The following is a 72089-nucleotide window of genomic DNA, read 5'->3' as shown; positions in this document are numbered from 1 at the left end:
GGACAAAGCTGCAAAGAAAAACGTACCGCCACAGCCAAGGGCATTCCACATGATCCTCGACGAAGCGAATCAAGGATGAGGATTTTATATCCAAGGATCAAGTTATGAAGTAGCAATGCGAATAGTAACTAATGATGTAGCCTATTAGAGGCATAGTATAGGGTGAACTTGAACTTTCGTGTAATCGTTTCAAGATTTAATATAAACCCTGGTTTTGTTATCTAATGTGATTGTGTGATTTTGTATGGTGACTTGGTTGACTGAGGGACAATACTTGGGACAAGTATGAGTAGGTGTGAATAGTAGTAGAGATCTATACTACTGGAAGCACAGGACTCACACTTGGATCAGGGAAAGTCACAAGGTTACCGAGAAGATAGTGATTGGTCTCGTTTTATTCAAGTATGTCATTACCATTGTTTCGGTAATGACTAGTAAGATGGTTGTTATTCCGACCCTAGTGGTCATATCAAATTCAGTCCGACTACGATGAGTTTGTTACATGGTTCGGAGAACCAAGTTCGATGTAACATCTGACTTAAGTCAGAAGATTGGAATCATTATCCAAGCCCTATTTTCGTTGATGATTCTGGGACGTAATCATCCTAAGGGGGAGATAATTGTAACGCCCGTAGATCCGGGCTAGTCAATTTAGAGACGATAAGCGTCAAAAATGACTTTTTGATGGAATATTATTTAGAAGGAGTAATCTTAACTAAGTTGTAGTATATCTTACAAGGATTCCGTGCATATAAAGAACGCCGAAATCCAAGTTATAACGAAGAAGTTATGACCCGTCGAAGTTTCGCGACAGAACCGGCACGACGCTGAATGATGTAAAAGTGAATTTACGTTAGAGCAATATTTAGCCTTAGCAATCTAAACAAAAGTCCTAGAATGCGTTAAACCGAAAGCGTGCATAAAAAGAACGCCCAAATTTGACTTTGTATGAGGAAGTTATGATTTTTCCGAAGTTTCGACTTTGCAGTATGCAGCCCGGATTCTCGATTTGAGATCGAGTGATTTTTAGCCGAAACAATCTAAATGAAAATCGAAGATCTCATCAATAGTAGTGAAACGATAAAAAGATAGGCGGAAACAGACGTCAGATGAAGAAGTTATGAATTTATAACGGAGTTTTCCTGTCCCGGCCTACTAAAAATAATACAAAAGTAATATATTTATAATATATTAAAAATAAAGTCAAAATTAGCCAACGGAGTCTAAACGAGAGTTGTAGAGCATATTCTCACCTACGCGTCGATATAAAGAACGTCGAAAACGGAGTTCGTATACGAAAGTTATGAATTTCTGAAGTTCTGAACGTCGAAACCCCAAAACTGTTAGCCACCACGACGTGGTAAAAGTGTCACGACGTGGCAGGAGCTCTGGAGTCTGTCAGACCCACTTGCAATGACGCATGCAGTGATGACCCAGCCACCACGACGTGGCAAGGGAAAATTTTGCCCTATAAATAGATTTGAAGGGCCAGCCGAGTTTGGGTTGCTCCAGCTCCTCTCTCTCACTCCCGATACCCTCTATAGCCATCCCGAAGTACCCCCGAAGCCCCGGTTTCATCCCGAGACCCGAATCAAGTCCCGAAGCCCGAAGATCCCGAGAAGTGAGATTCCCGAGCCGAAGCTCTGCCCGCGAGAAGCCCGGTTTTTGTGAAGATCTTCCAGATCTACCGAAGAATACTACTTCTACAAGCCGTAGTGCTGTCCGATCATCTTCTGATCAAGTGAGTGTGTGGTCACTTTCTTCTAACACATAAATATTAAGTATTTGCTATGAAATACGTGCTATGTGTATAATATAAAGTTGTTTATATGTGTGGGTGTATAGTCGCTTTCATAAACACGAGTATAATACTAGTATTGTTTGAATGTATTAAGTATATGTTTGGGTGAGTGTGTGGTTACTTTCTTCTAACACATAAATATGAAGTATTAGCTGTGAAATACGTGCTATGTGTTATATATTATTTGTCTATTCGAGATGGGCTTGGAATTGATGTTTTTATACGGGTGTTAAATGATTTAAACTGTATATATGTAATTTATATCTACAAATATGTTGGGTAGAACATGGGTAGATGAAATAGTTGATGTGTGTTGAAATAATGTGATAAGAGATAGGTGAGGATATAATGGTGATGATAATTAGGTGATGATAGATAGGTGATGAATTATGAGTCTAGGCGAGGTTGTGGCTGCGTATTCATGCGATGATAGGCTAACCCTTATTATGAATTACGAGTCCAGGCGATGTTGTGGCTGCGTATTCATGCGATGATAGTCTAACCCTTATTATGAATTACGAGTCCAGGCGATGTTGTGGCTGCGTATTCATGCGATGATAGTCTAACCCTTATTATGATTTACGAGTCCAGGCGATGTTGTGGCTGCGTAATCATGCGATGATACCCTAACCCTTACTAGATACATATTGAGGGAGTGATCCCCGAATTAGTATTGTCTATGCGATGTAGGCGATGATCCTTAGGAAAAGTTCTTTGGAACAAACATATAAGGAAATAAGATGTAAGGAGATGAGAGGTAAACATGATATAGGAGATGACCCTTAGGATAATATCTTTTGGGAAGATTAAACGAAGATAATGGGGATGGGTAATTGGGTTGATTGTTTGATGATTAAATATAATAATTATATTATTGTGGGTTTAAAACCCTACACGCTCACCAGGCTCCCAAGCCTGACCCACTCAGTTTTCTTTGCATTACAGGTAATGGCACAAGAGTATATGTTGGTGGACTTGACGAGAGATTTTGGATTATAGATCAGTAGTTATAAATAACTGTTGTAAGGTCTATTTTATATTATTTATGCTTTTGTTCTGTATCGGAACATGACATCCCGAGATTTTGTTATTTAATGAAAATACATTTCCTTAAAGAAATGCTTTGATAAATTCTTATCATATTTTGTTTGGGAACAAATTCCGCAACCGTTTTCTTCAAACGATTACTCTGATTTATAAAACAAAGCATAAACAAATCGGTCTTTTCTGGCCGTGAAATTGGGGATGTCACATTTGAGACACATCATGGATCAGCCGAACCTGAACATGAGGCAACACAGGTGGCTGGATGTGGTCAAGGACTATGATTGTGAGATCCTTTACCATCCTGGTAAAGCGAATGTGGTTGCTGACGCTTTGAGCCGCAAGTCAGCTGGGTCTTCTACCCCAGCAAGATGTATGAGAATAGCGGTGGATTCCCCGCTTGTGAGCTTGATTAGGGATGCTCAGGTTGAGGGTATGAGACCAGAGAACTGGAAGTTGGAGAGGATTAAGGACGAGAGCGCGCGGTTTGTTCAGGATAGCCACGGATTATTGACCCGATACAGTCGGGTTTGGGTTCCGATGTCCGGAGGGGTCCGACAGACAGTGATGGAGGAGGCTCATAAGTCTCACTTTTCTATTCACCCGGGCGCCACCAAGATGTACCGCGATTTGAGTTTGAGATATTGGTGGCCCGGTATGAAGCGAGAAATCGTTGGGTATGTTGAGAGGTGCTTGACCTGTAGGATGGTCAAGGCCGAGCATCAGAGGCCGCATGGTAAGCTGCAGCCTCTGGAGATTCCCATGTGGAAATGGGAGCATATCATGATGGACTTCATTACAAAGTTGCCGAGGACGGCGAAGGGGTTCGATGCTATATGGGTCATCGTGGATCGGTTGACCAAGAGTGCCCATTTCCTGGCCATACGGGAGAGTTCGTCGGCTGAGAAATTGGTCGACATGTATGTCAGCGAGATTGTCTCTCGCCATGGGGTTCCAGTCTCCATCGTTTCCGATCGGGATGTCAGGTTTACTTCCCGTTTTTGGAAGAAGTTCCATGAGGAACTGGGTACGCGACTTCACTTTAGTACAGCGTTCCATCCGCAGACCGATGGACAGAGTGAGCGAACCATTCAGCCCCTCGAGGATATATTGAGGGCGTGCGTCATTGATTTAGGTGGGAGTTGGGATTCCCACCTACCGCTTGTAGAGTTCACCTACAACAAGAACTATCATTCCAGTATTGGCGCCCCGCCTTTTGAGCTGTTGTATGGTCGAAGGTGTAGAACCCCAGTCTGTTGGGTGAGGTTGGACACAGGGTAATGGGTCGGACAGAGGTAGTTCTGCAAACTACCAAAAAGATACATCATATTAGACAGCGATTGCAGACCGCTCATAGTCGGCAGAAAAGTTATGCCGACAGACGCCGATCTGAGTTGGAATTTCAGGTGGGTGACATGGTACTTCTGAAGGTCTCGCCCTGGAAGGGGGTGATCCGCTTCAGGAAGAGGGGAAAATTGGGTCCCCGTTATATTGGGCCATTCAAGATCATTGCCAGGGTTGGCAAGGTGGCGTATAGGCTAGAGCTTCCGGAGGAGCTTAGCCGCATTCACAACACGTTCCATGTTTCGCAATTGCGAAAATGCATTATGGACCAGGAGGCAGTAGTATCGTTTGATGATATTCAAATCGATGAGCGCCTGAATTACGTGGAGAGGCCTGTGGCCATCTTGGAAAGGAAGAAGAAGATTTTGCAGAACAAAGAAATACCTTTGGTGAAGGTGCAGTGGGAACATCGGAGGGGATCCGAGTGGACGTGGGAGCCGGAGGCGGAGATGCGCGAGCATTACCCGACATTGTTTATCCCAACGGACTTCGGGGGCGAAGTCTAGTTCAAGTGGGGGAGAATTGTAACGCCCCGATTCTCAGGTATTGATTTAAATAAGAATTTCCTTGGTTTTAAGGCCTACTCGACGAGTTGGTTGCCCTACTCGTCGAGTAGCAGCAGGTTGGATCGCGTATTTAGTGACCTACTCGCCGAGTCCAAGAAGGGACTCGACGAGTAGGAGCTGGCAGATGAAACCCTAAATCCCAGGGTTGTGCACCCTATTTAAGGAATCCTAAGCCTCCTTTGTCCTCTTTACAGTCCTTGAGAGCTCATAGAAACCTTAATTCGTGTGGTACTTTGCTTTGTGTGTCCTAAGCTTTGGAAAGAAGGTTTTTGGAAAGGAAGAGCTTGGAGGGAAAGGGAATAGAAGAAAGGAAGGTGTGGGAATCAGAAATCTACCTCAGTTAGCATCTGTTGGAGGTATCAAGTCGCCACCTTTACCTCTTTTTCCTTTTAGATCTCATTTTGGTTGAGTTTTGGGGTTTTTATGGATGGTTTGATTTGATATTGGGGCTATGGGCTAGATCTGAAGTTGTAACTTCAGATCTGGACCCTTCTTGGGTTCTAGAGTCATAAAGCTCTAAGTTTGGTCATGATTGAAGCCTTCCTTGTGTATGAAACCCCATTGTGGGCTTGGATTTGTCATTAAGAGTCTTTTTAGCTATGCATGCACGTAAAGTTTGCAACATTACGTGAAAATCATGCCTTAGAAGCTTGGACCTGTAATTTGGAGTCACTGCATGGCCTAAATGAGTCCGTATGGCTTAAGGACTGAAGGAACTCGTCGAGTAGCATGGTTGACTCGGCGAGTCGTATGAAGATAGGCCTGGACCCGCCGAGTTGGATGAACAACTCGGCGAGTCTGATGAAGATTGTCGTAGACTCGACGAGTCGTATGAACAACTCGGCGAGTCGGATGAGGTTTCCCCAATTTATGTATGCGTGAGTATCCGTCGAGTTGCAAGAAGGAAACTCGACGAGTGGCCTTAGAGTCTCGATCGTAAATCGAAGGAACTTGACGAGTCACCCCAGTGACTCGGCGAGTAGGCAAGTACTTCAAGGAACTCGGCGAGTAGCCGAGGGTACTCGGCGAGTAGCCGAGGGTACTCGGCGAGTTAGGGTCAACATGGACTGTTGACCTTGACTGCTGACTTTGACTTTGACCAGGGGTTGATTAGTTGGTTTATGGGGTACCTGGAAAGGTTAAGGACTTATGGGTATATTCGTATTATGGCAATAGGTGGTGGAGTTTTTGTCAGTGATCCGAGAGTTGGAGTTTATCTACCGAGTCGACATCTACGAGGTGAGTTATCCACACTATATCAATAGGGTGTAAAGCACAAAGGCCGACCCTTTAGTTGTTATTATTATGATATGCTACATGTGGTTATGATCTGTTAGATCGGAATCAGGATAGACAGTATGTTATGCTCTTATGATCCGTAGGGATTGGTATGTTAGTGACCTGCTAGGTCTGTTCTCTAGTTATGAGAGATTGCTATGATTGATGATCAGTAAGGTAGATATGTGTGATGTTTGTATATGTTAGTTATGTGCACATGGTTATTTGCTTGTTGGTTGGGTTGAGGCGATCCTGCTTTGTGCTAAAGGCCAACATACCCTATGAGCGGTCCGGGGAGACTGGAGGCCCATGTAGAGGTTCAGTAATGCCGAAGGCTCGGGATAGATTCAGATAGACTGTAGGCCCTGCACGGTGGTCCAGTCAGGACGATGGCCCAGTATGCATGTTGTTGATTGTCTGTTCAGATATGGCATTATCAGTATGGTATTGGTATTTTGGGGGTAGCTCACTAAGACCTCGGGCTTACAGTTTTCAGTTTATTGTTTCAGGTACTTCAGGAGATCATGGCAAGGCGAAGGCGTGGCCGTACCGCTCTTCATCCTTATGATCTGGTTATTGGGACACTTTGATGAATAATTATTTGAAAAGATTTTGTAAACAATTACTATCTGGTTTTTATTATGATTGAAAAAGTTTAAATTTGGCGTAAAATTTTTGGATGTTACATGTCAAGCTAATTGGCATGGTTATTCACACATTATTTGTGATCCTCGGTATCCCAGTCACAAACTTGAAGGGAATACTTGAGATTAAACATGTCATTGAAAAGTTCAATGAATCTCAAAAGAATCTAGGAATTTCATTTCATTTAAAACCTAATTTTTCAATTTCGTTTTTCGTGGTGGAATTGGTAAATCGTCATTTACCTACCTTAAAACACTTTGCAATTGGATTACAACATCTCTCTTCCGAATTGTGAAATATTGTGTTGGTTCCTAGCCTTAATATTACATTTGGGTGTTATATTAAGGATTCTTTATCTAATCAAAGCTTTGTTCCTTTTCTGTTTCAGATGTCTAGCTCAAACAACGCTTCTAGCTCGAACAACATCTCCTCAAGCTCCTTTTCTCTCTTGGACAAATAGCTAAATCTACTCCAGGACAAATAGTTGAGTATAAGGCTCATGAAAAGGACGCGAAAAAGGTGTCGTGTATCATGGTAGCCACTATGACTCCTGAGCTACAACTGTAACACCCGAAAACTAGAAGGCCAAATGAGGAAAGAAAATCTCTAAACAAGAAGGCAACTCGTCGAGTTAAAGGGTGAGAACTCGACGAGTAGGAACGTTGTCACACGTGTTTTTGGAAGACCAACTCGACGAGTCAAAGGGGACCAACTCGATGAGTTGGACTGGGTTTTGGAAACCCTAAATTCGGGATTTGGTACACTATTTAAACAACTTATGGCTTAGGGTTTTGCCTCATTTCCAGCCTCCAAGTCCCAAACCTTGCACCTCGAAACCCTAATTCATTTTGTGAGCTTGTGAACCATTTTTGAGAAGAATATTATGTATTTGAGGCTTGTGGAAGAAGAAGAAGCTTGAGGACTCAAGAAGAAGTGAGTAGATCCAGAAACTTCACTCCATTTGCAGCATTTTTGATGGGTTTTGAGCATTACATCAATCCAATGGTGCACATGCAAACCCTAATGCTTGGATCTAGTTATTCTAATTCTACATGCAAAATTGTTCAAGACTTACAAACCCTAGTCTAGCATATCATAAAAAATGAAATTAGCAAGTAGAAGTCATACCTTTGATTGTTGCTTGAAGAACTTGAGCTTATGAGAACTTTAGCACCTCAAATGTTGTGCCTCTAATAGATCACAAACACCAAAACAATGGAGAATATAAGAGAGAGAGAGAGAGGAGAGAGGCTAAAAATCGGCTCCAAGGACTTCTTAGGGTTAGTGTAGCAGAATTTAGGATGTCAGGGGTGTCCTTATATAGGTGAGGAGTTAGAGTTTCAGTCAAACACTTATCTAGATGCTTAGGCCTTAAGCAGCGCATAAGATTCTTCTGGAATCCCTTCCTTGGACGAATTCTTATGGCCTAACCATATAGAATTCGTCCACTCCGTATCCTTAGGGTTTCCTCAGCCCACTTTGCAATTATCCAATAATTACAATATCAGTCCCTTAGTTTTAATTAATCTCTTTTGACCACAAAATTAATTCTGAATTAATTCTTGACCAATATTAATTAATCAATATGATTTATCTTTTAATATATTATTCTCATAATATATTAATAAATCATAACTATCCTCTTTATCAATTATTCATCCAGCCAAGTTGCTTTGGTGAAGGCAACCCAAAAGGACCATGCTACTATCGGGTCAAGTACATACCAAATATAGTTATGAACTTAGACACCTAATCCAACAGTCTCCCACTTGGATAAGTCTAATAACTATAATTGCAAGTACGACTTCAAAATCCGATTAGCAATCGTAGCTCTCAAAAGCTGTTGTCAAACTCTGACACGTTCTATAGATAAGGTATCGTATAGTCCTCCGTTCTCAAGATATCGTGCAGACAATCACATGGAACATAATCATACTTATTGTCCAGCTGTTTCTTTCCCGATTTCCGATTTGTTTGACATAGAACTTAATTTAACACATCAATCTAGTTCTGACCGGGCCTGACACATAAGTCAAACCAAATCATCGAGAGGCCCATGATATCACTTTTATCCTCTTAGGATAAAAGGAACAGATAAACTCTGACTTTATGCTTGTACTATTTGTTCATCAAATCATACACAATAATACGCTTTATAACATTAAGTTACTGATGCGTTTACGCATTATCAATGCACAACTAACTCACAAACAATAATCCATATATCTAGGTTTAAAGACTATAAGATATTATCGTCCCACAATCACTCGTGATTAATTCCATGAAGTGATTCATGTGAGCGCGGGTTTATTCCAATACTCAAATCTTATTTCATAAGCACTCATGAACGTCGTAGCAAACTTTTGCTATGTCTAAACACTCTAGACAGTCTACGAGCCAATTCATGACAGTCTTCCTTCATACTTACTTCCAACGTATGATCGACTGTGGACAGTTTGAATAATCTTATCATTCAAGAAGTCAAAACATGCAAATTGAAACAATAGAAAAAATTAACACAAGATAGTAACATTAATTATAAATAAAACTCCTTTTATTTAATCATCAAATGCTAATTACAATTTATCTATTACAAGTATCCAAAGCTATGTAATCACTAAAACTAATATCGTCCTTCAGCCCAATGCTCCTAGTGTGTTGTAAGTGCTTAACCTTACTCAGTCCCTTCGTAAGAGGATCTGCTGGGTTCTCCTTTGACGATACCCTCTTTACTACAAGGAGTCCTTCTTCTACTCGATGTCAAATAAAATGATATTTCCTATCGATATGTCTTTATCTACCATGATCCGTCGGTTCCTTGGTTAAGGCAACTGCACCTTCATTATCGTAGAAAATCTCCATAGGCTCCTTTATGGCAGGTACAACTCCAAGGTCTCCTCTGAAGTTCTTTAGCCATATTTCCGCCTTTGATGCTTCGCTCGCTGCTATGTACTCTGATTCGCACGTTGAATCAACCACGGTCTCCTGCTTGGAACTTTTCCAAGTTACTGCTCCTCCATTTAAGGTAAAGACCTAGCCCGACTGAGAGCGGAAATTATCTCGATCAGTCTGAAAGCTGACGTCACTATACCCTTGCACTCTCAAGTCATTACTCCCACCGATGATAAGGCACCACTCGTTAGTCCTTCGTAGGTACATAAGAATGTTCTTTACTGCTGTCCAGTGAGCTCTACCAAGATTCAATTGATATCTGCTGACCATGCTCAAAGCAAAGGCCACATCAGGCCGAGTACATATCATAGCATACATGATTGAGCCAACAGTGGAAGCATAAGGTACTTGGCTCATCACTGCTATTTCAACATCTGTACTCGGGCTCTGAGTCTTACTCAGCTTGGTATTTCTTTGGATTGGTAACTCCCCCTTTTTGGAATTCTCCATGTTGAAACGTGTCAACACTTTATCCAAGTAAGTACTTTGACTGAGTCCTATCAGTCTTTTATCCCTATTTGTCAAAATCCTTATCCCTAGGATATAGGCAGCTTCTCCGAGGTCCTTCATAGCGAAGCACTTCCCAAGCCAGGACTTAAGCTCCTGCAAGGTTGGGATGTCGTTTCCTATGAGTAGTATGTCATCCAAATATAATACAAGGAAGCTAACTATACTCCCACTAGCTTTGACATATACGTAGGATTCATCCTCACTTCTTGAGAAACCAAACTCCTTGATTTTCTCATCGAAACAAAGATTCCATCTGCGAGATGCTTGTTTCAATCCATAGATGGATTTCTCAAGCATACACACTCTATTAGGGTGCTTCGCATCGACAAAACCCTCTGGCTGACTCATGTAAACATCTTCAGCCAACTTCCCATTAAGGAAAGCGGTTTTGACATCCATCTGCCATATTTCATAATTATGAAACGCAGCTATGGCTAACATAACCCTTATAGATTTAATCTTCGTAACTGGTGAGAATGTCTCGTCATAGTCAACTCCTGGAGTTTGAATAAATCCCTTCGCGACCAATCGCGCTTTATATGTGTGTACTTTCCCTTCCATGTCGGTCTTCTTCTTGAAGATCCATTTACACCCGACCGTCTTACGACCCGGTACATTGTGAACCAAGTTCCAAAATTGATTGTCATACATGGACTGAATCTCGCTGTCCATAGCCTCTTTCTATTTAGTAGACTCCGGGCCTGCCATGGCTTCCTTGTAGTTGTTAGGTTCATCCAAATTTAATAGTGTACTATCACTAATACACGTATCACCTTCAGTTGTTATATGAAAACTGTTGGGTTTTGAGCATTCTAACACTCCTATGGTGTACATGCAACCCTATGTGCTTTGGATCTATGTTTTCTCTATTATACATGAAATATTTCAATATTCCAAAGCATCATCCTAACTAGCATATTATGAAGTATCTATACTACAAAATTAGTTGGATGACATACCTTTTGATGTAGTTGGAAGTCTTGGCCTTTAAAAGCTTAGCACTAATAGTGTGGATGCCTCAAATGGAATCATAACACACCTTGGACAAAAGGTGGCTCTTGAGAGAGTATTCTAGGCACACCAAAACCGATTCTATGAACTCCAAGTCCTCTAGTGCAGCCGATTTTAGCCATGGGGTATCATATATATAGTGGTAGGATTCCAAGGGTCATGGGTAAACCCTAATCCATACCCATGGGCTCATTATCCTTGATCCATGAGTCAAGTGGGCTAACTCTTTATGGATTCATCCATAAACTTAGTCCATCATGTATCATAAGCCCAAACTATATATATATATATATATATATATATATATATATATATATATATATATATATATATATATATATATATATATATATATATGTATACCTTATAATGTATACATAATTATTGGACCCACTATTTTTAAGACTTTTATCTTAAAAACAAGGAGCATGAATATAAGCCATTAGATATTTCTTAAGTGGTTAAGATTGTTTTAATGGTGATCCAAGGTCTCCTCTGAAGTTCTTTAGCCATATTTCCGCCTTTGATGCTTCGCTCGCTGCGATGTACTCTGATTCGCACGTTGAATCAGCCACGGTCTCCTGCTTGGAACTTTTCCAAGTTACTGCTCCTCCATTTAAGGTAACGACCCAGCCCGACTGAGAGCGGAAATTATCTCGGTCAGTCTGAAAGCTGACGTCACTATACCCTTGCACTCTCAAGTCATTACTCCCACCGATGATAAGGCACCACTCGTTAGTCCTTCGTAGGTACTTAAGAATGTTCTTTACTGTTGTCCAGTGAGCTCTACCAAGATTCCATTGATATCTGCTGACCATGCTCAAAGCGAAGGCCACATCAGGTCGATTACATATCATAGCATACATGATTGAGCCAACAGTGGAAGCATAAGGTACTTGGCTCATCACTGCTATTTCAGCATCTGTACTCGGGCTCTGAGTCTTACTCAGCTTGGTATTTCTTTGGATTGGTAACTCCCCCTTTTTGGAATTCTCCATGTTGAAACGTGTCAACACTTTATCCAAGTAAGTACTTTGACTAAGTCCTATCAGTCTTTTATCCCTATTTGTCAAAATCCTTATCCCTAGGATATAGGCAGCTTCTCCGAGGTCCTTCATAGCGAAGCACTTCCCAAGCCAGGACTTAAGCTCCTGCAAGGTTGGGATGTCGTTTCCTATGAGTAGTATGTCATACACATATAATACGAGGAAGCTAACTATACTCCCACTAGCTTTGACATATACGTAGGATTCATCCTCACTTCTTGAGAAACCAAAGTCCTTGATTTTCTCATCGAAACAAAGATTCCATCTGCGAGATGCTTGTTTCAATCCATAGATGGATTTCTCAAGCATACACACTCTATTAGGGTGCTTCGCATCGACAAAACCCTCTGGCTGACTCATGTAAACATCTTCAGCCAACTTCCCATTAAGGAAAGCGGTTTTGACATCCATCTGCCATATTTCATAATTATGAAACGCAGCTATGGCTAACATAACCCTTATAGATTTAATCTTCGTAACTGGTGAGAATGTCTCGTCATAGTCAACTCCTGGAGTTTGAATAAATCCCTTCGCAACCAATCGCGCTTTATATGTGTGTACTTTCCCTTCCATGTCGGTCTTCTTCTTGAAGATCCATTTGCACCCGGCCGTCTTACGACCCGGTACATTGTGAACCAAGTTCCAAACTTGATTGTCATACATGGACTGAATCTCGCTGTCCATAGCCTCTTTCTATTTAGTAGACTCCGGGCCTGCCATGGCTTCCTTGTAGTTGTTAGGTTCATCCAAATTTAATAGTGTACTATCACTAATACACGTATCACCTTCAGTTGTTATATGAAAACTGTTGGGTTTTGAGCATTCTAACACTCCTATGGTGTACATGCAACCCTATGTGCTTTGGATCTATGTTTTCTCTATTATAAATGAAATATTTCAATATTCCAAAGCATCATCCTAACTAGCATATTATGAAGTATCTATACTACAAAATTAGTTGGATGACATACCTTTTGATGTAGTTGGAAGTCTTGGCCTTTAAAAGCTTAGCACTAATAGTGTGGATGCCTCAAATGGAATCACAACACACCTTGGACAAAAGGTGGCTCTTGAGAAAGTATTCTAGGCACACCAAAACCGATTCTATGAACTCCAAGTCCTCTAGTGCAGCCGATTTTAGCCATGGGGTATCATATATATAGTGGTAGGATTCCAAGGGTCATGGGTAAACCCTAATCCATAGCCATGGGCTCATTATCCTTGATCCATGAATCAAGTGGGCTAACTCTTTATGGATTCATCCATAAACTTAGTCCATCATGTATCATAAGCCCAAACTATATATATATATATATATATATATATATATATATATATATATACCTTATAATGTATACATAATTATTGGACCCACTATTTTTAAGACTTTTATCTTAAAAACAAGGAGCATGAATATGAGCCATTAGATATTTCTTAAGTGGTTAAGATTGTTTTAATGGTGATCCATGTCAATGGAAAACAACCAATCAAAAAACATTCAACTCATTGCACACGGATTCTAGATTCAAATCTCTATAAAACCCTAATGTTAGACAAATCTCGCTTTGTAAATCGAAAACATGCTCCATCCTTTTCTCTAAAACCTAATTTCATCCACCAGCCATTCTCAATCACCGGACACTAGCAAAACCATCGTATCTTCCTAGCCCCATCGTTTGCAGCAGCATCACAGTTCCATTCCGATGTCAAGCAACCACCACCACCACTGTTACACCACAACTTTTACACATCCTGCTTTTCCTCTCTAAAAAATCTAGCTTCACAAAGAGGAGCATGGGAGAGAGATGAGTTTCCTAATCTTGCATGTGAAAAAAGAGTTTCTAGATTTTGTTTTCTGATCATATATCTATCTGGTCTGTGATAGACTATATTTTTGTTCTTATTTTTTTGGATTAAAGTTTTTACTTTATACCAGATCTTTGTGTGTGTATATAAATATGAAGGTGACATGTTAGATCTGAGTGTTTGTTTTTAGTTGCTTGTATGTGTATGATATATTTGTGTTTGGAATATTTGTGTGTTTGTGTTTAATTGTTTGTGTGTCTTTAACTGTTTATCTTGGTAGTAATCTTTGTTTGACTAACTGAGTGTGTGGGTAACAATATGGAAATTAAGAAAAATATTGAAACTAAAAATCAGCCAAAACTCACCCACTTGGATGTGAGTTACTTATTAAAGAAAATACTAGCAATAAAAATGTATATTGTCATGTAAAGAGGTGTGACGGTTTTTGAGAAAATATTATTTGATTAAACATTGTCACTCAAATATCTATTAGTAGAGAATCGGAAAATCCAATTAAATACGGTCCTTAATATTATTTTGAAAGGATCAAAGATGAAAAACAACCAAATTCAAATAAAAGAGATAAAGTTGCATGTTGAAATAATCAATGTCAAAGAAAAGAGAATTTATACAGTTGCATGTTGAAATAGTCAGTAATTTTGGATTTTAAACGATCCATGGTTTCTTTCACTACCATATATACATAAAGCAGGGCATTACATTTCAAAAGTACGAGCGATTTCTAAGCATGTTTTTTATGCTTATGTTGAGTTCATTTAGAATGTACCAAAAAGTTTTATTTGTATAATATTCTTTTCCCAAATCGAGCCATAAAACAATCGCCAGGTTAATATATTTTATTTTATAAAATTATAATTATGTAATTATTTCATTTGAAATATAAAACAATAGTATTTACAATATATTTTTCTATTTAAAAATTTTGAGTATATAAATGCAAAAGTCTAAAACCGAAAAGAATTAAGCTGAAAAAAAAAATTAAACTTTTATTTTTCCTACCTTGAGACGTCAAAAAAACTAATTTTCTTTTTGTTTGACTTACTGATGAACTAATCATTTGAGTATTATTATATTAAAATTTTAATTGTGTTCTACTTTTTATCCTGTATTATTAAGTATGTTTTTTTTATTACATGATTGAAATTTAAAAATGTTTTTATTTATGTTACCTAAAAATATAAATAAACTCAAATATTTATTGTTTTATTCTTGTACATCACAAAAGCTAATATTAAACTAAATAAGTGTAATAAGGTGGTGCAGTATTATAGCCCCTATTGAAAAGGAAAGTAGACGCTTTCATGTCAAACTCTACATAGGAAATTGAATATAATCAACAATTTTTTCCTTGAAAAAAAAAGAAAATAAACTCTACATAGGAAATTGAATATAATCAACAATTTTTTCCTTGGAAAAAAAGAAAATCTAAAACGTCAAGAATATCCCAAAACATAAATTATGAAACTAGATTATTATGTATATGTTATCGTATATATTTTAAACCATTAAAAACTATGAATCCAAAAACATAAGATAGAGGCTCCTTAAATAGATCAGGAGGACTCAAAAACAAACAAAACCTAAATTATTACATTTAGCATTGGCAGACAACTTTAAGAAAAGTAGAAATGACTTTTTGTTTGATTCTTCTGGCTTTAATAATGTCTGACGAGTATTTTCCTCCGTCTTCAATAATTCTTGAAGAATATCTTCTTCTTTTATTTTGGTCCATCCACCTGTCACCTATAGTCTATTGTGGTGATGTCTTTTTGTTTTTTGAAAGATTCTTTCTTTGCGTGATTGACTCCTCAATCATGTCAATTATACAATCAATTGGGAGTTCTCCATCTGGAACTTCTTCATCATCTGGCTGGGATTCCCCTGCTAAGCATGGTGATTGGCCTTGGCTTTGGTTATTAACTGACATATTATCTTGAATATCTTCATTTGAACCTTCATCTGTATCATGTTTTGAAAATCTTTTAAGATTTTCTTTTAATTCAGAACAATATAATCGGAATGACTTGATCATTTCCTCTTTAGTTAAATTAACTTTTTGAGGAGTTGAGGGGGGTCACTTCTGTTGAGGAGGCTATTTCCGAAAAGAGTTTCTGGTCTTGGTATTTCTTAATTTGTTGATTGATATGATCAATTGTTTCCTGAGCATTAAGGTTTTTTGTTTCTGGATTCTTGTGAAGCATTTTAGGCCAAAATTTGGTAAAGTATGACCTTTGTAGGGAAGGAAATTTAGAGGGAGTATAATCCACATATGGGGACCATTTCCAGATCCAAGGAATAGAAAATTCCATGAAAAAATGCATAGAAGATATTGCTTCCAATCCTTCTGATTTCAAGGGTATAACTTGGTCTCGGTATCTTGGAGAGACAGGTAACCATTCCCCATATAATTTCCTGAATGGTTCCTCAGGGAGGATATCTATACTCGGGACGTATGAGATCCACCAATTAGTAAACCAATTTGGTATATCTCTGTTTTGGTTATAAACCTTTTCACATACTTTAAAAAACCAAGTATGCTTTCTCTGAGGATTTTCATATAAAAAGGCTTTATGAAAGCTTTCAATATAATCCCAATATGTAAATTTCATTAGTATTTTTGAAGGAGGGATTAAAAATTCTTTTTCCTTGAGGGTACTTAAACCCCATTCCTCAGGTGATATGATCTTTTTGATAATGGCTTTACTAAAATTGTAAACACTGGTATTACCTCCGGATGTAAAATGAGAAAATTCAACTGATCCGGTTATTTTCAAAATATTTTCATAATATAATCTTTGTTTGTAAGAATATCCAGCGTATCTTGAATATCTTCATTTGAACCTTCATCTGTATCATGTTTTGAAAATCTTTTAAGATTTTCTTTTAATTCAGAACAATATAATCTGAATGACTTGATCATTTCCTCTTTAGTTAAATTAACTTTTTGAGGAGTTGAGGGGGTCACTTCTGTTGAGGAGGCTATTTCCGAAAAGAGTTTCTGGTCTTGGTATTTCTTAATTTGTTGATTGATATGATCAATTGTTTCCTGAGCATTAAGGTTTTTTGTTTCTGGATTCTTGTGAAGCATTTTAGGCCAAAATTTGGTAAAGTATGACATTTGTAGGGAAGGAAATTTAGAGGGAGTATAATCCACATATGGGGACCATTTCCAGATCCAAGGAATAGAAAATTCCATGAAAAAATGCATAGAAGATATTGCTTCCAATCCTTCTGATTTCAAGGGTATAACTTGGTCTCGGTATCTTGGAGAGACATGTAACCATTCCCCATATAATTTCCTGAATGGTTCCTCAGGGAGGATATCTATACTCGGGACGTATGAGATCCACCAATTAGTAAACCAATTTGGTATATCTCTGTTTTGGTTATAAACCTTTTCACATACTTTAAAAAACCAAGTATGCTTTCTCTGAGGATTTTCATATAAAAAGGCTTTATGAAAGCTTTCAATATAATCCCAATATGTAAATTTCATTGGTATTTTTGAAGGAGGGATTAAAAATTCTTTTTCCTTGAGGGTACTTAAACCCCATTCCTCAGGTGATATGATCTTTTTGATAATGGCTTTACTAAAATTGTAAACACTGGTATTACCTCCGGATGTAAAATGAGAAAATTCAACTGATCCGGTTATTTTCAAAATATTTTCATAATATAATCTTTGTTTGTAAGAATATCCAGCGTATCTTGAATATCTTCATTTGAACCTTCATCTGTATCATGTTTTGAAAATCTTTTAAGATTTTCTTTTAATTCAGAACAATATAATCGGAATGACTTGATCATTTCCTCTTTAGTTAAATTAACATTTTGAGGAGTTGAGGGGGTCACTTCTGTTGAGGAGGCTATTTCCGAAAAGAGTTTCTGGTCTTGGTATTTCTTAATTTGTTGATTGATATGATCAATTGTTTCCTGAGCATTAAGGTTTTTTGTTTCTGGATTCTTGTGAAGCATTTTAGGCCAAAATTTGGTAAAGTATGACCTTTGTAGGGAAGGAAATTTAGAGGGAGTATAATCCACATATGGGGACCATTTCCAGATCGGCCAACTTAGCCAATGAACCATATTCTAGTAAGACAGGAATTAATTTAAGATTGATAGGATTAAGGATCCAACTCAAGAATCTTGAAAACAAACTCATATTACTCTTAAATTAACATTTCCATTTGCAGGATGAATCCCAATCGCGGAAGAGGCCATCCTTCAAATAGAGGTGGTTATCATAGAGGTCGGGGAAATCCTACGGCTTCAAGCAGTTCTTATAGAAAAAAGTATGAATTATATTTGGAGTAGCAAAGTTTTATTACGGTACAGCAATTTTGGATTCGCCTTTCTGGTCAGTTTACTTTCTTAAACTTAATTTTATTTTCAAGCCTAATGCAAGGCTAACTTGATAATATCACATAGTATTATCATGGAAGCAGTATCATGATCGGGAAATCATAAAAAAAAAAAAGATTCTGGAATGGAAAAAGGCAAAGTCGTGTTTTAGCCCGCTTTTGTGGCCATAGTGCCGTTTTAGGGCATTTTACTCATTGACTCGCCTATTTCACCCAACTCTTTTTTGTTTTTATTTTTCAAAGTTTTAAAAAAAAAATTTGTTTTATGATCCTGCCTCTTTATGGTATCAGAGCCATGGAATACTATGTGATATTACCTCATTTATTCTACTCTTCATGAGTATATTCAGTAGATTCAAAAATAGTAATAAGCAGGTGATTAAAAATCAGTTAATAGAAGAATATGAAGTCCCAAAAAATTTAGACCTTTTTAATAAATGGACAATTCCTAGTATCAACCCTAAATTTATATATGAATTAGGAACTTTTGAAGAATTAGGTTTTATCCAAACTGTTAAAACTACAGAAGAAAATTTAACTATGAATGAAGATGACATGACAGTTCAGTTAATAACTCCACAAGATATTAATAGATATAAACATATTTATAATTATTTGCATATTGGTTTGGTGCAAATTGCTTTTAAACCATTAACATTACAGGGATTACCTGAAAGTTTTTTAGCAGTTCTTAGGGATGCTAGAAATAAAAATTGGAAACAATCTTTAATGGGTATAATAGAATCTAGCTTGTCTCATGGACCGGTATATTTTAATGTCTACCCAAATTTACAGCTTTCTTTATCTGATAAAAATATTTTTCAAGCCTTAACATTAAATGTCAAAACTCATGGTTATAATTACTTACCAGGATCAGAAGTAATATGTATATGTTATCGTATATAGTTTAAACCATTAAAAACTATGAATCCTAAATGTAAGATAGTTAATAAACCTATAAATGAAACAATTTTAATAGAAAGTAATTTTGATGTGTCAAAAATTACAACTAGAAAAGCTATAAAATGGGAGGAAATAAAATTTCCCCAACACTGGATTTTAGAAAATAATATACCACCTACACCTTTAATAAATAATAATATAGAAAGTATTATACAAACTTCTGATGGCGTTGTTACTATTGAGTTTAACAAAGAAATAGAGTATAATAACGACCTAATAAAATGAACAAGATCTGCAAGATCTTCACATTTATACATATCACCACTAGATTATAACGTAGAAATTCCCTCTACTCGTGCTTCTGTTGATAATAGAAAGATAAACAATTTAAATATACATGATGATATTGTGTATGAAGCGGAGGCATCTACTCCTTCTGAAATGAATTTTACAGTTTAATAGATTTAAAAGAAAAAATAGATTTTAGTCCTGGTTCTCAGGCAAGAAAAATTATTTCAGAAGAATTTTATTCAAATAAATGGACATTTTTTAAAGAATGGTTATTTAAAAATTATTCTAAAGAAGAGTTACAAGAAATACAAAATAAATTTTATGAATATTTATCCTCTATAAATCAAATTATACATTTTATTCCTTGGTTTGCTTATACTTTTTTACATAATATTCACAACATAGAAAGAGATTATACTCTATCGGGAGACAAAATAATAACAAGTATATTTTCACCCCAAGTCCCTTTTACTATTACAAATAACAATGTTACTATAAAATTTTCGGCTTACCAAAAACTTTTTGAAGAAAAGACTCTTACAATAGATGTCAATCATATTAATAGTATGATTCAACAATTAAATTTCCATAATTTATATTCCATAATATTAGGAGAACAGTTAATGGACTTACATAAAAAATTAGAAAATATAAATTCACCCATTAACAATAAAGATATAATAATATAGAAAAAAGATAAAAAAACAACAAATAAATGCTACTATTCAACCCCCACCAAATATTACTGGTTATAAACTTAAAAATTATGATTATATGCTAGATATTCTGCAAGAACAAATGAAAAAATTACAAATTAATACTATAAATAGAGACTCGGATGATGATTCAGATATAGATAATACTCAAATAAACAAAATTAACAATTATGATAGCAAATTTGCTAGAAAACCTGTTCAAAGATTATATTATTATCCAAGACCGAGCCCCCAAGATGTCCTACATGAGGAACAAGAATATGAAATTAATAATAGTTATAGTGGTAAAAATGTTTACGAATGGAATTTAGATGGTTATACTGAAAGACAAATATATAACATGATTCATAGAATGTTAATGTATAGTACAATTGCTAAAAATACAGGAAATAGTGATAAACAAGTGGCTAATATGTTAATTGCCGGATTTACTGGCCAATTAAAAGGCTGGTGGGACAATTATGTGGATGAAAAAACACAACAAGCTATTCTTAATACAGTTAAAACAGAAAATGGAATAACCACTCTTAATGTAGTTTATACTCTAACTTGTACCATAATAGAACATTTTACAGGAAGATGGTCAGATAATTCTGAAAATATCCGTACTCTATTAAATAGACTATTTTGTAAAACTCTTACATCTTTTCGATGGTATAAGGATACTTTCTTAAGTAGAGTAATGGAACTTAATGATTGTAATAGTGTTTACTGGAAATCCAAATTCATAGATGGTTTACCAAATCTTTTTGCTGAAAGAGTTAAAAACCAACTAAGAATAGATAATACAATTCCTTATGAAGATTATACGTATGGAAAATTGATAGGAACTTGTATACAGGAAGGTTTAGCCTTATGTAGTGAAATAAAACTAAATTACCAAATTAAAACTCAACATCTTAATGAAAAAAGACAATTGGGAGAATTTTGTGATCAATTCGGAATACAAACTAATAACAATAAGAGGAAACAGAAAAAAGAGTTTCAACAGAAGAAAAAATTTTATAAGAAAAAACATAGTGATCCTAATAAAAAAGATAAACATATTAAAAAAAGGTTTAATAGAAAAGATTATAAAAAACCCCCTACTTGTTTTTCATGCGGAAAAATGGGACATTATGCTAATAAATGCAGGAATAAAAAGATAAAAAAGCAAATTAATAATATGAATATAAGTGAGGATATAAAAATACAATTAATAAATTTGATAGATAATTCGTCAGACGAAGAGGAGCTCTCAGACGAAGATTCTGATATAAACATAATAGAATGTGATTCTGATTATTCGTCAAAATCTGAAGAAATTGAATGTAATTGTGATAATTCAGAACAATGTTCATGTAACATAGACCACCAATTATACCTAATACAGTCTCAATTCAAAGAAGAATTAACCATAAATGTAATTAGTAATGATATTGCAAACTTATTAAAAGAAATTAATGATCCAGAAATAAGGCAAAAAATAATAGAAAATCTAAATACTAAGGAACAGAGTACACAAGAAGAAGGGATATATTCCATGAAAAACGTTCATGATATGTTAAAAGAAAGAAGAAATAAAAATTCTACTAATACACCTACAGTACAAGATTTACAGGTTGAAATTCAAAACCTAAAACAGGATATATCTAAGATAAAAAATGATCAGCTAATAAGCAATCAACGAATTAACAAATTAGAAAAATTACAAAATAAACAAGATATTGGTACCAGTAATGATACTAATAATAATTTCCTTCAGTCCATGGAATTAGTAATATCTAGAAAATGGCATGTCACAATTAATTTATTTATTACTTATAATTACCAAAGAAGTTTTGTTGCCCTAATAGATAGTGGTGCAGATTTAAATTGTATAAGAGAAGGTTTAATACCTACTAAATATTTTCAAAAATCAACACATACGTTAAGAGAAGTATCAGGTTCTAAATTAGATATTAGATATAAATTAACAGATGCAAAAATTTGTACAGAAAATGTTTGTATACCTATTAAGTTCACGGTAATTAAAAATATGAGTAGTAATACTATGATCTTAGGAAATCCCTTTTTAGAGATGATATTACCACTAACTATTGATAAAGATAAAATCATAGGATCTTATAAGAATCAACCTGTTATACTAAATTTTGTCTCTGACCCTTATTCTATCTGGGTCAATGAGTTGAATTTAAAGAGAAACCAAATAAATTTTCTGAAAGAAGAAATCAGAAATGTTCAAATAGATGAACAACTAGAACAACCTAAGTTACAGGAAAAAATTAAATTTTTAACAAATCAATTCTCCTTGAAAATATGTAATGATCAATCTAATGCTTTTTGGGAGAGGAAAAAACATATAGTTACACTTCCTTATGAGGAAGACTTCAATGAAAAACAGATTCCTACCAAGGCAAGACCTTGTCAAATGAATTTCGAATACTTAAATATATGTAAAAAAGAAATAACTTCCTTATTAGATAAAAAACTAATACAACCTTCCAAATCTCCATGGTCATGCACTGCCTTTTATGTAAATAAACATTCTGAACAAGAAAGGGGAATACCAAGGCTAGTTATAAACTATAAACCCCTTAATAAAGTCTTAAAATGGATCAGGTATCCTATTCCTAATAAAAAGGATTTATTAGATCGATTACATGATTCTTTAATATTTTCAAAATTTGATTTAAAATCAGGATATTGGCAAATACAGATTGATAAGAAAGACAGATATAAAATTGCCTTCAATGTTCCTTTTGGACAATATGAATGGAATGTTATGCCATTTGGCCTAAAAAATGCCCCTTCAGAATTCCAAAATATAATGACTGATATATTTAATCCTTATAGCAATTTCATTATTGTATATATAGATGATATCTTAGTCTTTTCGAAGAATATTCAAGAACATTTTGATCATTTGCATACTTTTGAAAAAATAATAGTAAACAATGGTTTAGTAATATCACAATCTAAAATGTCCTTATTCCAAACAAAGGTAAGATTTTTAGGACATAATATCGAAAAGGGACAAATTATTCCTATACAAAGAAGTATAGACTTTGCTGCGAAATTTCCAGATGAAATAAAAGATAAAACTCAGCTACAAAGATTCTTAGGTAGCCTAAATTATATATCGCCTTTTTATAAGGATTTATCAGCAGATAGTGCAATTTTATACGACAGATTGAAAAAGAATCCTTGTGCTTGGACTAATGATCATACTCAGGCAGTTAAAAGAATAAAAGATAAAGTTAAAAGTCTACCATGTTTATCTTTAGCTAATCCTAATTGGGAAAAAATAGTAGAAACAGATGCCTCTGAAATAGGGTTTGGAGGAATTTTAAAACAAATCCACCCTACCAGTAAGCAAGAATTCTTAGTCAGATTTCATTCTGGAAAATGGACTCCTAGTCAGAAAAATTATTCTACTACTGCTAAAGAAATTTTGGCACTGGTAAAATGTATTCTCAAATTTCAAGATGATTTATATAATCAACATTTTATTATCAAAACAGATTGTCAGGCAGCTAAATTCATGTTTAATAAAGACTTTAAACATGATGTTTCTAAACAAATGTTTACTAGGTGGCAAGCTACATTAGCATGTTTTGATTTTGAAATACAATATAAAAAAGGAAGTGATAATAGTCTTCCCGATTTTTTAACTAGAGAATTCCTAAATGAGTTATCACCAGCTAAGACAATTATCACATGATATTACTAATATAAAAAATTTAATTAATGAAGCAGATGTTGAACTGGCCAACTTAGCCAATGAACCATATTCTAGTAAGACAGGAATTAATTTAAGATTGATAGGATTAAGGATCTAACTCAAGAATCTTGAAAACAAACTCATATTACTCTTAAATTAACATTTCCATTTGCAGGATGAATCCCAATCGCGGAAGAGGCCATCCTTCATATAGAGGTGGTTATCATAGAGGTCGGGGAAATCCTACGGCTTCAAGCAGTTCTTATAGAACTGGAAATTCATCACAAACAAATGATCAATCTCTTCCAGTTCCTGGAAGCCCATTATATGAGGAGTTTAAAGCATTTTTGGAATCAAAAAGGGAAAATACTCCCACTCTCGCTCAAATGATCACAGATGGTGAAACCATCAACGATAATTTTGAATATAAGGAATCATCTCATAGAGATAATATTATTATTTTGGAGCATAAAGATATAATGCTTTATTTTGAGAATAATGACGATCCATGGTTTTTAATGACCAGATACTTGGATACAGCGACATACGCTGGATATTCTTACAAACAAAGATTATATTATGAAAATATTTTGAAAATAACCGGATCAGTTGAATTTTCTCATTTTACATCCGGAGGTAATACCAGTGTTTACAATTTTAGTAAAGCCATTATCAAAAAGATCATATCACCTGAGGAATGGGGTTTAAGTACCCTCAAGGAAAAAGAATTTTTAATCCCTCCTTCAAAAATACCAATGAAATTTACATATTGGGATTATATTGAAAGCTTTCATAAAGCCTTTTTATATGAAAATCCTCAGAGAAAGCATACTTGGTTTTTTAAAGTATGTGAAAAGGTTTATAACCAAAACAGAGATATACCAAATTGGTTTACTAATTGGTGGATCTCATACGTCCCGAGTATAGATATCCTCCCTGAGGAACCATTCAGGAAATTATATGGGGAATGGTTACCTGTCTCTCATACCGAGACCAAGTTATACCCTTGAAATCAGAAGGATTGGAAGCAATATCTTCTATGCATTTTTTCATGGAATTTTCTATTCCTTGGATCTGGAAATGGTCCCCATATGTGGATTATACTCCCTCTAAATTTCCTTCCCTACAAAGGTCATACTTTACCAAATTTTGGCCTAAAATGCTTCACAAGAATCCAGAAACAAAAAACCTTAATGCTCAGGAAACAATTGATCATATCAATCAACAAATTAAGAAATACCAAGACCAGAAACTCTTTTCGGAAATAGCCTCCTCAACAGAAGTGACCCCCCTCAACTCCTCAAAAAGTTAATTTAACTAAAGAGGAAATGATCAAGTCATTCCGATTATATTGTTCTGAATTAAAAGAAAATCTTAAAAGATTTTCAAAACATGATACAGATGAAGGTTCAAATGAAGATATTCAAGATAATATGTCAGTTGATAACCAAAGCCAAGGCCAATCACCATGCTTAGCAGGGGAATCCCAGCCAGATGATGAAGAAGTTCCAGATGGAGAACTCCCAATTGATTGTATAATTGACATGATTGAGGAGTCAATCACGCAAAGAAAGAATCTTTCAAAAAACAAAAAGACATCACCACAATAGACTATAGGTGACAGGTGGATGGACCAAAATAAAAGAAGAAGATATTCTTCAAGAATTATTGAAGACGGAGGAAAATACTCGTCAGACATTATTAAAGCCAGAAGAATCAAACAAAAAGTCATTTCTACTTTTCTTAAAGTTGTCTGCCAATGCTAAATGTAATAATTTAGGTTTTGTTTGTTTTTGAGTCCTCCTGATCTATTTAAGGAGCCTCTATCTTATGTTTTAGGCAGGCTGAAAGCCAATTTCCTCTTTCTCTCTTGTAATCCCTCCTCTGTAAAAAACATTTATGCAATAAAAGTCTGAATTATATTTGGAGTAGCAAAGTTTTATTATGGTACAACAATTTTGGATTCGCCTTTTTGGTCAGTTTACTTTCTTAAACTTAATTTTATTTTCAAGCCTAATGCAAGGCTAACTTGATAATATCACATAGTATTATCATGGAAGCAGTATCATGATCGGCAAATCATAAAAAAAAAAAAAAAAAAGAGTCTGGAATGGAAAAAAGCAAAGTCGTGTTTTAGCCCGCTTTTGTGGCCATAGTGCCGTTTTAGGGCATTTTACTCATTGACTCACCTATCTCACCAAACTCTTTTTTGTTTTTATTTTTCAAAGTTTTAAAAAAAATTTGTTTTATTTTTCAAAGTTTTAAAAAAAAATTGTTTTATGATCCTGCCTCTTTATGGTATCAGATATAATTGGTGGTCTATGTTACATGAACATTGTTCTGAATTATCACAATTACATTCAATTTCTTCAGATTTTGACGAATAATCAGAATCATATTCTATTATGTTTATATCAGAATCTTCGTCTGAGAGCTCCTCTTCGTCTGACGAATTATCTATCAAATTTATTAATTGTATTTTTATATCCTCACTTATATTCATATTATTAATTTGCTTTTTTATCTTTTTATTCCTGCATTTATTAGCATAATGTCCCATTTTTCCGCATGAAAAACAAGTAGGGGGTTTTGCCACCTAGTAAACATTTGTTTAGAAACATCATGTTTAAAGTCTTTATTAAACATGAATTTAGCTGCCTGACAATCTGTTTTGATAATAACATGTTGATTATATAAATCATCTTGAAATTTGAGAATACATTTTACCAGTGCCAAAATTTCTTTAGCAGTAGTAGAATAATTTTTCTGACTAGGAGTCCATTTTCCAGAATGAAATCTGACTAAGAATTCTTGCTTACTGTTAGGGTGGATTTGTTTTAAAATTCCTCCAAACCCTATTTCAGAGGCATCTGTTTCTACTATTTTTTCCCAATTAGGATTAGCTAAAGATAAACATAAGCAATTCTAAATTATTCTACATTATTTTATTTAGAATTATTTATGTTCTTATTGTAGGTTAGTTTATTCTCAAATTATATATATATATATATATATATATATATATATATATATATATATATATATTATAATTTAATTTATAAAGTGAGTTCAATTCAAATACAATTCTAATTTTTTTAATTTAATGGGATATGACAACATAAATAAAGTTAAATAAAAGTCGAAGTTCTAATTGATAAAATTTTAGTATAATATAACAAAAATTAATTAATATAATCGAGTGAGATTGGCTCAAATAAAACATGAAAAAAGACCAAGCAAAAAATATTGGTCCGTAAAAGGAAGGTAGAGAGAGTCCGACATAAATCGAAATCAAACTATTTGTTGTTTGTGGAAAGAAAAAGCAATCGTCGGAATGAAACTATACATCGTCTGCTGCATCGTGCAGGTACCCTACTAGTATATATATATATATATATATATATATATATATATATATATATATATATATATATATATATATATATATATATATATATATATATATATATATATATATATATATATATATAAAACTAATTTACACAATTAGTCCCCATTGATTTAATTAGTCTCTTTTGATCACTAAATTAATTCCAAATTAATTCTTGATCAATACTAATTAAATCATATGATTTCATATTAATATACTAGAACTTATAATATATTAATAAATCATAAATAACTTCTTCTCAAAAGTTCATCCTATCAAATTGTCCCAGTGATATGCAACCCAAATGGATTATGCTACTCTCGGGTCAAGTACATACCAATTATAGTTATGGGCTTAGACATCTAATCCAACAGTCTCCCACTTCGATAAGTCTAATAACTATTATTGCAAGTATGACTCCAACCCGACTAGCAATCGTAGCTCTTAAAGAACTGATGTCAAACTCTGAACAAATCAATGACGTGTCCATTAGATAAGAGATCATATATTCCTCCATTCTAGATATCATATGGACTGAGACATGGATTATAATCATTCTCTCTGTCCATCTGTTGTTTCCCGGTTTCTGATTTATGACGACCGACTAATTGAACAAATCAAATCAGTCCAGGCTTGGCCAAGCACTTAGGGGTGTCATCATTAAATCATCGAGGGGCCCACATATTTCTCCTTTATCCCTCCAAGGGTAAAAGGAATGGATAAACTTTGACTCATATGCTTGCTCTATTTACTCATTAAATCACACACAACAATGCGTTTTATAACACCAAGTTAGTGGTGCGTTTTCACATTATCAATGTGTAACCAACTTGTAGACTACAACTCATATCTCTCAGTTTGAAGAATATAAGATATTATCGTCTCATGATCACTCGTGATAAAATCTATGAAGTGATTCAAATGAGCGTGGGTTGAATCCAATACTCGAATCTTATTCCAGGAGCACTCATGAACACTGCATCTATGTCTAAAACACCTAGACAAACTACAGACCCATTCATGACAATCTTGCCTCAATACATACTTCCAAAGTATGATCGAATGTGGATGGTTTGAATAACCTAGTTATTCAAGAAGTCAAAACATGGAAAGTGAAACACAAGAATAATACTAATCCTATATGGCCCCAAAACTTTTGAGCCATATTGATTACTCATTATTCATTGTTTAATGTTTCGAATAATCAACTTAATACTTGAACTAAAACAATAGTTATGCCGTGCTCCAAGCATGCACATTATGTTTACCTATGGTCCTCTATTTGTGAAATAGATCAATTGACAACATTACAATGATGCTCATTTCACAATTCCAAATCCTTACAATAAATGTAAGAATACCAAATTCTTGCCATTTACTGTAATCTGTTAGATTTTAAACTTATATGCAATGATCCTCTTGTGATGACTATGCACAAAAGTCACAGAGACTTGGCAACATACATTACAAAGTATTCCAATGGAGAGCAATTCCATGGAAACGAAGTCTCACATTCAAAGTACATTCCTTTGAACATCCTTCTTGCATTAAGTTTTCTAATCTTACATAGATTTAAAGAATAACTTCCACCTATGGAAACATTTCCATATTCCATTTTGACTATCACTTCTGAACCAGAGTTGTCTCTTTTCAGAATATGTCAATATGGTTTTAACTCTACACTTCCAATTGTCCATGAGCAACCAATCTTTGGTAAACCTCAGATTGTCCTTGATAATTGCTTAATCATTTTAGTCATATCCAATTCTAGTCCTTTTTTCCCTCTTAACGCCCTAGGCATTTGGAAAATTTAGAACGGATAAATATTATAGCACATGTAATCGATCCTATACCCAAAGCATATGGGACACGATTCATGATTGTGACAACCGTCAAAATTCGAGTTAGTTCTACATTTTATAAACTTAGTTGCACGTGTAGGCACGACACATACTAGACTTAGTAACTAAAAGCTAAGTTGTAACCTACTAGAAACTTGGAAACAATTAGAATCAATGGATAGTGTACTTAGATTTCACATTGATATGTGAATTCTACAACTACTTAACTGTAATGACTATCCATATTCGGGTCATTCTTTGACTTGAACATCTTTGCATGAATCATGTAGACACATTATGCACTTGACCTAGTGGTATAAACTAGGTCCGAGTCTCGTAGGAACTTAAGTCAAAGTTGAAAACTAGGACTAGTATACTTGATTCCTCAATTTCACTTGAATCTCAGAATCACTACATATAATGCCAATGAATCGGTAAAAATAAATTATAAACATTATTTCTAATTTGAATAAGAGTTATGAAACTCAAAAACAATTAAAATCTCAAAGATTCAATATATTTTGATATGCAAAGATTTATCAAACTCCAAAACCCTTAAATGCCCTAAATACCTAAATTTATAAAATTTAACCTTAAAAATTCTATGAAAATAGTTATGAACCTAATAATATTATCTTATAATAATTAAAATTATGAAAATATGATCAAGAAAATAAAAGTTTGGGTCATTAACATTTAAGCTTATTTTAAGAAATAAAAATCAAGAGTTTGTAAACAAATGTTGATTTAATGTGCATATTTTATAAAAATTTGAAACTTTATAAATTTTTTGAAGGGATTTAATAAAAAAATAAATGAAAGAGAGAGGGAGTCTTTTTCCTCTTAAAATTTTCGTCCTCCCTCTCCCATTATCTCTCTTCCCCAAAAATTAAATCATTTCCTTTATCCTACACTCAACCATCTTCTTCACTTCTCTCTCTCTCTCTCTCTCTCTCTCTCTCTCTCTCTCTCTCTCTCTTCTCTCTCTCTCTCTCTCTCACTCTTCAAATCCCCAACAACATTTTCTCTCTTCCTCTCTCTATAATCACGAAAATTTTCTAGAAAATGAAGCCAAAAACACACCTTAAACTCTAAATCTTCATCATCTAGGGTTGTTCTTCAAGGTAATCATGAAAATCCTTCAATATTCCTTCAAAATCACAAGTTTTCTCACGTATCTTCTTCTTCTACACCATTCTATGGATGGATTATGAATCATATGTTCATAACCATGATTTTTATGATATTGGAGGTATTATTTAACCCAAAAACCAACATGCATGTGATGATCTTCAAGCTTAGAGGCTTGATCATCAAAGTATGTTGTTAAAAAGCTTTCAAATAGGTTTATAAAGGATTTATTCCCATATAAATATCTAAACTTTTCTGATCAAATCCGATTTTTCCCTGTATTCCACCAACAAAATGAGATGTTCTACAAATTTTCAGAATTTTTTTATCGAATTATTATAATTATTGAAAGAAAATAGGTCAATAAATCATATAAAATACTTTATGAGGCCTATAAATCGTAGGTAAATTCGTGGATGACCCCTAAAGTAAACGATGACATCTCAGTGAGTTTCATCGATTGTGGTTACTGTTTGGTACGGTTTTGAAATTTCTTTTTGTTTAATTAAAATAAATCATAAAACCACTTTAAGGAATTTGTAAAGTCTATCTAAGATTTTTTTGCAGATCCTAACTCATGTGGAATGCTCAGAGAAATATTTTCAGAATTTTTCATAATGCAATCTTATTTTTCCCCGATTTTTGTATTTATAATGGAATGATAATGGGAAAAATATTTCTACTCATTCAAAATTCATGAAAATTTACCAGAAGACCTTATAATATATTAGAACTCTAAATAAAAATTTGGATGATTTGTCTATTCAGTATGCTATTTTTCTCCTATTTTCTAAGATTATATACACTTAAATCTACAAAATCGGATTACACTATATAAAAATCACCATTGGTATTTTTCCCGGATTATATACACTGTAAATGAAGTTTACAAAATTTTTGGTAATTTACTTTAACTGTTTGATAATTAATCACCAATTAATGATTATTAAAGAGAATAAAACAAAGAAAAATAGTAAAACTAATTGAAAAATACCTTTTATATTTTTCACAACTTCTATATGTATTATAACAGTGTTAAACAAAGTTTGGGAAATTTTGGAAACTGTCTTTTATTTATTTCCTTTTTTGTTAGAATAAATGCATAAAAATCATAAAATCGGGATAAAATGTTTAGAAACCCATTTTTATATTTTTCCCAGCTTACGTATGTTTATTGGCAGAAATATAAAAATATTTAGAATTTTTATTATCTGGATACTATTTTTCACGAATTTATATTGATATGAAGGCTTAAAAATTTGGAAAAATAGTTAATAACATAAAAAATTCAAGAGAAAATTTCTGGAAGACATCTACTGTATTTGGAACAAAAATGTAAAATTTGATGAATTTTGAAAACTGATTGATAATATTTTTGGATTTTTAGGAGTTTAAAACACCTTTAAATGTATTGAAATACCCTCAATTAATATTACAAAAATATGGAAAATAATATCCAAAATTATCTTAATCACATGAGTTATAAAAGTTCACCATTTCAGAAAAATGTTTGTAACTTAACAATATTAAATTTTGACACATTATTGGCATAATTTTATTGTAGTAGTAAATATACTAGTATTAGATTTCAATTAGAGACTCATTAGCGTATAACATCGTTGTAGGAAAACGATAGTGGCACGAGTGGAGTGTAGTTCAAGGCACCGTTTGCATCATCTCAATGCATTGTGAGTATTCACGACTCCCCCTATTTTCGGTTTTAGATGTTTTGGGGTGAAAAAGCATGTCCACAAACTGTTTATGTTCGTTGTATTTAATTTGACTCGTATAAACTTGGTTGTTATATTTTTTATGTATGTGTATGTTACTTTAATTCATGAGGACTATATCGCGCTTAAGTCCCTGGAATCATTAGACACAACTCATTAACTCATTTGAGCCCATGGTCATTATGGATAGCGCTATCAGGAGGTAGACAACTCCTCACTCGCACGATTCGCTTGAGTGCATTTTACCATTTTATACACTATCTTTGCGATATACATAGTAGTCAATAGGGCACCCTCGGTCATTAGGCTTGGGTTGTGAACTCATGAATGGAATCTTTATGCACATACGAAACTTGTATTCTCATGTTAGCAACGACACCTGTATACTTATTTTAGCAATGAAACTTGTATACTTATTTTAGCAACGAAACTTTTATGCTTATTATAGCAACAAACTTTTATTACTGGAAACTTATATACTTGTTTTAGCACTGAAATTGTTTGCTCCTTGTAGCAACGAACTTGGTTGCTCATTTCAGCAGTGAAACTTGTTTACTCGTTGAGTAACGAACTTTATTTCCCATGAAAATATGAACGTTGCATCTCATTTGGGCAACATACTTTATCTCTCATGATGACAACAAACTTTGTTTATGCAAACTTATTTACTCATTTTTGCAATATATTTCTATTTATGGAAACTTTATTACCCGCTTTAGCAACGAACTTCTAATCATGAAAACTTAATTACTTATTTTAGAAATCAACATTTTTTATGGAAACTGTTATCAATATTCTAATTATCATGATTTCAAGCTATATTATGTTATAAACATGTGAGTACTCACCAACTATTTTTATAGTTGACGCTCGTTTTACATGCTTTTTCAGGAATCATCGAGTAAGTGACACTTAGGGACACTTCACTTTTAGGAGCATTCACATGTGTTGTATTTCAGTTTACATTATAATTTCTTTTAAAAAGTTGTTCAAACTCATTGTAAATTTGTAATGATTTTTAGTACTATGGTTGGTGTTGTCTTTTAACTTTTTCTATGAAACCCTTTGTATTGCCACGCCTCGTGTTTCCGCTTTAGCGGGGTGTGACACTGATGTCTCACATAAAGACATGATACTTGACCAGTCTTTTGCTATAATTTTTTATCATGTTCTCGTAATTCGAACTATGAAGAGGGATGCTGTAATCATAATCAAATTTAAGAACACAATAAACACTTCCATATATAGAATTTCCTTATGTTGAACCATTCCAACATAACATTCATATATATATTTGACTAAATCTGATTGAAAACTCAATCTAAGCTTATAGAATTGAAATGAAGTATAAATTCATCTCCCTTAATTATAGCAAAACAACTTTTCAAAGCGAATTGAAACTTTTGTTTTCTATAATAACATTGCTAACTTGCAATACTTACCATAATTGATTATGCTCCCACTAACACAATAATAATTATTTTACTAGCATAACACTTATGCTCCCACTAGCTTTGACATGTACCCAGAAATCAGCTGGACTTCTAGAAATCAATACTTTATTGACTTTCTTACCAAAGTTCAGATTTCTGATACAAGATGCTTTAATAAGACTTTATCAAAATCATACACCTTTTCTTAGATAGCTCACATGTGTGTCTAAACAATTATGAAGAGGGATGCCGTAATCATAATGCTTAGACCTTTTGCCATTTCTCACAATTCGAACTATGAAGAGGGATGCCGTAATCATAATCGAATTTGAGAAATGCAAGTATCACAATACTATGTCCTTAAAATCTACTTAGTGAAAGCGTTTCCTCACCATCATTTTTATGAATCAGAGAAAAACCTTATGACACTTAGATTTTTGTGGTGTATGTGTTCTTATCCGTATGAATTTGTCAAAACCATAATCAGAAGACAAGGTTAGTGACAAATCCAAACTCATATGGACTGAACTTGCTCAATCTTAATTTCTTGCTACTTGGTAGCACAATGCCTACCATTGCTTCCGAGTTGTTATGCAAACAATTGAGAGCTCATAGAACTCACATGCATAGTCAACTTCAACAGGAATGGGCATAGAAATAAGAATATGTCAACACGATAGGTTACAAACCTCAAGTCGTGTGCTAGTGATTAACTATAGGTTTTATTCTTGATTAGTTCTTGAAACTTTTACCAGATCTTTAAGACTCCCACTGTCCTCTTGACATATAAGATTCTTTTGTCAAGAACCATTCCTTGACAAAAAAACAAATATTCAAGAGTTAGTGCGGATTCTAATCAAGATAAACACTTCACGCAATTGGTCTTAGTTGGTCTTTGTTTTATCCAAAACATAACAACTTACCAATTTCAAATATACAAGAGTAGAAAACATTTTACTCTACATTTGACAAGTGTTATAAATCTTTCTTAAGATTATGTCACTCAAGGCTCGATCTTGGAGTATGACTCTAAGATTTGATTTTGGAACGAAGTATGATTCATCTTCTTGATTTAACCATTTCAACAATTCACGATTCCCCTTCTTAGCCATACAAATGCACTAAGATATCCTTAGAGGATCAATTGTGATATGGTTTTCATAATCATTAAGATAATCATAAAATACGATACTAAAGTACTATCCCATCTTTTCAGATTAGTGAAACTTTATCTTTCTGCCTATTTGATTCTTCGCATCCATTCTGCCATACATTGAAACTTTTCCAATGTTTCAGAATTACACTTAAATATGTAAGCATAACCATATTTACTAAACTTTAGTAAATCATAACGAATAGTCTTATCGATCTTTGTGGTGGACCTGACCAGCGTACAACCAAGTATACCCGATCCCCTTGTCCTTCACTTTACTCACATATACATGTGAACAAGGAATTGGTCTTAATTTCCCAAAGATGAAAATTCTCATTCATCACACAATACTAGTTGCATGATTCCAAGTTTCCATCCAACTGAAACTTGGGTGATGAGAATCTTTCCTTATTTGGTAAATTTTGTCACTACCACAAACGAAAGAATCAAATTCATATTGCTAACAATAGAAACATAGAAACATCAATTTTCACAAACGCCATTCCAAGGAGATATTAAATAATAAAACAAGATTTTATTTATTTAAAAAGTACGGAAAAAACTTTTCCTTACAATGCAATTACAAATGAAAACTATGTCACTAAATTTTTCTAAGCAATCTATCACAACTCCTAAGTAGCAGCTCAAAAATCCGATCTTCAAACCATGTGATTGAAATCCATATTCGCGATCAGATTCAACATACTCTTACTTTTAAGCTTTCTTCCTTTTGCTTGACCCTACAAAACATCAAAATGCAACCTTGTCACATCGTGTATTAAGAATCAACAATTAGGAACTTATTAGAGTTAGATAGTGAACTTACCTGAAGTAGAGTCAAACTTTTTGATTTTACCTTCTCTCAGATCTTTCAGGTAGTCAAGGCTGCTTCGCAACCAATGCCCCTTTTCTTGGAAATAGAAACAAATAGACTCTTTGGGAATGGCACACGGGACTGTCACAGACTTAGCCTTTCTCTTTACCATTTGGTCAACCGGGTTGACTATGGTCAATCCCTTTTATTTGGTAAGAGAAAGCCTTTCTGGACTTCTAATGTTACCATTGTCAATGTCCATGGAAGTTTGACAAGCAGATCTTCCAATCAAATTTGCTTTTCCAGTGCGCCAAATCATTGTTGGCTCAGCAACAACAAGCAAATATGCAAGATCATAAAGGGTCATGTCGTGATATGTTACATAGTAGTCATTAATGAACTCACTATATGACTCGGGAAGTGACTGAAGAGCCCAGTCAATAGCCAACTTCCTTGGGAAAACGACACCCAACATCCTCATCTTGTCAATATGTGACTTCATCTCCAAGACATGAGTACACACAGGACTTCCATCTTTATGTTTCATTGCAAGTAGGGCCTGAGTGATCTTGAACTTTTCAAGTCTTCGAGCTTGTAGGTTAGGGAGAATAATTGTAGGAGGTGGAGAACGTGATGTATGATTTCCAGTCCCATTAATGCACGACAAAGGGATTAATCTTTCGCCTTGGTCACCGTGTAGGATATCATCTTCATAAAGAAAACTTGTTCCAAGATATTTGGGAAGACCATAGTTGTCTGAACTAGACATCTACAAGGGAGAAAATCAAGTTAGTTGATTTAAGTCGTTAATATAACACCCAATATGAGATATTAAGGCTAGGACCCAACAAAATATTTTATATCTTGGAAGAGGGATGCCGTAATCCAAGCTACAAAATATTTGAAGGTTGGTAAATGACGATTTACCAATTTCCACCATGAAAAATGAAATTATTCATTAAGTTTTAATTAGATTGAAACTCCTAGATCCTTTGAGATTCATTGAACTATTCAATGACATTTTTAAGTCTCAATTGTGCCCTTGAAGTTTGTGACTGGGATGTCGAGGATCACAAACAAGGAGTGAATAACCATGCAAATTAACATGGTACACCCAATGTTACAACCACCTAATCAATGTGTCGGTTAACTACACACGCTCCATTGATCTATGGTTAACATCAAGCTACCCTTTTCCATGCACTGTCAGTCCCAGATTAGTGTGCTGGTTAACCACACACGCTCCACTAACGACTTAACAGGGTGAAAAGTGCAATTTCATGGGTTAGCACCATATTCACATTTTCCTAAAGTAACTAAGATTGGGAATTTAATAAAAGTTTAGTTATTTATATTTATCATTATACTTTTAATGAAGGGAGAATTAATGTCATGTCCTACCCGTTCGACTAATGACCCTCCACCAGTCAAGGAAGCGGTGGGTGAGAGTGGACACCCATTAAACTGCCATTTTATAGGCAGTAACCTTATACCCCCTTATAGACCGGCTTCGCGAATGAGACCTACTAACGGTAAGAATGACTTGCCCTTATACATATATATATATATATATATATATATATATATATATATATATATATATATATATATTAAACCTATAATATTATAATAATATAAGGCTTGAATTTTAAACTTTTAAAGTTGCAGGGTTTGGAACTAAATGTGTCACAAGAAGACTCTACATTTATAAATTCCAAAACTTGAGGGCAAGTTTTGAACAATTCAAAAAACTTTTTGAATCCATAACATATGAGTTTAATATAGCTTTAATGGAGAGACTCTTGAAAATCCATAACTTTAGGACAAGTTATGTAGGTCATAAAACAATTTATGGAAAAAGACTCTTCAAGTTTATAATCTATGGCTTTAATAACTTTTTAAAGGAAAAACTTTTGGTTTTCCATAACTTGAGGACAAGTTATGGAATCCATTAAAGGGCATTTAGATCATCTAATAAACTAACAAGCATGTCTAATAATTTCTATGATCGAGATTAAACTCATATGAACAAGACTACTCAAATCAAACAATTTTCATGTAATTAGCCTAACCATTAAACTAATACAAAACATGAAACTTTTGACAATTATATTTTGAATTGGATTAGCATGATCATTACCACATCAAAAACAGGTTTATAAGTTCAAAAACAGCTTAGGGTAATTATCCTAGTCCAATTCCAGCCTTAAAAGTCGAAAAATTTCACTCTAGAGCACCAACTCATCGAGTTCATGGACAAACTCGTCAAGTTGATCAATTTTGTGCTTGGACTCAGCGATTCCATCAGTGGACTCGGAGAGTCAAAGGAAAATTCATGCGAGTCGGCGAGTCACCCATGCTCTGATACCACTGTTGGATTTTGAGCATTCTAACACTCATATGGTGTACATGCAACCCTATGTGCTTTGGATCTATGTTTTCTTTATTATACATGCAATATTTCAATATTCCAAAGCATCATCCTAACTAGCATATTATGAAGTATCTATACTACAAAATTAGTTGGATGACATACCTTTTGATGTAGTTGGAAGTCTTGGCCTTTAAAATCTTAGCACCAATAGTGTGGATGCCTCAAATGGAATCACAACACACCTTGGACAAAAGGTGGCTCTTGAGAGAGTATTCTAGGTACACCAAAACCGATTCTATGAACTCCAAGTCCTCTAGTGCAACCGATTTTAGCCATTGGGTATCATATATATAGTTGTAGGATTCCAAGGGTCATGGGTAAACCCTAATGCATACCCATGGGCTTATTATCCATGATCCATGAATCAAGTGGGCTAACTCTTTATGAATTCATCCATAAACTTAGTCCATCATGTATCATAAGCCCAAACTATATATATATATATATATATATATATATATATATATATAATTAGTCCCCATTGATTTAATTAGTCTCTTTTGATCACTAAATTAATTCCAAATTAATTTTTGATCAATACTAATTAAATCATATGATTTCATATTAATATATTAGAACTTATAATATATTAATAAATCATAAATAAACTCTTCTCAAAAGTTCATCCTATCATATTGTCCCAGTGATATGCAACCCAAATGGACCATGCTACTCTCGGGTCAAGTACATAGCAATTATAGTTATGGGCTTAGACATCTAATCCAACAAAAAACCATACAACACTGGTGGAACACTAACTCTGCTGGAATGTCTAAGAGGTAAGGACTCGTCAACAGGTTCAATAGGAGTTTCTTCCTCAGGTTGATTGCTAGTGTTAGAGGTTCCTTCATCGTTTGATTCCTGAAGTTCTTTAAGATCAATTTTCCTCCTACTGTCCTCTTGGCATATGAGTTCTCGCTCTCGGAAAACCCCTCTCCTCGCAAAGAAGACAACATTGTCACTCGGTCTATAGAAGAGATATCCAAAGGACATCTACGGATAGTCGATGAAAATACATCACTCACTTCAAGGTTCAAGTTTGTCGTGAGTCTCTCGTCTTACGAAAGCCTCGCAACCCCAAACCTTGATATGTGCTAACGAGGGAACTTTCCTTGTCCATATCTCGTGAGGTGTTTTGGCAAACTTCTTAGTAGGGATTAGATTAAGGATGTGGGCGGCAGTCTCTAAAGCATACCCCAAAAATAAGATAGGTAATGAAGCTCGACTAATCATGGAACGAACCGTGTCCAACAAGGTTCGATTGCATCTCTCACCTACACCATTCAACTGTGGTGTCCTAGGTGGCGTCAATTCCAAAACAATTCTGCATTCCTTGAGATAGTCATGGAATTCGATACTAAGATACTCACTACCTCGATCGGATCGGAGCATCTTTATCTTCATGCCCAACTAATTTTGTACTTCTTGTTTAAACTCTTTGAACATTTCAAAGGTTTCTGACTTGTGCTTGATTAAGTAGATGTACCCATATCTGCTATAATCATCGGTAAAAGTCACATAGAAGCGGTTCGCATCCCTTGTGGTGGATCTAAAGGGCCCACATACATCTGTATGTATGAGATCCAATAAAACCTCACCCCTTTCACAAGTACCAGTGAAGGGTAACTTTGTCATCTTTCCAAGTAAACAAGACTCGTATGTGTCATCAATCCTAAGATCGAATGACTCCAACACTCCATTCTTTTGGAGTTGGGCTATGCGTTTCTTGTTGACATGTCCAAGATGACAATTGCACACGCAAGCTTTGTCCAAATAATTGGAAGAATCGATTTGCAATACATTATTTCCTAAGTCATCTACAACCCCCACAGTTTCATATACACCATTACAAGGCAATGCTTCAAAATAGAAAACACCATTCAAGAAAGCATTAATAGAACCAATTTCATTATTAAACGAAAATCTAAAACCTTGTTTATATAAACCATGAAAATAAATAATGTTTCATGTCATTTCTGACGAGTAGCAAAAATTATTCAAATCTAGACCTAACCCACTACTAAGCACTAAAGAGTAAAATTCAATCCTGGTGACAGGCAATGCTTTCCTATTCCCTTTGATTAGGTTCATCTTCCCATGCTCCACATCCCTACTTCTTCTTAGACCCTGCAAATCAGAACAAATGTGAAAACCACATCCTGTGTCAAGGACCCAACAACTAGCATGTGATGAGTTATTAGATTGAATAGTGTAAATACTTGTGAAGGTGTGATTTATCTTCCCATCCTTGATGTCTTGCAAATACTTCAGGCAACTTTGTTTCCAATGCCCTTTGTCGTGACAGTAGAAGCACTCTGCATCCTTCGGGTTGGAGGAGGGAGCGACGGAACCAACTTTGGTCCCTCTTAAAGAGGAATCATCATGGGACTTTCCTTTGTGGATCTTAGAAGGAGCCTTTCTCTTCTTCCCTTTTCCTTGCCCAATAGCCAAGACAGGGGAAGCAGCGGTAGGAGCAGGTGCAACAGATTTTCCTTTCAAACTACTCTCTGCAGTTCGAAGGAGGCTTTGGAGCTTGCTCAACGTGACTTCCTCTGAGTTCATATGATAAGTCATACGAAACTGATCATAACAGGAGGGTAGGGAGTGTAGGATAATGTCTATCGCTAACTACTCTTCGAAGTTGACACTCAACTTCAGCAAGCAATCCACGAATCTCTGCATCTTTTGAAGATGGGAGGTGATGGACTCTCCATTTCCCATCTTCGTGGTGATCCTCGAAGTGATGATCTCGTATCTCTCCTGCCTTGCACTTTGATGGTACCTTTCCATCAAAACTTGGTGCATCTCAAAGGGATAAAGGTCCTCATAGCACTTTTGGAGTTCAGCGGTCATTGTAGCAAGCATGATACACGACACCTTTTTCGCGTCTCTTTCTTGTTCCTCGTACGCAACTATTTCTTCAGCAATAGCAGTATTGGGATCAACCTCCTTGAGCTCCCTATTGAGAACATACTCTTTGTCCTCGTATCGAGTCACCATTCGTATGATACGAATCCAATCGTTAAAGTTGGTGCCATTGAAGATCACTCTCCCACAAAGGTTCATGAGAGAGAAGGAGCCGGAGGGGTTCGAGCCACAAGCGTTGTTGTTATTTTCAGTAGACATCTGAAACAGAAAAGATACAAAGTTTAGATTAGATCAGAATCCCCAATTTAACACCCAAATGAAAAATTAGGGCTACGACCCAACACAATTATTCACAATTCAGAAGAGGGATGGTGTAATCTAATTGCAAATAATTTGAAGGTAGGTAAATGACGATTTACCAATTTCCACCATGAAAAATGAAATCCTTTAAGTTTTAAATGAATTGAAATTCCTAGATTCTTTTGAGATTCATTGAACTTTTTAATGGCATGTTTAAATCTCGATTATGCCCTTCAAGTTTATGACTGAGATACCGAGGATCACAAACAAGGTGTAAATAACCATGCAAACTTGCTCAGTGCTCTCGATGTCATTTATCACCTAACCAATGTGCCAGTTAACCACACACGCTCCACTAGTCTATGATAAACATCGAGTCATCCTTTACCACCCAAGCTAGTGTTGGAGATAGTGTCTAAGTCCATAACTATATTTGGTATGTACTTGACCCGACCCGGTATGGTCCATTTGAGTTGCACTTCACCCGAACAATTTACGGATAATCTTTTGAGAATAGTATAAGTTATGATTTATTAATATATTATAAGTTCTAATATATTTATATAAAATCATATTATTTAATTAGTGTTGATCTATAATTAATTTAGAATTAATTTAGAGATTAAAATTATGACTAATTAAATATGGGCTCTTGTATTTATATAGTGTGGGCTAATGCTTATTTGGAATGGGCTAGGCTTGCATGGAAAGTCCATGGATACTCCATGGAGCTTTAACCCATGGATCTCATGGAAATGAAAAGACCTGGGTATTAGGGTTTACATGGATGTAACCCTAATCCACCACACTATATAAAGGAGGCTTTGGTTCTTGAAATTGCACTAGTTGATGTGTGTAAACTAAGAGGGCCGATTTCAAGAAGTTTGTGACTATTCTCTCAAGTTTCCAAGTTTGTGGTGATTTGTGACTTCCATTTGAGGCATCCACATTATTGGTGCTAGGCTCTCAAACTCCAAACACTCAACTACTACTACAAGGTAAGTAATTCTACTAGTTTTATTTGATTCAAGTACCCCATGCCATGCTAGTTAGGATAAGAACCTTGGAAAAATAATTATTTGCATGAATCTTAGTCAAACATAGATCCAAGGTTTCTAGGGTTGCATGTACACCATAGGAGTGTTAGAATGCTCAAAAACCCATCAGTGGTATCAGAGCCTGGTTTGTTTATTTGATACTTGATGCAAAAAAAAAAAAACTTGAAAATCGAAGTTTTGTTCAAAAGCTCGTATCAAAATTTCAAGTTTTGTATATGTACTTACGATTCTTGAAATTTTTGATATGAACATTCATAAACATATGAGTTTAGAAGATCATAGAAATTATGTGCTAATAATTGATTAGATTAATTCTTGATCTTTATGTGTTTTAATGGAGTCCATAACTAGTTCTTAAGTTATGGATAACCAAAAGTCACATTTATAAATAACCATTAAAAGAACACATAGGTTACAAAAAATGAAGAGTCTTCATTTTTAATAACCATTAACTCATAAGTTATGAGAAATGAAAAGTTTTGAAAGTATACAAAACTTGCCCTCAAGTTTTGGAACATGTAAAGTCATATTAAAAACTTTAGTTCCAACCCCTAGAATTTTAAAAGTTAAAATTCAACCCTTATACTTTATAATATTATAAGTTTAATAATATTTATATATGTATAAGATCAAGTCGTCTTACCGCTAGTACGCCTCATTCACGAAGCCGGTCTATAAGGGGGGTATAAGGTTGTTGCCTATAAAATGGCAATTTAATGGGTATCCACTCTAACCCACCGCTTCCTTGATCGGTGGAGGGTCGTTAGCCGAACGGGTAGGACAAGGACTTATAAATTCTCATTAAAAGTATAATGATAATACTAAAGTAACTAAACTTTATTGAATTCCCAATCTTAGTTATTTTAGGAAAATGTGAATAAGGTGCTAATCCATGAAATTACACTTTACACCTTGTTTAAGTCATTAGTGGAGCGTGTGTGGTTAATCGGCACACTAACTTGAACTTAACAAGGTAGGTAAAGAGTGACTTAATGTTTATCATAGTATCGATAGAGCGTGTGTGGTTAACCGGCACATCGATTGAGGGGTAATACATTAAGGGTACCAATTAATTTGCATGGTTACTTCACACCTTGTTTTGTGATCCTCGGCATCCCAGTCACAAAACATGAAGGGCACGCTCGAGATTGAAACATGCCATTGAAGTTTTTCATGGTGGAAATTGGTGAATCGTCATTCACCTACCTTCAAATATCTTATAGCTTAGATTAGGACATCCCTCTTCTAAGTTATAAAATATTGTGTTGGGTCCTAGCCTTAATATTCCATTTGGGTGTTTTGTTAAGGACTATCTCTATATCTAATCTAATCTATTCCCTCTTCTTTTCAGAAGTCTTCCAATAACAATGCTTCTGGCTCAAACCCTACTAGCTCCTTCTCTCTCATGAATCTTTGTGGGAGAGTCATCTTTGATGGGTCCAACTTTACAGATTGGATCAGAAACATCAGGATGGTCACTCGGTATGAGAACAAAGAATATGTTCTCGACAATGAGCTGAAGGTACCCGAGCCAACTGCTACTCCTGAAGAGCTTGCTGAATATGAGGTACATGAAAGAGATGCTACAAAAGTGGCATGCATCATGATGGCCACCATGACAGCCGAGCTCCAAAAGTCCTATGAGGACTATTATCATTTTGAGATGCACCAGAACTTGATGGACCGCTACCATCAAAGTGCTCGTCAAGAGCGATATGAAATAATCTCCTCCATGATAACAACCCAAATGAAGGATGGTAAACCCATCACGGGCCACATGCAGAAAATGCAAAGGTATGTGGACCGTTTACTGAAGCTGAATGTGAACTTCCCTGAGGAGTTAGCAATAAACATCATTTTGCACTCCTTGCCATCGTGTTATGATCAATTCCGCATGACATATCACATGAACAAGGAAGAAGTCACCCTCAGCAAACTTCAAGGACTCTTGAAGACCGCCGAAAGTGGTCTAAAGGGTAAGTCGGTTGTTACTACTCCTACTCCTACTCCAACTGCGGCCAATGTCTTGGCAATCGGGCATGGAAAAGGGAAGAAGAGAAAGAACCCTTCTAAGGGTACCAAGGGTAAGACCCTTGAAGGCTCCTCTTCAAGCAAAACCAAGAAAGGTTTTGTCACTCCTTCTGCTAACCCTAATGAGGCTGAATGCTTCTATTGCCATGAAAAGTCGCACTGGAAGCGAAACTGCCCAAAGTACCAGCAAGATTTGAAGGATGGGAAAGTAAAACCCAACCATACAGGTATATACACTATATTGTCTAATAACTCACCTCATTCTAAGTCTTGGGTCCTTGATACAGGTTGTGGTATTCACATATGTTGTGATTTGCAGGGACTAAAAAGAAGTGAGAATGTGGAGCAGGGAAAGATAAACTTGATCATGGGAAACATGAAAGCTTCACCTGTCACCAAGATAGGAGTTTATTCCTTAGTGCTAAATAGTGGGTTTACATTAGATTTGAATAAATGTTATAATTCGCCAGAAATGGCAAGAAATGTTATTTCCTTTCATGCATTGTATAAACAAGGTTTTACCTTTTATTTTGATAATAATAATGGTAGTATTGATGCTTTATTTAATAATGTTCTTTATTTTAAAGCATTACCTTGTGATGGCGTGTATGAAACTGTATCTGTTGTAGATAATCTAGGAAATAATGTATTGTGTATTAACTCTTCCACTAGCTTAGATAAAGCATCCTTATGGCATTGTCGTCTTGGACATGTAAGTAAGAAACGCATAGGCCAACTCCAAAAGGATGGAGTCTTGGAGTCATTTGACCTAAAGTCAGATGATAGTTGTGAATCTTGTTTGCTTGGTAAAATGACAAAGTCACCTTTTACTGGCACTTGCGCTAGGGGTGAAGGTTTGTTGGACCTCATACACACGGATGTGTGTGGACCCTTCAGAACCGCCACAAGAGATGCTAATCGGTTCTATGTGACTTTTACTGATGATTTTAGTAGATATGGATATGTCTACCTAATCAAGCATAAGTCAAAAACCTTTGAGAAATTCAAAGAGTTTAAGCAAGAAGTGGAGAATCAGTTGGGCAGGAACATTAAGATGCTTCGATCCGATCGTGGTGGTGAGTATCTTAGTACTGAGTTCCTTGACTATCTTAAGGAATGTGGGATTGTTTCACAATTGACACCTCCTAGGACACCATAGTTGAATGGTGTAGCTGAGAGGCGCAATCGGACCTTGTTGGACATGGTTCGTTCCATGATGAGTCGAGCTTCGCTACCAATCTCATTTTGGGGGTATGCCTTAGAGACTGCCGCCCATATCCTTAATCTAGTCCCTACAAAGAAGGTTGCCAAAACACCTCACGAGTTGTGGATTGGAAAAGTTCCCAATCTAGACCACATCAAGATTTGGGGTTGCGAGGCTTTCGTGAGACGCGAGACTCACAATAAGCTCGAACCCCGAAGCGAAAGGTGTATTTTCATCGGCTACCCACAGAAATCCTTTGGTTACATCTTCTACAGACCCAGTGATAATGTGGTCTTTGTAGCAAGAAGAGGATTCTTTCGAGAGAGAGAATTCATGAGCCAAGGAGACAGTGGGAGGCAAATTGACCTTGAGGAAGTTCAAGAGTCAAGTGGTGAAGAAACCTCAAACCCTAGCCCTCAACCTGAGGAGGAAACTCCTGTTGAGCCGACTGAAGAATATATACCTTTGAGACGTTCCACCAGAGTTAGGAATGCACCTGAGCATTATTATGGTTTTCATATTACTGCAGAAGGTAAGACACTTATCAGTGATAACACACTGGTAAATCTGGATGAGCCTAACAGCTACACGGAAGCCATGGCAGGCCCTGAGGCAGCGAAATGGAAAGAGGCTATGGATAGCGAGATACAGTCCATGTACGACAATCAAGTTTGGAACTTGGTTGACAATGTACCTGATCGTAAGATAGTTGGGTGCAAATGGATCTTCAAGAAGAAGACCGACATGGATGGTAATGTACACACTTATAAGGCACGACTGGTTGCAAAGGGTTATTCTCAAACTCCGGGAGTTGATTATGATGAGACCTTTTCACCAGTGGCCAAGATTAAGTCTATTAGGGTTCTGTTAGCCATTTCTGCATTTCATGATTATGAAATATGGCAAATGGATGTCAAAACCGCTTTCCTTAATGGAAAGTTGGTTGAAGATGTTTACATGGTTCAGCCAGAGGGTTTTGTCAGTACAGAGTACCCCAGTAGAGTGTGTAAGCTCGAGAAATCCATTTATGGATTAAAACAGGCACCTCGCAGATGGAATCTTTGCTTTGATGAGAAAGTCAAAGAATTTGGCTTTTCAAGGAGTGAAGATGAATCTTGTGTCTATATCAAGGCTAGTGGGAGTATAGTCAACTTTTTGGTACTGTATGTGGATGACATACTACTCATAGGAAATGACATCCCAACCCTGCAGGAAGTAAAGTCTTGGCTTGGGAAGTGTTTCGCTATGAAGGACCTTGGAGAAGCTGCCTATATCCTAGGGATAAGGATTTTGAGAAACAGGAGTAAAAGACTAATTGGACTTAGTCAAAGCACCTATGTGGACAAAGTGTTGAAAAGGTTCAACATGCATAACTCCAAGAAAGGAGAGTTACCCATCCAGAGTAACGCCAGATTGAGTAAGACACAAAGCCCTAGTACTGAGGCTGAGATAGCAGAAATGAGTCGAATACCTTATGCTTCAGCTGTAGGATCGATCATGTATGCTATGACGTGTACTCGACCTGATGTAGCCTTTGCTTTGAGCATGGTTAGCAGGTATCAGGGGAACCCTGGCAAGGCACACTGGACTGCGGTAAAGAATATCCTCAAGTACCTACGGAGGACTAAGGATTGGGTCCTTACCCTCGGTGGCAGTGAGGACTTGAGAGTTGTAGGGTACAGTGATGCTAGCTTTCAGACTAACAGGGATAATTTCCGCTCTCAGTCAGGCTGGGTCTTTACTCTAAACGGAGGGGCAATTACTTGGAAAAGTTCCAAGCAGGAGACAGTGGCTGATTCCACTTGTGAATCAGAGTATATAGCAGCAAGCGAGGCAGCAAAGGAGGCTATATGGCTAAAGAACTTCATCGGAGACCTTGGAGTTGTACCAGCTATAAAGGAGCCAATGGAGATTTTCTGTGACAGCAATAGTGTGGTTGCCTTAGCCAAGGAACCAAGAGATCATGGGAGATCCAGACACATTGACAGAAAATATCACTTCATCAGACATCGAATAGAAGAAGGAATCCTCATGGCAAAGAGGGTATCATCGGATGAGAACCCAGCAGATCCCCTCACGAAGGGACTGACTCGGGCTAAGCATCTCCAGCATGCTCGGAGCATAGGGCTGAAGGATGATATTAGTTTTAGTAGTTAGATAATCTTGAAATTTGTAAAATGTAATTGACATTTGATGATAAATAAAAGCTGTTATTTATGAGTAAAGTGTTGCTATCTCTTGTCAATCGTTTACTATTATTTCTTTTTGCATGTTTTGACTTCCAGAATAATTATGTTATGGTTTATATCATATTATTCAAACTCTCCACAGTCGGTCATATGTTGGAAGTAGATATGAATCAAGACTATCATGGGTTGGCTTGTAGAGGTCTAAGATGTTAGACAAAGCGGGGCTACAACACTCATGAGTACTCATAAGTTCTGAGTATTGGATTCAACCCACGCTCACTTGTATCACTTCATGGAATTTATCTCGAGTGATCGTGAGACGGTAATATCATATAAGTCTTCAAACCTAGAGATATTATTTGTTGCCTATGAGTTGGTTATGCATTGATTGCACGAAAACGCATTGGTAACTCGATGTTATAAACCGTGCCTTTGTGTGTAGTTCAACAAGTAGTAGAGCAAACATATGAGTCGAAGTTTATCTGTTCCTTCTAGGATTAGAAGCGATATCTGGGCCCCTCGATGATTTTGTTTTGACCTATGTACCGGGCCCGGTCAGAACTAAATTGATGTGCTCAGTTAAGTTCTATGTCAAACAAATCAGAAATCGGGAAACAAATGCTAGACAATAAGCAAGACCATGTTCCATGTATTTGTCCGGCTGATATCTAGAACAAAGGATTATATGATCACTTATCTAAAATGGCGCTTCATAGTTCAACAGAGTTTTAAGAGCTACGATTGCTGATCGGTTCCTGAAGTCATACTTGCAACTATAGTTATTAGACTTATCCAAGTGGGAGACTGTTGGAGATAGTGTCTAAGTCCATAACTATATTTGGTATGTACTTGACCCGACCCGACATGGTCCATTTGAGTTGCACTTCACCCGAACAATTTACGGATAATCTTTTGAGAATAGTATAAGTTATGATTTATTAATATATTATAAGTTCTAATATATTTATATAAAATCATATTATTTAATTAGTGTTGATCTATAATTAATTTAGAATTAATTTAGAGATTAAAAGTATGACTAATTAAATATGGGCTCTTGTATTTATATAGTGTGGGCTAATGCTTATTTGGAATGGGCTAGGCTTGCATGGAAAGTCCATGGATACTCCATGGAGCTTTAACCCATGGATCTCATGGAAATGAAAAGACATGGGTATTAGGGTTTACATGGATGTAACCATAATCCACCACACTATATAAAGGAGGCTTTGGTTCTTGAAATTGCACTAGTTGATGTGTGTAAACTAAGAGGGCCGATTCAAGAAGTTTGTGACTATTCTCTCAAGTTTCCAAGTTTGTGGTGATTTGTGACTTCCATTTGAGGCATCCACATTATTGGTGCTAGGCTCTCAAACTCCAAACAATCAACTACTACTACAAGGTAAGTAATTCTACTAGTTTTATTTGATTCAAGTACCCCATGCCATGCTAGTTAGGATAAGAACCTTGGAAAAATAATTATTTGCATGTATCTTAGTCAAACATAGATCCAAGGTTTCTAGGGTTGCATGTACACCATAGGAGTGTTAGAATGCTCAAAAACCCATCAGCTAGTCCCAAATTAGTGTGCCAGTTAGCCACACACGCTCCACTAAAGACTTGGCAAGGTGCAAAGTGCAATTTCATGGAATAGCATACATTTTCACATTTTTTCTAAAGTAACTAAGATTGGGAATTTAAAAAAAAATATTTAGTTACTTTAATCATTATACTTATTAATGAGGAATTAAGTTGTCCTATCCTACCCGTTCGACTAACGACCCTCCACCAATCAAGGAAGCGGTGGATGAGAGTGGACACCCATTCAACCACCATTTTATAGGCAGTTTCCTTATACCCCTCTTATAGATCGGCTTCGTGAATGAGGTCTACTAACGGTAAGATTGACTCGTCTTATACATATATATATATAATTATTAATCTTATAATAGCATATTAGTATAAGGGTTGAATTTTATACTTGTAAAATTCTTGGGTTTAGAATTTAAATATTTCAAAATTAAAACGTTGAATCAAAATTTAAATTCCAAAACTTTGACAAATTTTGAAACTTTTCAAAATATAATTTAGATCAAATTTGAAAATAATTAAATATCATATAAATAATAGTTATCACAAATTTGACCTAATACTTTTCTTGCAAGATAATTCAAATCAAAATTACCAATAATTAATTAATTATCATATAAAACAAGTAATTATCTTAATTTTGACAGTTATCCTTTAATTGGTTGAGGATAATCAATACCATATCTTAAAAAACAAATTTTATCAGTCAAAAACGTTTATGGTAATTATCCTTAACCAATTCTAGCCAAAATCCCGAAAAATCAGCCAACAGGCCCGCGAACTCATCAAGCCAGCTTTGGACTCCTCGAGTAGGCAGGAACTCGTCGAGTACCAGAATGGACTCGTCGGGTCCAGTCGACAGAAAACAGATTTCACGATTTCAATCAGTGAACAATTAAGCTAGGCATCAAATAGAATAGAAGAACATCCTAGTATCTGATACCACTGATGTGTTTTGAGGATTACATCAATCCTATGGTGCACATGCAAACCCTAATGCTTTGATCTAGTTTTTATAATTGTACATTCAAAATTGTCCAAGACTTGCAAACCCTAGTCTAGCATATCATAAAAATCAAAACCAACAAGTAGAAGTCGTACCTTTTATTGTTGCTTGAAGAACTTGAGCTTATGTGAACTTTAGCACCTCAAGTGTTGTGCCTCTACTAGATCACAAACACCAAAACAATGGAGAATCTAAGAGAGACTAGAGCGAGGCTAAAAATCAGCTCCAAGGACTTCTTAGGGTTAGTGTAGCAGAATTTAGGATGCCAGGGGTGTCCTTATATAGGTGAGGAGTTAGGGTTTCAGTCAAACACTTATCTAGTTGCTTACGCCTTAAGCAGCCCATAAGATTCTTCTGGAATCCCTTCCTTGGACGAATTCTTATGGCCTATCCATATAGAATTCGTCCACTCCATATCCTTAGGGTTTCCTCAGCCCACTTTGCAATTATCCAATAATTACAATATCTGTCTCCTTAGTTTTAATTAATCTCTTTTGACCACAAAATTAATTCTGAATTAATTCTTGACCAATATTAATCAATCAATATGATTTCTCTTTTAATATATTATTCTCATAATATATTAATAAATCATAATTATCCTCTTTCTCAGTTATTCATCCAGCCAAGTTGCTTTGGTGAAGGCAACCCAACAGGACCATGCTACTATCGGGTCAAGTACATACCAAATATAGTTATGGACTTAGACACCTAATCCAACAATTTTCGGGTAAGCAAGTCTCGAACTTGCTTAATGATTTCTTAGATCTCTTCTTCTTCTCTTTTATGGAGTTTTGGATCCAAATATCTTGATCCTTGGAAAATGGATTCCCCAAGTGAGTATAATTCTAGATCTAGGACCTTGAAGGGCTCTCATGGCATAAAGGTGCAAAATTTATGACCATTGAAGCCCTATGTAAGCTATAGGATATCTTTTTGGCATTTTATGCTCCAAAAGGCCATGCATGGTAGGAAAGGTGCAAGATTTACGTGTTCATGAAGTGTCTAGGGTCTAGATCTCTGCTTGTATATTTTATCTTGGAGTATTGAAGGCTTGTAGACCAAGATATAGGTCCTAAAGAGTTAGGGTTTGAGCTAAACCCATTAAGGAAGGGTATTAACGGGTAAAGTTGGAAACTTTACCCTCAAAAGGACATTTGCAGTATGTATGAGAAGTATGAAGCTTGGATCTGAAGAGTAGGGGCTTAATCCATTAAGATAGCCCAAACAGACTGAGGTACTCGTCGAGTCCATAGAGGAACTCGACGAGTTGAGTCAATTTGTCCTGATTCTTTACCAGGTAGAACTCAACGAGTCCGAGGAGGGACTCAACAAGTTGACTCGCTTTGTCACGACTACGAGTAGAAAGGGAACTCGGTGAGTCAGGGGGATGACTCGACGAGTTGAGTCAACTCGGGTTGTTTACTTTGACTTTGACTGGGCGTTTACTTTGACCAGAATGTTGACTTTAACCAGGGTGTTGACGTTGACTTTGACTTTGACCAACTTTGACCCGTGAAGGGGTCTTGAGAAAGGAATGATATCTAAGGGACTATGGGATTTTGCCTAAGTATTATGTTGGTAATGATAGCTCGGGAAGTCGAGAGATCAGCAGTTCGGGAATCTGCCAGCTAGCAGCGAGAGGTTTATTCGCAGGATTCTACAGTCAACTTGTGAGGTGAGTTTTTATCTAGTGTGAACGGGTCGAAGGAACCAATGTCGGCCCGTTTATCTATGTTAGCTTATGCCGGACTTAGGTCCGATGTAGGTAATATGTTCCGGACTTTGGTCCGATGCCGGGGAAAGCCCGAGGAATGTTTGTATGCTTGATGTCTTCGTGATTCTTTCATGCGTTTGTTTATGTATGTTAGTATGTTCCGGACTAAGGTCTGATGCCGGGGCAAGCCCGATGAATGTTTATATGATTCTGGATTTCGGTCCGATGTCGGGCGGGGCCTGAGGAAGGTTTATATGTATGTTTCCGAACTGCGATTCGATGCTGGGTGGTACCCGATGAAGGAATGCATGTTTAGTTATACTTGTTTTCTTTGTGATACTTTTGTGTGCTTGGTAGGGAGGTGAGTATGGGCAGGGTCTCGTATCTTATCACAAGATGAGTGTGGACGGGGTTCCATATCTCATTATTAGCAAAGTAGGGGCGTGGACCATGATAGGTGAGGCCTTAGGACGAGAATATATATATATATATATATATATATATATATATATATATATATATATATATATATATATATATATATATATATATATATATATATATATATAACACTGTTTATGATTCTTTATGTGCTAGCATGATTATATGTTATTGTATGTATGTGTATAGCCGGCAGGGCCCAAAGACAGGCGGGGCCTGGAAGAAACAGATATGTATACCGAGCGGGGCTCAATGTCAGGCGGGGCCTGATGCCGAACACTATCTGATGTCGGGCGGGGCCTGAGGAAGGGGCGGGGGCCCAGTTTATGTGATTATGTGATAATATGTATGGTATGTTGTAGTTTGGGGAGACTCTCTAAGCTTCATGCTTACAGTTTTCAGTTTTGATTTCAGGTACTTCCAGTAGCAAGGGGAATAGCTCGGGATGATTGCAGTGCACACACCATTTTTTCAGCCTGAGATGTTTATACTCTGATATTGGACATGTGATTTTGCTACAGATGTTTATGATGTTTTGAGAATAATGACTTATGACTTTATGTAATGTTTTGATAACTATGTTCTATTAATGATTTAAAACGAAATTTGTGGACCGTATTTTTGGGATGTTACAATTTGGTATCACTGCCTTGGTTTAAGGGATTCGGGCACACTCTCGGGTGTGTCTGAACTCAAACTGAGGACTTGGTATGAAAATTTTCAAAAGAAAATCATTTTATAAAAAGAATCTTGAAAAGTGAAAGGAACTTTGAAAAGAGAAAAAGGTGTGGTGTATGCAATCAGCTGAGCTCATGTAAGTACTCCCAATTACCCATACAAGTTTATGTTATGATATGGTTATGAGAACTGCATGCTAGTTTAGGACTAAGGATCTAGGAAGGATGCCTTATGTGTCTGTTATATGTTTATGAGCTTTAAGAACTGCATGCTAGTACTGATTAGTCAGTGATATGATGGCCCGATTAGGATATGCTTGATTATGTGTACTCAATGCTCGAATGCTGCTTGCTTTGTGCTTTTAGGAGTTCTAGTTATCTTTAACTAACTAGTAAACGGACGCGTTAAGTTACATATTGTGAGGTATAAATAATTTCAGAAGGTTAGGTTTAGCCTTATTTCGCAGCTCTCATTTGAGTCTAACCGTTGTAGGGTACAACCTCTCATTCGAAGAATTATCTGGTCTTAGTGATATGTAATGGTATTCGCGAGCTAGTTAGGGGAGATAGCAGGGACTTCTTATGCAGCTGATGGCGGAGAGTGGGTTGGTGATTACCCTAGGGAAAGCCTAGGATGAGATTAATGCTGGGAGCAGTAGTAGTGAAAGGGACTTGGTGGAGTCAAGGGAATTCTTGAGGAAAGTACGGATGGATGTGGAAGGTAGTATGGCCCGTACTACTTAAAGCAGATGATCCATACTCGAGTCAAGGAGGGTTGAGATAAAACCAGGAAACTTGTAGTGTGTGTGTGATCCCCCGATAGTGATGAGTATTATGATATTTGATATGGTGTATTTTTAGTATGGTGACCTTACGCTCTAGACCAGTTGGCGGTTCAGGAGTCGGTGAGGGATTAGGCTCGGGCTCTGGAGCTGGCCAGCTCGATGAGCAAATGAGAGAGTTCATTTCAGCTCAACTCGTCGACTACCATAACTGGACTCGTCGAGTTGACTCATTTATGAGTGGACTCGTCGAGTCTATTCATGGACTCAGCGAGTTCATCTGTCAGAATGCAGAAAAGTCAATTTTCCACATTTGAAAGCAAGTGTACATCATATATAACGGAAAGCAATCCTAGGCTCTAATACCACTGTTGGGTTTTGAGCACTATAACACTTCCTAAGTGCACATGCAACCCTAAATGCTTTGGATCTATGTTTTCTCTAATTATACATGCAATTTCATTTTCCAAAGCATTCACCCTAGCTAGCATACAATTGAACCTATATATAATCAAAAAATAGTTAGGATACATACCTCTTGAGTAGGGTAGAGTTCTTGGCCTTCGAAAGCTTTAGCACCTCAAGTGTGATGCCTCTAATGGTTCACAAACACCAATATGCAAGAGGAGGTTCTAAGATAATAACTTACTTGATTATTTGTAAGGTGAAACCAATTTTGGTACATGGAGGGGGCTATTTATAGTTGTGGCAAGTGCTAGGGTTACACTTTGTAAACCCTAATGATCCATGCCTTTCCACATTCCTATGATCCAAGGGTTTAACCTCCATGGACTATCCATGGGTTATATTATTGGTTTAGCCCACTTACATAATCATAGATCACTTAGCCCACATAATAAGTATGATTGATTTACATTATCAATCCCTCCATATTTAATTAGTCTCTTTTGACCACAAAATTAATTTCGAATTAATTCTTGGACATTACTAACTAAATAACCATATTAATATATTATACTTATAATATATTAATATATATCGTAAATAACCTTATTCTCATAAAACCATCCTATCAAATTGCACTGGTGAAGGCAACCCAAAAGGACCATGCTACTATCGGGTCAAGTACATACCATATATAGTTATGGGCTTAGACACCAAATCCAACATAAAACGTCCCGACTATGTAGAAGAGAACTTGACGAGTTCTTGAAAGACTCGACGTGTAGGATCAAAGTTCCAGAGTTCTGTGGATTATGGAACTCAGCGAGTTGGTGGACCAACTCGGCGAGTTGAGTCAACCAGATGTTGACTTTGACCAAAAGTTGACCTTGACTTTGACTTTGACCTGAGTTGACCCTTGAAAGGGTTATGAGTATGGAAGGATAATTAAGGAAGGTTATTATGTGTAGGAGTTTGAGATGAGTCGATCAAAGCACCGAGGACAGTTCAGCTACTAGGCGATATTAAGGTGAGTTACCTTCCAGTAGCAATGGGTCTACAGCCACAATGCCGGCCCACTAGTACGATTTGTTTGATAGATGATTGTATTTGTGATAATTATCTAGGTTTGCTACTACCTGATATGTTTTACGTGCTAGCCTGATATGATGTTATGTGATAGTGGTAGTAGGGGAGATAGTCCCCAGTTACCGGTCGATATGACCGAAGGGGTAGTTTACTACCCAACTATGCTAGATAGGTTATGATATATGGTATTATGTGGTAGTAGCATGGGTGAAATAGTCCCTGGTTACCGGTCGACAGGACCGAAGGGGTAGGCCAGCACCCTGATATGCTAGGCAAGGTGATGAGGGACAAGGTATATAACCGTTACCCTCTTAACCCTAACCCTAAAGAGGAACAACAGCCGCCACTCTCACCTCACCCATCTCCGGCGCCACCTCTCCATGCTTGCCTCTCCACCACCGTTCCCACTTTAGCCGCCACCACCGGTTGAAGACTTTCGAACCCTCGTCGCCTTGCTGCTATCGCTGCTGCCATTTTGACGAGAAGAGAGGTTGAGAATCGAAGACGGAAGTCGTGAATCGCTTTCGTTCAAACTAACTCGCTGAGAAACTGTTGATTCTCTGATAACCTCCACCTCCCCCTCTGTATTCACTCCTCCTCCTCCTTCTGTTCGTCATCGCTGCGTCTCAGTTTCATCGGCGCCGCCATGACTGCCGTCGTTATGCCACTCGTGGTGCTGCTGCTGTCGCCAGTCACCACAAGTGGGTGTTAGGTTTATTTGTCCGAGCCAAAGGATGTGTGTGTTGTGTATGGTTGTGTTCCTAATCTCGAACAAGGGCTTGATGTGTGTGTTGATTGATTGGGAACCAAACGGAACCACCGCCACCACTGTGAGGTGGTGGCTGCCATCGTGAAACAGTCGCTGCCGCCGCCGTATGCCACCAGGAGGGTGGCTGGATGCTTGAAAATGGAAGTATGGATGGGTGTGTTTCTGTTTTCTTTGGTGTGTTCATGTGAACAGTGTAGCTTGGCCGGAAAACCGAGAACAACCGCCACCATGTGCTACCGCTGGCCACCACTAGGGTGGCTGTGTGTATGTGTGTTTGTATTAGTGTGTGTGTGAGTTATTTGGGATTTTGGGTTGTAAAATGTAACTAGAAAGAAGAATAATGAAAAGAAAACCCTAACCACCACCGTGAGGTGATGGCTGCCGCCTCCTGCCGCCACCGGCCGCCGTGTCGGGTGGCGGTGTGCTTTGCCTTGTTGTGTTTGATTCGTTTGGGATGCTTGAAACCCTATGGGCCCAATGAAGCCCTAATGGGCCTAGTGAAACCCTAATAGGCCTAATGAACCGTAATTGATCAAAGGACCTAGCTATAGGGCCTATTGGGCTAAGATGGGGTTGGGAACCCTAATTAGGGTTTAGAAAACCCTAATTTTGGAATTATGGGCTTGGTTTTATCGGGACCCACATTTGGGATATTGGATTGGAATTGTGTATTAAGCCCAATCACACCATATGACTTATTTAGTAGAGTGAGGGACCTAATGGATTAAGTCCTTAATGGGTTAAGTGAGAAACACTTAACCCTAATTGTCATTTTATGTGAAACCCTAATTTCACTTGGGCTTTGTGTTGGGCTTTTCCATTGGGCTTTGGTAATTGGATTATTAATGGGCCATCCAAGAATGATCATATGGACTAGAATATGTTGGTGGGCTTTAGGGTAAGGCCCATATGGGGGGTTTGGGCCCAATTTGGAAAATTGGGCCATAGATGGGCAATAGTTTGAGCCTTTATGATTATGAGATAGTGGGCCATTAGAAATGCCAAATGTTTGGACTGGACTAAACGGTTGGGCCTTTGTATAAGGCCATGTAAAGGCTTGGGCCCAATTTGGGAAATTGAGCCATAGTTGGACTTTTGGGCCTTTGGATTGGGCCTCGGTCTTGAATCAAGCCAAGTTACGGGTAGAGTAGTCTTTTACTCCCAAGCATGGACTTATGGTTATGTGTTGGAACCCAATTATTAATTGGGTGTTATTTTGATGTTGACAGTTCAGGAACCTGTCATCCAGCAGCTGGGGTTGGGTCTGCGGGGATTCAGCAATGTGAGGTGAGTTACCTTCCAGTAGAAGTGGGTCTAAGGCCACAATGCCGGCCCACTAGTAGAAGATGTGTGTTAGATAATTGCCTTTGTGATAATTGTTAAATTTGCCGATATCTGATATACTCTGTGTGCTAGGGTGCTCTGTTATACATGTTAGTAGTAGTAGCGGTGAAATAGTCCCGAGTTACCGGTTGAAAGATATCGAAGGGGGTAGTCAGTACCCTTCCATGCCTAGCAGTATAATTATGTTATGTTATTATTTTGTAGTGGTAGGGGGTGAAATAGTCCCTGATAGTCGGTTGAGATAAACCGACGAGTAGACAGGCACCCCAGAATGGCCTGACACGGGTAGGTCAGCACCCCAGAATGGCTTGACATGGGTAGGTCAGCACCCCAGAATGGCTTGACATGGGTAGGTCGGGCACCGCAGAATTGCCCGACAGTATGTATGATTGTATGGTATTTGGTATGATGGGGAAACTCACTAAGCTTCGTGCTTACGGTTTACAGTTTTGGTTTCAGGTACTTCGTTTCAAAGGAAAGGAGTCGGCTTGGTCGCAGCGCATCACACTATGTTTTCCGCACAAGAGATCCTTAGGATTACACTCTGATATTATTTTATGATAACATGTTTGACTATTGACTCTTGGGTTTTGACATGAGAGGTTATTATGGATGTTTTTACACTTATGGTCTTATAATAACTTATTTTTTAGAAAAAATGAATTTTTTGGCCATGAATTTTGGGATGTTACATAAACTAAATATTATTTTCGGCCGAAGATTAAAATAATAAATGCTTAGAAAAGCAAAGTATAAACCATATTTTTGACCCAACAATCTCCCCCTTGGTTTATAGCTTTCTTTTCTTTTTGACCCAACAATCTCCCCTTAGGATTGTAGCTGCATTTCTTGTCAATCTTTAATATGAGCTCGGCTTCAGCTTTATCTTCGATTTCTTCACGAATTCAAGATGAGCATATGAATCTTCTACGTGAGTGATTCATTTTAAACATTTGGGCTGCTCTTCAAAAATTGACATTTAAACTCACGTTGGGTGTGGAGGCTTCTTGTATGGATTCTTGAAAATTTACGCTTTCAGCTTAAGAATCTTCAGAGAGAATATTAGAGTGAACGAATCTTCTGGATCACTTCAGCAGGTACATAGATAGCAGCAAATTGATTGAGGAGGCTTCAATGAAATCTGTCACATAATCTTCAAGTACAGCTCCACCTTGCTTCTGGGGTTAAAAGATTGAATGTTAAAAGAATAATCTTCATTTCTTGTTCCTCCGAATGAATATTTTTCGAGAACCACGGATGAAGTCTTGGCTCGGAAAATATCCATACAGTCTCCATTAGTCTCATCTACATCTGAATTCACTTTTCAAGACAAAGAAAATTTGAGATAAAAACAAAACGAAAAATAAAGTCAACACACAATATTTTTGTATTTTTCATATTTTCTGAAAAACAAATAAAACAGAAACAAAAATAGTTTTTGGATTTTTGATTTTTCTGATAAAAGAAATAAAACAGAAATAACAATATTTTTTGATTTTTGTTTGATTTTTTTTAATTTTTAATTCTCCCCCTAAAATTTGTGCATAGGGAAAACTATGTACAAATTTAACAAAAACAAAAACATTGACTAAATTTAAACTTTTGGGATCAAAGTTGTCAGACAATTCAATATCTTTTATCTGCACACACCTGCATGTTTAGATCTGGTTAATCACCGGTATTGTGGTCCACTTAAACACAAAAAATATTTGACAAATTGGACAGATTATAAGTGACAGGACATTGCACCTATATTCCTAAATAGACCATTTAGCTGACGACGACCAAGGATATTGTTGTCCACTTAAATTCAGCAGCGAGATCTACAGACAACCATTTAAATTGTTCAATTTTGGATGTACTAGAATATGTTTCCCGCTTCCTGATATACCCTGGTAATCAGGGACTTCCAAAATACTCCTTACTTTAGATGAGTAGACAATTAATAAGGAGGAAGATAGATTTAGAAGTGCATATGATGTGCCCCAGGTTGGATCTCTTCCAATCACGCAGAGGGGACAACATGTGACTAACGTAGATAGAGGGGTTGAGAGATAGAATGTTGCATATGTTGTGTTCCAGGTCGGATCATTTCAATCACGCAGAGGAGACATCATATGACTAACAGACAGAAAGAATTGCATAGATAAGAAGGTGCATAGAAATAGAGTTGCATATGTTGCATTCCAGGTCTGATATATTCCAATCACGCAAAGGATGCAACATATGAATGACAGATAGAAAGCAAGAAAACAATTTTCTACAGACCTACTTTATCAGAACTCCCCAGTCGCTCTATCAATACCGGAATTAAGGTCATGGGACCATACATCAAGGAAATGTTAAACCACAATTCTAGATACATATATTATGCAGGTGCTCATGTTTATCTCACTGCTCAATCTATCCAAGCGTCGTATTGTCAGTCCAAATAAAACTATCTAAGTCCATATTGTCAAGTCCTTTCGATTGTCAATCTAAGTCTAGTCCTTTTGAACCCTTCGTGCCTACCAGCTTATTGAACACAGAGTCTAAAAAATTTAGCTTCAATGCTTTACACGAATTTTAAATTGCCTTTTAGCACAAACCTTCATATCACTTCCCAAAAATACTTACAAAAGGAAAACATCTTTTTGGAATTTTTGTTTTGTAATTTTTAATTTTGATTTCTCCCCCTTAATTTGAGCATAGGGAAGAAATAAAATAAATGCACAAATTTTAAAATTTTGTCTTTGAAACGAATCATGATTAGAGAAACTCAGGAGTATCGAGAAGAAAAACTCAAACCGTAATTCACCAATTGAATTTGCATCCAGAAGGTCTGAGAACAGCGCGCATAATCTCAGAATAGATCCAAAAATTCTTCACATCGTTAAGCACAAACCCCATGTGTGGTCCTTTCCTTTCTTCCCTCCCGTAAAGGACACATACTCTCAAACAAAGTTCTAAATGTTGTGCAGTTGAGATATGTCCCCTATCATGTGCCTGGAACAGCCACTACCAACAAAACGAAGTCTGATGATATGCCTCTATAGCTTCTCCAGCACAGAGCGGGATCAGTTGGTCTTTGGAACCCAGTCCATTTTGAAACTGAGTAGACCTTTGTCATCTTTGCAAGGTACTCTCTCCCATGACATATCCTGCTTATCAAAAACAGAAGATGAAGAAATGTTAGAATCATTAGACGATTTGGGAGATTGAACATTTGGTACCCATCTGTAGTTGGGTTTGATCCATTTCTTGTTCGAGCGGATGGGTGCCTCGGCACTTGATTTTAAACTTGAAGCCGATCTTCGAGATGACTTTGATCTAACTGATCTTGGTTTCACTGGAGCATCTTTTGGATTGGACTTCTTGGCCGACATTCCCTTCTTGACTTTGGGATTTTGATTCTTGGCCTTCTGCGTGTTCCAGTCACCATTGTTTGAACGTGGCCTCGAAGGGTTTCTTTTGGAAAAGCTCCCTCTTTGTGTGTTCTGCTAGCTTTGTGCATAGTAGGGAACGTATGCGCGATTTTGACAATTTCTGGCAGTGTGTCCAGGTTTTCCACAGTGAAAACATGTTTGTTTCATCACGTAGGAGTTGTTTCTGCTTTCCCCTGGTGGCGTGCCCTTGCCTTGTCTCTGATTGTTCCCATACTTGCATCAGACACTTTGTTTTGCTTGTTTTGGTGGCCTATTTTTCCCAGCAGCAGGTTTAGAAGTAACTGAGTTAGAAGCAACAGATTCTGAGTACAAGGAGTCATTGGTTTGTTCAATAGTATTCTCCTTGTTCTCATCTTCCACTACTTTACCTGCACATGAAGTAGAATCATAAAAAACGTTCACCTCAACACCCTCAGTTGGCCTTGATTGTTCAATCTTAACTGAAGTTGCCATCGCAGGTCCGTCACTACCCACCTTTGGCAAAACCCATTTCACCTCCAACCACCGCTGTGACTATTGGAACGCCTCCATACTGGCGTCTACCATCTGAATCCGCCTGGCGTTCCTTCCCTCTCGTCAAACCCGTCGGAAGAGGAAAGCAAACGCAGCAAGGCTGCCATCGCCGCCCTCCGTCGCTGCTGTTGTGGAGTCCTGGACGCCACCGCCATCACCGATCTGCTGCTGCCTATTCACCCTAGCCATCACCGGCCACTGTAAGTCCGAATCACCACCACCATTTGTAACCTTTGTATCGGGTTCCTCCAATAACGACACATCGACGTGAACTTGAATTGGGTCTTGTTTTTTTTTTTCGCGTTCTGTAACATGAACCGGGGAGAAACAAGATGAAATCCAAACATGACTTAAATTTGTTTAAATTAAACCCTCCATTGTTAGACTTGTGTGACTTTGGCCCCTCTTGGAGATTCGGTTTTCATATCAAGCCAAACTTGCATTAAAATGTCCAAGAATGGCCCCTCCACCCGAGAAACCCAGCAAACCAAGTCCTGGAACTTTAAATTAGGTTAAAATGTGAATATTAGACCCTTGGTTTGAGAACTGTTTGCAAGATCAGTCCATGGAGTGTGATTTTGGCAAAATCAACCCCTAGAGTTTATTTTCTTTATCAAAGACCACCCTATACTTAATAGTTAATACCAAAATTACCCTTTTGGGTTTATTAGGTAATTTAAATACAACCGGTGATTCGTTTTAAGAGCAAGGAGCATCACGAAACAATTTTCACGACAAGTTTCACCCTCGAGATTCGTTCACGCTTCAAGGGTGAGTGATACGACCCCTTTTTTAGGTTTTAATATTTGGGGGGGGGAATACATGTGAAATATATATATAAATATATTTTTCGGTTATGAAATGTGTTTATAAACATGGTGAATATATATATATATATATATATATATATATATATATATATATATATATATATATAGATATATATATATATATATATATATATATATATATATATATATATATTTATTTCACTTACATCGAGCATGTACAAACATATTTATCAATTATATATGTACAAATTATAACAATTATATCTTGGAAATCATTCATGCATGTGAAGAAACATTTTATCTATTTAAGCAAGTGACATACATTTTTATTGATTTATCGAACTTATTCAGCTTTTATAGTGAAACTTTACCGTATAACCTAGTTAATGGCCTCTATAGTGAGACAATATTCATTACCTAAGTTTAACCACTTAGTATTCCCATTTAACTATAACCGTTAATCCTCGGAGCGAGATACGTATGTATAGATCTATACAGGTTGACACCCCCACCTGCGGTTACTAGCTACAACCTCGACTGACAATCGAAGCGGGTGCATATTTATCTTTAGTATAACTACGACGTCTAATGAAGCGTTGTGCATGGATTATAACTGGTCACATAGCTCGGTTATAGGACTCACTATAGGCATTAACCAAACTCTTTAACTAGAAACCACGGATCCGGTTTCTCTGTTTATTAAGCATTTTAAGTATGGACTTACTTATGGTATAACTCTTTATCAAGCATTTTAAGTATGGACTTACTTATGGTATAACTCTTTATCAAGCATTTTAAGTATGGACTTACTTATGGTATAACTCTTTATCAAGCATTTTAAGTATGGATTTACTTATGGTTTAACTCTTTGTCAAGTATTTTAAGTATGGATTTACTTATGGTTTAACTCTTTATCAAACATTTTAAGTATGGATTTACTTATGGTTGAACTCTTTATCAAGCATTTTAAGTATGAATTTACTTATGGTTTAACTCTTTACCAAGCATGTTAAGTATGGATTTACCTATGGTTTATCTATTAAACAAGCATTTAAAGTATTGGTATACTTATGGTTTATCACTTTATCAAACATTTTAAGTATGAATTTACTTATGATTTATCTCTTTAACAAATACTTCAAGTATAGATATACTTGTGATTTAACCCTTTATCAAACATGGTTTTAACCACAAAAGAAATACTTTCTAGACTTATAAAGTATCATTACTGCGGTTAGCAGAAAACCTGTAACTCTCACCAACCTTGTGTTGACCCTCAAAATTTCATGTACTCTTAGGGTATCACCAAACGAGCTTTCATTCAGAAGATTAGTCATGGATCTCAGGCGACCTAGTTTTATCTAGCTTTTGTTATATCGGCCTATCTGCTAAGGCAAATTTATGAATTTATTATTATGAACCTTGTATTCATATTTTAAGGTGTAATGTAACTGCTATGTTGTTATTGTCGTAACTTGTGATGTCTATTCAATTTGCTTGGGATCCATGAACTAAGTCGCACACCTCGGCGTATTCCGCCGCCTCGGCCGGGGGTGTGACAGACATGGTCTTTAGCTGGGGGCCTGAGCAGCATGCAACGTTTGGGACATTGAGACGGAGGTTTTGCTAGGCGCCGATCCTAGCCCTGCCAGAGGGCGTGGAGGATTTTGTAGTGTACTGCGATGCGTCCATTTCGGGTTTGGTCGCAGTATTGATGCAGAGGGGGCATGTCATCGCCTACGCTTCGAGGCAGCTGAAGCCTCATGAGGCGAACTACCCGACACACGATCTAGAGTTGGGGGCGGTTGTTTTCGCCCTCAATATTTGGCGGAATTACCTCTATGGGGTCCGATGTACCATTTACACGGACAACAAGAGTTTGAGGTACCTCATGGATCAGCCGAATCTGAACATGAGGAAACGTCGGTGGCTAGATGTGGTGAAGGATTATAGCTCGAACAAATAGTTATTTAAGTTATATCGATTCTAACAAGTGATGAGTTAATATCCATAATTACTTAGCTTATACACGTTATTATATAATCAAGATTGGGTGGATAGTAAATTGTGCGATCCTGTCGTACCCCCACATCCAAACAAGGAAAAGGAAAGTAAAACAAAGATCTCACATTCTATTGTCTACCAGATCTTCGTTATATATAACTCGGGAATGTATAAGCGAGGAGATCATAACATTAACCTTCTTAAAAATCCTTTAAAATGTACTAGTTTACCTAGAAAGTGTTACCATTGATCCCAGAGAATCCTATATTCCCTAACTGTTATTGAAATGTAGTTTTATCCCCTAAAACCGTTCTACTGAATGTTGACGTACTGTATTATTGAATAGTTAGTTTTAACTCTTCATGAAACCGTCCTGTGAATGTATTAATATACTATGTAATAGTATATTTAGTCTTAGTTTATAATATAATAAATATACGATGAAAAGACTACAATATGCTCGTTATGTTTCTCTGAACTATACTCTGAATAGTGCCCTGAATACCCTATGCTAAGACTATCATGTGATTCAATTAGTATATACGTATTATATATAATCAGAAACGGGCGGACAATTGATTGTGCGATCCTGTCGTACCTCCACATCCAAACAAGGAAAAGGAAAGTAAAACAGAGGTCTCACATTCAACTGTGTATCAGTTTCTCATTGTATATAACTTTAGTGTATGCACTAAGTAATCACAGAACTACTACTTAAGACTGAACGATTAGTTATGTTCTCTTTATATTTAAGTCTGGTATTGTGGTCGTGTACCCATTAATATATTTAAGGTTCGGTATTGTGGTCGTGTACCCCTTTTATTAAAGTTTGGATGTGATGTGGTTATAACCATACTATACGCTCTCTCTCTACGAGAGACTCTGGTTAGAAAACGCGAATTCAGCAAACGAATTACTAAGCCGTGAAGTAGACTCACATTCAAAGTTATCTTGTTTGTTATAGTATTAGTGTTCCTCCCTGAACTATACCCATTATAGTTTATTAGTAAGTTCTCTGTAATTGATTAACTGATTCTGAAAGAATACCTTTGCTACCCAAAGGTATTGAATTGATTGATAGAACTTTTATATCTACATACATATACATAATATATAACTAATATTTAAACGACATTCGGACAAACAACCGATACTCTGAGTCCACATCCAAACAAGGAAAAGGAAATAAAGTGAGTAGTCAGTCTTAAGACCTTTAAACATTACTTATATAACTGTATCTATATAGACATCATTTATACACAATATAAGTTAAAAGATTTTATAAAACATTTATAAGCATTTCCTAATATTTAAAAGAGTTTAATAACAATTAAAAGCATTTTCCAATATTTAAAAGAGTTTATTAACATTTAAAAGCATTTTTATGACTTGATGTCATTTAAAATATTTAAAGATTTTCATTTATAGTAAACACAATTTCTTGTGTTTAGACTTGTATCCCCCCCCCCTTAAAACAGTGAAAAGTGATAAAATGTAGGGGTATGAACTCACCTTATGTTGGTGATCCAAATGATGATTCAAGTAAGGACGAGAAGTTCCACGAATGAAGTCCCGATACACAATTGAGTCCTAAATGACATATATTGGTACATATATGTGTATAATTAGTGTATAATACAACTTATCATGAAGGGAAACAACCTAAGGGGCTAAGGAACATTGAAATGAAGTGTTGAATCACATGTGATTGATCAAAGGGAATGTATGACCACACAAGGGTGTGTTTACGGCCAAGATACATGAGTTTACGGCCAAGCAAGGAGTTTACGGCTGTAAACTCATGGAAATTGTGCAAAAGAAAGTGTTTAAGGTCCTATCTATCCTCTATTATGGTTCATGGTCTTATACCTGGACATGAGAAGAGTTGAAGGTCAAAATATGCACCAAACTAGGTGTTTACGGCCATGAAGAGTTTACGGCCGTAAACTCTTGGTGTTCTTGATGACATGGTTGATTCAAGGGTGTAATCCAAGAGTTTCTAGTAGATATCAAGTATATTGAAAGAATACTTACGATTTGGAAGCTACAAGGGTTGATTTCGGGTCAAAGAACTAGTGTGTGTTCTTGGTGTTCTTGGTGATCTACCCAAAATGGAATGATTTCATGGATGAAATCATGGAATGATACTAGATAAAGAAGGATATCAACAAGTCAAAGGTTGAAAACACTTACATATTTGAAGATCAAAGTGAAAGGCTTGATGATACTTGAGAGAGAATGAGTGTTCTTGACTTAGGAATGGAAGAAATGAGGTAAAATGAAGGAACAGCATACTTATAGGAAGGAGTTTACGACCCACTTGGAGTTTACGGCCGTAAACTCTAAGTTGTGGCTGTGAACTCCTTGTGATGGAGTTTCCGGCTCGAACGATGTACACTAAGCTCAGGCAGATACTTCCTAACACTTATTCCTTGAATGTATTAGGCTTAGAACACTCAAACAGACTCTAAACAGTGTTAAAAGATAGCAGGAGTGAGTATGACTTTGATTGAATTGAATGGCTTTTCAAGATAAAAAATTTCGGATTGTCACAGGCTGGTGAACAACCAACCTTAAGCGACGAGTTTGACAGACTACAATGGTTGAGAGTTTTAGAGATTGAAGGATGTTCTCAAGACTCGATGCAGATACCAAATACCTTAAATCCTTGTATCAACTCTCAGACAACACATACATCTTAAAAATCATAAAAATACTTGAAAGTATGGAATAACGTCCATATTTTTTTCCAGATTTACCTAATTCCGAAGAAGAACAAAGAACTAGTAGCTCGGTTACCTTCATAACAGAGAAACCTATAGTTGCCAGTCGATCGTTCGGTAGTCTCCAAACTTCTATCTCCCCTATCTTTCTAAGACGATGAGGATCCATCTAAATACAAACCATCTATAGAACCCACTGAAGGGGAGGAACCTGAAGAAGAGAAGGGAACGATTGAAGATAAACAAACAGTTGAAGAAAACATGGAAAGAGAAGGACTAACAGATGAAGAGTCCACCATTAAAACGCCACCAATGTACTACCTCTATTGAGTAATTTCAGGTGGAACGCTCCGCACGGATACCCTTAATAAGAGGATTCCACCTCATTCCTGATGTGGTACTTCCACCTAAAGGAAGCAATATCGTCGCAAGAGTCCGGATGATTCACGAACACTCTGAGAGAGAACTAATATCCACGAGGGACAAAAATGAAAAGTCGTCACTCCCCAAGTCCGTTCTGCTTATCGACAAGTCTATCAATAAAGTTGTAATTCTCCCAATTGAACAAAGTGTTCGAATTAAGACAAAAAATCGAATCTAAGATAGACAACATGAATATATTAGAACACGTCACTCACACTCTAAGTTAAAGAGTCTGAGAACTCAAGAACAAACAGCATGATGAAATGGAACTGCCCATACACTATGTCATCACGTCAATCGACCAAAGAAGGGTTGTAACAAATCAAAGGATGCGTGAAACTCACAACTAGCTCGAAGAGCTAGCCAATCTGATAATCGAACATTTTAAATCTCTAACCCGGTCACCTAGGGCGAGTAGCACCCTTGGGTTGAGGTCACAAACTGTAGGAAAAGAGATTTTATGAAAACATTCATCCCTTCTGTGACCCTCAGTGGACGAAGCTTTTCCATTACTAACTTTGTCCTTGTTTAGAAACTTGGTGTAACAAGATGTAACCGAAATAAAAGTGTTGATGCAATCGAGTGTTTCAAAGGTCGTAAATATTATCAGTCCTCTCTCTCTCACTTGGAAATCTATAGGATTTCTGAAATCAATCACTATTCCTCTATCATTTGAAATCGGTAGGATCCCAACCCTATCTCTCTATCATTTGGAAACATGTAGGGTTTCAGAAATCGATCGCACCCTCTATCATTTGGAAATCCACAGGATTTCAAGAACAAGTCATACTAATACACTATCATATAATACGACTCATACGTGCTCATTTATAACTAAATTGTTATTGGTACATTTCCTGTCAGCAAAATTCATGCATGTATGCCATTTGATACTAATGCCGATAGAAGCTTCATTGACTATAAGTTTGGAAACATGCTAAACCATAAATCCTGCAATGAAAAAGTAGAAGGCATCTTAGGAATACTTTCCAATTGCCATCTCATCCTGAATAACCACGTACTTTCCGTCAACCTTATACCCACGACTATGGGAAGTTTCGATGGGATTATCAGAATGGATTGGTTATCGCCTCTCCGAGCCGAAATTATATGCTATGAGAAAGTCGACCGGCTACCCCCACCCAACGATGGAGCCCTTGTGATGTACGAAGATAAATTAGTGAAGAATCTAAGAGTCATTTCTTGCATGAAGGAAAGCAAGTGCTTACGGAAAAGATGCTTCGCTTTCTTGGCCCACGTGATGGATCTGCAAGGCAAGGGTAAGGAAATCAAAGATATTCCACAAGTGTGCGATGGCTCGGATGTATTCATAGAGGATCTACCTGGACTACCCCCAGTCAAGCAGGTGGAATTCCAAATTGAATTAATCTCGGGTGTAGCGCTAGTGGCAAGATCTCCTTATCGCCTGCTACCATCGAAAATGCAAGAACTATCCGGTCAACTCCAAGAACTAATTGACAAAGGCTTTATATGGCCAAGCTTCTCACCTTGGGGAACTCCGCTATTGCTTGTCAAAAAGAAGGATAGATCGTTCAGGATATGCATTGACTATCGAGAGTCGAACAAAATCACCATAAAAAAAACAATACCCACATCCCGAAGATCGATGACCTGTTCGACCAGCTGCAAGGACCCTGTTACTACTCTATGACCGACCTAAGATCCGATTATCATCAACTCAAAGTTCAAGAGCAAGATATTTCAAAGAAGGAATTCAGAACTTGGTACGACCACTACAAGTTCCTGGTTATGCCCTTTGGGTTGACCCATGCACCGACAATATTCATGGATCTTATGAACTAAGTGTGCAAACCCCATTTGTACAAGTTCGTGATCGTCTTTATCGATGATATTCTAATATACCCACAAACCAAGGAATAATATGGTAAGCACATGCGTTTGATTCTGGAACTACAAGGAAGGAGAAACTATATGCAAGGTTCTCAGAATGCGAATTTTGGATCAATGAGGTGCATTTCCTCGACAATGTGGCTAATAGCGAAGGAATTCATGACGACCCTGCAAAGATTGAAGCGAATACGGACTGGAAAGAACCAATGACATCAACCGAAGTACGTTAATTATTAAGGCTTATGAGCTATTACCAGAGATTCATTGAGAATTTCTCTAAAATAGGCAAGCCTCCAACTTCTATAACCCAGAAAGAAAAGAAATCCGATTGGGGAGACAGTTAAGGGTCCGCTTTCTAGAGATTGAAACAATCGTCGGGTAGTGCACCGATCATGCCTTCCCCCAGAGGGAATGGAAGACTTGATTGTATTCTGTGATGCCTCGTGCCAAGGATTAGGATGCATGTTGATGCAAAGGAAAAAGTCATTGCATATGCATCCATACAACTCTAGCCAAACGAGACAAACTACACTACCCATGACTTGGAGTTAGAAGCGGTAGTGTTTTCCTAAAAGATTTGGAGGCACTACCTATACGGAACAAAGTGCGTCGTGTTCACCAATCACGAAAGCATCCAACATATCTTCGATGAGAAAGAGCACAACATGAGACAACGAAGGTGGGTAGAATTGCTAAATGATTAAGCATGTGAAATTCGTCGTCATCCTAGTAAAGCAAATGTTGCAACAGATGCTTTGAACAAGAAAGAACGAGCAAAAGCACTTCATGTAAAGGCTCTAACCCTAACAATTCACTCTAATCTCACCACCCAAATTCAAGATGCCCAGCTGGGAGGCTTCAAACCCGAAAGTATCATGGGAGAAAACCTGCAAGGTATATACAAGCATTTCGACGTCAAGGAAGACGAAACACAATAAATCAGGAATCGAATTTGGACCCCGAGGTTTAGGGAAGTCAGGAACCTGGTTTTAAACGGAGCTCGTAAGTCGAGATATTCGACACATCCCGTATCAGACAAGATGTATCTCGACCTTAAGAAGCCTTATTGGTGGCCAACCTGAAGGAAAAGATTCCCATGTATGTCGGTAAACGCTTAACTTGCACCTAAGTCAAAGAAGAGTACCAGAAGCTACCAGGACTACTACAACAATCATCGATTCCAGAATAAAAATGAGAACAGATAGCCATGGACTTCATAACGAAGTTGCTGAGGACTTTGAGCGGTTATGACACCACTTGGGTAGTAGTTGACCGTCTAACAAAGTCTGCTCAATTTCTAGCCATTAAAGAAACCGATAAGACGGAGAAACTCACCGAGAACTACATCGAGTAAGTAGCCAAACTGCACGGAGTACCAATATCTATTATCTCAGACTGAGATAGCAGATTCACTTTCAAGTCTTGGAGAAAACGTGCAGAGACCTCTAGGAACCAAACCAAACATAAGTACTGCATATCATCCTTAAATGGATGGACATAGTGAAAGGATGATACAAACTCTGGAAGTCATGCTCCGTGCTTGTGTCAATGACCAGTAATGCATATGATATTCATTTACCGCTATTCGAGTTTTCATACAGAAATAGTTATCATACCAGCATACAGAATCCCCCATTCAAGGTCTTGTATGGACGCAAATGTCATTCTCCGCTATGCTAGGCAAAAGTTGGAGATATCCAACCGGCTAGAAAACATGTTGGAGATACTTTACGTACTAGCCCCGAGATCATTCAGGAATCATGGAGAAGATCGTACAGATCAAGGATAGGTTAAAGGTCGCACACCAACAGCAAAATTCCGATGGAACTCTCGTAGAGGGCCAGAGTTTACCTGGGAACGCGAAGACTACATGAAACGCAAGTACTTGCAAGAGTTTCAGCGATGCTCTCTCTAGTAGTAGCACAAAATAGTAGTAGGAATGAAATAATTTCAGGACGAAATTCCTTTAACGGGGAGGTAATGTGACATCCCAAAATTTAGGCCTAAATTTGTAAACAGTCAGTTCTCCGCGAACCACCTTGTAGTGAATCTAAGACATAATACCTCGATGATTTTAAGTATAAATGAGGTCATGTTACTCATGAGTGCCTTTGGGATACCTCAAAACACTCGAAAAGTTGACCATCATCGTCAAACAGAAAACCGTTTAGAAACCGGCGAGTTAATGCCTTAAAAATCAAATTTTTGCATTTGACCTACACAAGGACTACGGATGATAAAACTAGATAGAACATGTTCTCAGGATTCCGTGTAAAGAATGTCTAAAACGGAGAGTGTATGAGAAAGTTATGCACGTTTTAAGTTTTTAAACAAATAAATACCTGATTTTACCCGGTACCGGACACAACACAGCTCAACTTAAGGTAGCTACACACCTCGCGAATTAAATTTGAACACGTTTCTGAACTCAGGTTGTCATCTGGTATTTAATTTTACTATTCCATTATTTTATCCCGAACCAAAATTTGATTCGCGAAAACTGACGAATCGGAACCCGGTTGACGCGAAACTTCGTACATTGTTTCATGGAGATCCATACATTGGATTTGAAATCCGTTTGCTTTTTTGGAAACGTTGAACTTAAAATTATTATTTGTCAAGTACACTTTTAATGACTTAGTAAAAGAATAATAGAAAATAATAATTAAACAATCATAAAAAAAAATAAATGAAAATAAAATAAAAGTAATATTGGAGATTTTATTAAATAAAACTATATATCTTGAATGAATATATTCCTAGGGGGTATACTTGCTATTTCCTGAAATTACTTTAGTAAAGATATATGAGATTGGGGTAGTTTTCGTTAGAATGCCAAATAACAGGGACCAATTGTGCCAAACTTGAAATGTTTTGCCCTTTTCTTCATTCATCAGACGCAGATCGCGTCTGATATCCTTTCTCACTTTGGTAACTGGAATCAAC

The sequence above is a fragment of the Lactuca virosa genome, chromosome 8 (assembly GCF_052849685.1).
Source record: "Lactuca virosa cultivar CGN04683 chromosome 8, Lactuca_virosa_CGN04683_v6, whole genome shotgun sequence".
Classification (NCBI taxonomy): domain Eukaryota; kingdom Viridiplantae; phylum Streptophyta; class Magnoliopsida; order Asterales; family Asteraceae; genus Lactuca; species Lactuca virosa.
Note: the sequence above shows the minus strand (reverse complement) of the source record.